The sequence below is a fragment of the Papaver somniferum genome, chromosome 1 (assembly GCF_003573695.1).
Source record: "Papaver somniferum cultivar HN1 chromosome 1, ASM357369v1, whole genome shotgun sequence".
NCBI classification, from domain to species: Eukaryota; Viridiplantae; Streptophyta; class Magnoliopsida; order Ranunculales; family Papaveraceae; genus Papaver; species Papaver somniferum.
The window spans coordinates 135,334,780-135,406,868 of record NC_039358.1 but is presented as its reverse complement, the minus strand read 5'-3'; the positions used below and the strand labels follow the sequence as shown (position 1 = coordinate 135,406,868).

At 37.5% G+C, this 72,089-nt stretch overlaps 2 protein-coding genes and 1 long non-coding RNA gene across 6 annotated transcripts; 2 read left to right on the top strand and 1 right to left on the bottom strand.

Annotated features, from left to right (window-relative positions):
* Positions 1 to 16,683: 16,683 nt before the first annotated feature.
* LOC113301729 lies at positions 16,684 to 37,086 on the top strand. 3 transcript variants are annotated; one of them, XR_003336452.1, is made up of 5 exons: positions 16,684 to 17,067; positions 19,925 to 20,020; positions 27,915 to 28,009; positions 36,049 to 36,144; positions 36,933 to 37,086. It is a non-coding gene; the product is annotated as an uncharacterized LOC113301729 (long non-coding RNA). The 3 variants fall into 3 exon arrangements; XR_003336451.1 differs by having other exon boundaries at positions 36,049 to 37,086; XR_003336453.1 differs by lacking the exons at positions 36,049 to 36,144; positions 36,933 to 37,086 and adding an exon at positions 28,795 to 28,948.
* Positions 37,087 to 62,045: 24,959 nt separating this feature from the next.
* LOC113301715 (calcineurin B-like protein 3) lies at positions 62,046 to 66,402 on the top strand. Of its 2 annotated transcripts, none has more exons than XM_026550513.1 (9): positions 62,046 to 62,260; positions 64,172 to 64,326; positions 64,787 to 64,869; positions 65,051 to 65,110; positions 65,230 to 65,338; positions 65,459 to 65,511; positions 65,639 to 65,719; positions 65,848 to 65,960; positions 66,048 to 66,402. In XM_026550513.1, exons 2-9 carry the CDS (start codon positions 64,203 to 64,205, stop codon positions 66,103 to 66,105), a joined length of 681 nt encoding a protein of 226 aa, XP_026406298.1. In that variant the 5' UTR covers positions 62,046 to 62,260; positions 64,172 to 64,202; the 3' UTR covers positions 66,106 to 66,402. The 2 variants fall into 2 exon arrangements, with proteins under 2 accessions (XP_026406298.1, XP_026406306.1); XM_026550521.1 differs by lacking the exon at positions 62,046 to 62,260 and adding an exon at positions 62,338 to 62,517.
* Positions 66,403 to 66,887: 485 nt separating this feature from the next.
* Positions 66,888 to 70,074, bottom strand: LOC113301709 (heat shock protein 90-2-like). The gene is made up of 3 exons (XM_026550502.1): positions 69,783 to 70,074; positions 69,100 to 69,241; positions 66,888 to 69,009 (listed from the first exon to the last, which is right to left on the bottom strand). The coding sequence occupies exons 1-3, from the start codon at positions 69,903 to 69,905 to the stop codon at positions 67,175 to 67,177; spliced, it is 2,100 nt and encodes a 699-aa protein (XP_026406287.1). The 5' UTR covers positions 69,906 to 70,074; the 3' UTR covers positions 66,888 to 67,174.
* Positions 70,075 to 72,089: the final 2,015 nt, after the last annotated feature.

The window sequence follows — 72,089 nt, the reverse complement described above, 5'->3', positions numbered from 1 at the left end:
GATCACTCAAGTACTTATGTGTGTACATCATGATTAAATTCTTAGGTGTTTAAATGAATATCAAATTGCTTTAGTTCTTTGGCATACTTTCCAAACCGAACAATCATTATATACGGTTCCAGAAGCGGTTCCCAGTGTATATTGTTTTATTGTATTTTTCAAGATCTAAAGTGTTCGCTTGTGAAAAGACGAGGGTACCCAAATACACTAAAATCTTTTATTTATCCGCCTATAAGTCCTTTTAGCGAAAGTGATCGTCTATGGACAAAGTCGAGACAATGCAACAAATCGGTATTCACACTTTGTGTGATTGTCTATGGATACGAGATCGAGATAATACGACTAGCAAAGTGTGATACTTGATAATAGGTTCAGACTTAACCAAACTCTATAGGATCACTATCAAGTATGTAAGGAGTTAACGTTTGTGTAATTTACTTTAAATTATATAAATAAATATAATCGTGGAAAAGAAAAGTAAATCACACAACAATATTTTGTTAACGAGGAAAATTGCAAATGCAGAAAAACCCAGGGACCTAGTCCAGAATTGAATACTCCTAGAATTAAGCCGCTATACAAAATCTAAACCAACTTCGTATAGTTGAGACCAAGCAACTACCCCTAGTTCACTTAGTTTCCTCAGTATCCCTGCGCTTCCGACTTCATGAGTGCACGCACTGGAACAATTCCTTTGGATCGTATTCCAAATAGTAAAGGAATAACAAATTTGTTTGGTAACAACTCTTTCGATTCTTTTAAGATAAAGATATCTCAAGTCATATGCAAAGGCTTTTCCGTTAAATTTAAAAAACATCTTTGCCTGGTTAGATCAATCTATCCAATAACTACCAAAGTAGTCAAGTATAGATTCGCAATCAATCGATATAGATTCCAACAAGAAACTATAAAGTGATGCCGATCTTACAAAACTAATCAATCGAATAAATTCGATTCTAGTTGGATCTCAGCCGATCAAGGTTTATGCACACCAAAGATATGAGAACTAAATCTTCTTCGTCTTCAAATCTTCTTTGATCTTCATTAAACACCTGCACAACACTACTTGAATCTCTTGTGATCAATCACACACAGAACGGAGTCTGTTAACAATGGATTATCACAGGATTTCTGGATCTCAAATAGTTTTAAATATCCCGTCGATACTTCGATCTAGTTTGAGTGAATCTTATATCATAAGAGAAGATTCTCAAGAATAAACAAACTAGGTGCAATCAAAGTTTCAACAACCGTTGGTCAATCAAATCAATCGAAAACTAATAACACTGCAATTATCTAGTTTCCCGCCCAACGGTACTCGTAGATCTTCTTGATCCCACAGAAGTCTTTAAACGAGCGGTCATAAGAGATTTCACCTAATTAGGATACTTTCCTCTCTGATTAGACGGCTCCACCAGAAACAACAAGAATGAAGTTTGCCTGGCTCTTAGGATAGTTTGCTAGAAACACAAACTTAGGTATTTATAGACCAAGGATGTTTGGACACCAAGGAATTTCCAAACCCGAAAATATTCTCAAGATATGCAATGAATAGCAAAATTCGGTTCTCATAATTCCAATAAATGCTTGTCCAAAATTTCCGAGATCTCTCAATAAAAAATCTTCAATTAGTAAATGCACATTACTAATTTTTATTCTCTAGAGATATGCATTTAATTGCTGGTAATTAAAGCATATAAAACCAAAAACCTTAATTAAAAGATTCACAATTTATTTCGGCACATGATCTCCTTGCGTACTAAGGAATATCTTTGAACAATAAATGATAAGAGTCACTATACGTGTTCAAAGTATGTTGACATCTATTCACTGTAAATCCTTATTCATATTTACACGGATTTACATTCTTGGAATCGGTTATACCACACTTCCAAACAAGTTTAGAATTGGTTCACCTATATTCCAAGATTACTATGTATTTGATCAAAACTCATGCATGGGTTCAATCGGTTCTACCAACCACTAGGATAGGTTATACCTCAATATGAAAATACTTGTGATCGTTCACACAATTTACCAGGACCGGTTATCATATTCTCATGGTGTTGCTTGTGATCGGTCTCACCAATTACCAGGATCGGTTAAACCAATTACAAGGATCGATTACACAATACTATGTGATTGGTCACACCAATTACTAGGATCGGTCACACTAATTACAAATATCGGTCATACCATCTCATGGTGATTACTTAGGATTGGTTACACTAATTAATAAAAACTAGTCATACCAAATCATAAGTCAGACACTTGTGATTAGTTGTACCAATATACATAACAAATTTACGATCGGTTCTACCGTTTCACACATATTTGTAATCCAAAGATTTGCAATGAATAGCCGTACCAATAAGCCGAACGATTTACCTTTCGATTCATAAAACAAGTTCATGAATGTACTTCCTTTAAACAAATGTAAAACATTGTTTACGAGGATAAAATCTTCACCATAACCCATTCATATAATCATAACAGTATATACAAGATTATGTCGATGTCATATCTACGAAGTTCAAAAGATAAGCGTTATACTTCGTAGTCTAATTCCCTAATACTATGATCATACAAATATGACCATGTCACATCACTAGAGTACTATGCAATATGTAAAGTGTATACAGCTTCGCAGTTATGTTTTCAATATAACACGACTTGAAAGATACGTTAGGAATGAAACAGTTCAAGTCAATATTACTAACCTCAAGAGGAAGGATGATGTTGTCGTTGTAGTCCGCTTCTTCTTCACATTCTTCAGGTCTTCGGAGTAATACTTGTATGTCTCAATATTCCTAGATTTCGTAGTCTAACCTAAACGAAGTTGACTCTAGTTTACAATCAAGCGACTTTAGATGAGTTTTGATACACTAAAATATGACAACCATACTTGACATACCGACGCTTGGTGAGTTCAACCGAGCTACGCTCTAACAACTTGATTCCCAAGTTATCTTAGCTTGAATTCTAAACAACCCCTGGTACTTGAAAATCTATCTATATATATATATATATATATATATTTATATATTTATATATATGTTTTTCAACTGGAAAAATCAATCCCTGACACTTTGTGTCCTAGTTGATTCTAGAGTCGTCCTTTATAGACCTATCTAGGTTTCCTCTGAGAAACATAATTAGGTCTACGAATACTTTGGGGATTCGTGAAGCCAGGTCTAACTATTTTTACCTTGATAGTTCGTATATCTTGATCATGCCTTTCTGTTATCGAGGTGGTCGTAATATCTTTCAGGCAAGCTAGATAGTAATCACAAAGTTCTCTTCGTCTCAGACTTTGTGATTCCTCAAGATAGATATCTGAAAACTGATCTTAATTTATGTCAAAAATAGTTACATAATCAAGATTCGAAACTTAAGTTGAAAATTTGACCGAGTTGGAACGAGTTCGAGCAAAACTGGAGAAACTGGAACTTCATCATTTCGAATTGAGGCGATTTATGTCAAAATATAGTTATATATTCTTGAGAGGTGGTTAAGAATCTAGTATGCTCTTCGAGAGTCCTAAGTTCCAGATTTGTGAGGTTTGCTAGCTTGTCTATTGCAAAAAGATTTTCTCGCCTTGATCTTTGATCTAAACAGTAATCAAATAGGCTTATCTGTTTAAGGCAGATTGGTATCAAAAGTCTTCACTTAGGTTGAAGCAATTCTTAGACTGTAAAGGACTTCAGCTAAGGGAATCAAGTGCGTAGAGCCTTGCGAGGTTCAAGAGACGTAAGGAGCGCAACTGTAACTGAATCACTTGGAGGGTGGATTCTATCTCAACTACATTTTAGTCTGAAGTCTGATAGTATGCTAGTATCTGTAGCTGCTTAATACAGTATGGAGTTCAAATATGGATGAGGTTCTGGGGTTTTTATGCTACTGCGGTTTCCTCGTTAATAAAAATTTTGGTGTCTTGTGTTTTTCCTTTTTCGTATTATATTGTTTATCTTTATAATTGGATTTACGTAGGTTTGTACGTATTCAATCTAAGTAGATAGGTCTGCTGAATTGTAATCAATTATGAGACTAGTTCTTGTAGAATTCGTATATTGAAACATTGATAACAAGTTTAATTACTTAGCAGAATTCTGATTGGATTATTTGGATACGACTAGATTGATCTTGGATATTGATTTTTGAGATCGACCAAGTACTCTACTTAACAATAAGTTTCACATACCTTGTGTTTACATACATACCGATTGTATAGAGGTTAGATATATGAACTCTATATATGTATTGTCAAGGATCATTTAGTTGGTCTCCTTGCAATTGTACTAAGTTTTGTCCATATAGGTTGACAAACGAAAAAGTTGGGTGTGTACTTGGTTCCCCCCGCATTTTCACGTCCATCTTTAAACATGCAGTATAGTCACGTGTCTAACTGTTAGATAACTGCTCGGTCGAACTCGCAAGCGTTGCTATCTCAAGCTTGATTGTCAAGTTTAGTTTCCAAAACTATAAGTCTTGAATTCTAGTCTACTTATAGCTAAGTCTCGGACTAGGATAGAAAGTGTAGTTGAGCTATAGACTCTACGGCGTTCATCATGCAAAGATGAAGAACTACTCAAGGAACTGGTGGAACTTCATCGACAAAAAGGTATGTGGAGACTTGAACTTATCTATCACTCAAAAATATATCTACTCTATCTCCTATCTTGAGACAAAAGTCGTATTGCTATATAGACTTCGATTATACACATCTATTTCGGGCCGAGATTATCTTGCTTATCTATTTATTTAAATATGTGTTGGTAAGCTTTCGCTTTGGCCAAGTTCATCTTTACTCGTGACGAAAGTCATGTTGAACATTTCAATTTCTTGAAAATCGCTTTGATGAAAAATAGTTTGTGGATAACAACTATGTAACATCCTCTAAGAATGTTTCAATGGTTGAAATGAGAGTTTAGATTATATAACCATGTTTGTATATAAACATTGTATGTGAACTCATACTTGTGTAAGTCCAAAATCCTTGAACCAAAGCGTACTTTACTGGTTTAGGATGACCGTACCTGTACTCATACTGTTAGAAGTTCACATCCCGTGAATTTCTGCTGGAGTTTGTGAACTGAAAACAAGCTCGGTCCGGATACTTAGGTATGCGTACCCGTATGCGTACTTAAGTGGGTTATTTTCTAAAAACGGTTTATTCATGAACTAAGACATTTATAAGTTAAGGAATGCATATTTGCAAACCGTGGCTATAATGTTCATGAATTGATTCGAGTGAATCAAAATCGTTTTTGCTTCAATTGTGTATTGTATATTTCTATGAGATATAAGCAATTGAACAACTCTCTAAACTAGTTCATTTGAGTCATTTGAACTAGTTTTGGTGAAGATGAATAATGTTGATATGAAAGTGCTCATATGGCTAACCATTGGTTAACTATTGTTGAACCAACTAGGTGTACACGTTTAGGTACGGTTACACAAACCTAAATGAACGTGCATTTCATTTGTGTATAACAATCTAAGTTCGATCTAAAGGTTGAAAGATATTAGCTTGAATCTAATCAGGTTTTCATCTAACGGTGAACATTGAATGCTTTGTTACCAAGGTAACTTAGATGGCAAACCCTGATTTGGAGGCTATAAAAAGGAGAACTCTAGCAACTGGGAAACCTAATCCCCACACCTCATGTGTAATACTAGTTGTATAAGCTAGAGTCGATTATCCTTTAACCTTAGGTTTCTATCGAGACCATGTAGGTTAACGACTTGAAGACTTCATTGGGATTATGAAGCCAGACCCAACTATTTTCTCTGTAGTTGCGTGATCTGATCTTGGTGTTTCTATCGTATTTGAGTACAATCGTAACATTGGCTTGAGAATAATTTCTCCGATAGGCAAGATAGAAAATTAGTCACAAACACCTTCATCTCATCGTTTATGTTCTACAATATCTTGTTTCGCTAGTCGATTAAGATTACTGTGAGGTGATTGATATTTCTAGGTTGTTCTTCGAGAATATAAGTCTGATATATCAATTGGTTCCTGTTCACTTGATTATCAAAATACAGAACAAAACTTGTAGGTATTTCTATAGGAGACAGATGTTAGTGCATTGCTCGGTTGAACCCACCAAGCGTTGGTATGTCAAGTTTGGTTGTCATATTTTAGTGAATCAAAACTCATTTAAAGAGTCGCTTGATTATTTACTAGATTCAACTTCGTATAGGTTAGCTAGAAAGTTACTAGTATATGAGACTTACAAGTATTACGTGAATACTTGAAGAATGTGAAGAAATAAAGAGCTACAACGACGACATCATCCTTCCTCTTGAGGTTAGTAATATTTGACTTAAACTCTTTCATTCCTAACGTATCTTTCAAGTCTTATATATTGAAAACATAACTGCGAAGTTGTGAATGATTATACTCTAGTTAGACATAGTATTAAGGAATTACAATACGAAGTATAACGTCTATCTTTTGAACTTCGTATATAAGACATCGACATAATCGTATGAATGCTATTGTGATTATATGTATGGGTATGGGTGAATATTTCGTCCTAGGAAACAATGTTTTACATTCGTTTAAAGGAAGTACGTTTCATAAACTTGTTTTATGAATCGAAAGGGAAATCGCTAGGCTTATTGGTAGTGTTATTCATTGAAAATATTTGGATTACTAATATGTGTGTTTAGTATAACCGCTCATAATTTGTTTATGTATCTTGGTAAAACTATTCACAAGGCCTGACTTTTGTATTGGTATGACTTTTATTAGTGAAACCGATCTTAAGTAATCACCTGAGATGGTATGTTCGATATATTGTAATTGGTATGACCAACTCTAGTTATTGGGGAACCGATCCTAGTAAGAGGTGCAACCGATCACAAGTTTGTGGAATCGATCCTTGTAAGAGGTACAACAAGTCTTAGATATTGGTAACCGATCCTATGACTTGTGCAACCAATTATGAGTAAATACCATAATTATGTGGTAACCGATCCTAGTACCTAGTCAACCAATTTTTGGAAAGCTAGTGTGACCGATCCTAGTACCCACATGGAGGTAGAACCGAAGCTCTGCGTTTTGGTAGAACCGTGAAACCCATTAATGGTGATTTGATAGGATAGTCAATCACATAGTTCTTGAAAGTCAGATGAACCAATTCTAAACTCGTTTAGAAGTATGGCAAATCAGTTCCAAAATGGTAAATACGAAAAAAGGATTTACCAAGTAAAGATGTCGACATACTTTGAACATGTGCAGTAATTCTTATCTTTTATTGTTCAAAGATATTCCTTAATAACTAAAGGAGAATCCCGGATCGAAATAAATTGAGAATCTTTTAATTAAGGTTTTGTTGTAGGGATTGTAGCCCATGGATGTGCGACCCAATATAGTGTTTAGGGTCTTCTTCCGAATTGTATATAAAAGAATATATATATGTAACACAGATTACTCTGATCAATAGAAAACTTTTTTATGCCTCTTTATCTTCCCTATATTTCCACTACAAAACATTATCATGCACGAAACTGAATCGCAGAGCTATATCGGATTGATTGATTTTTTTTCTTTTTCTACATGGATGATTTCCATCAACACTGGAATCAAATAAGCTAAGTTGGAATTTTTTTTCTTTCTTTTTCCTGTTTTTGATTTTGGCATATCCAAGCTATATCTATGGAAATCACATAATCAATGGAGTTATTAATCAATTGAGTGGTTGTTTGTATTGGGATTGATCAATCAATTAAGTGATTACATTTTCTAATATATGCTTATGTTTGTTTGGAATCAGTGTGTTGTTTGGAATCCCCTGGTAAGAAGAAGATGGGAAAAGAGCAAAAACGAAAATCTGTTCGCGTGAAAATGTCTGATCCTTGATTGTTGTGAGATCCCTTTGTTCGCGTGAAAATGTCTGATCCTTGATTGTTGTGAGATCCCTTGATTGGAGAAGGGGGAAACTAGTTGTTCACCAAAATCTGTCGAAAGAAAAGAAAGAAAAAAAAAATCGTGGAGTAAAAAAAAACAAAACGAAACGCCTGTTCACGATCCACTTTGTCCCTGGAGAAAAAAAACGTATATGAGGTATGCCTAAACGATTCCTATTGTTTTTTTTCTACCAAAATAAATAAAATCAAGTCGATTGTTGCCATCAGATCTTGCCCTTATATATACGTGGGAATCAGTATTTGGCATATGTTGTCCTTATATGATGAAGTTTTGGATTTATTAAAAATTAAAATTAAAAAGATTAAAAGAAGAAGTTTCTTTCTGAACAATCTTCCCATGGACAGTTTTGATTGAGTAGATATTTAGATTTTTGTCTGTTATGGGCATATAGAATCCCCATGTCTGTTATTGGACCGATGATATGTTGATTTTAATTCCACTTACAAACTGATGTTTGGCGGGGTTTTTTTTTCTGGGTGTTTTTGTTATCTATGCACTGCGGAGGAGATGATACCTGTTGGGTTGACCCGGTCCGATCCAACCCGGTCCGATCCTGTTTCGTGTTCCTGCTCCGGCATTTTGGGATGTGCACGACTAAGTCTGTCCCGGTTCTTTGTATGTGTAGATGGAACCAAAGCTCGTCTAGAGGTATGTAACTATTGCGAGTTTTAACATTGAATACTAGCAGGATTAATTTGGTTGTTTTTAAAACATGTCTAGTTTTTTTTTTTTTTTTTTTTTGTGTCGAGATAAACCCATATTATAAAGATGGTCAACTTAGATTATGATTATTGATCTTGATCATTAAGAATTTTGATCTTAATACTATTTTGTTCTCTTGAATATGATATTGGCTTTAATTGAATGGTGTCTTTTGTTCAATTGGTTGCACCAACTCGATTCCTATGTATTCATTTGAATTTTAGAAATACTTGAGCACCATTATTTTTTCCCTGAATTTGAATGTTTTGTGGGATGTAATTCATTTGCTCGACTATTACAGAGTCGGTATTTTCAAAAGATACATTGGAAATAAAATCACATGTATTCCAATTTTTGTGGAAGAACTCACAAAAGGTGACATGAGTTAGTAATTTTCCATTTATCTACTTCATCCATGATACTAACGAACCAATATATGTTGAAGTATGACAACAAGAGAATTATCTTTAGTAATATATTCAACCTAACGTACGTGGTTGACATGTGTAGTGAAAGTCTCTTGGCCTGTTGAAATAATGAATATTCTCAAATTAAGCTAAATGTAGCAAAATTGAAAATGGAAAGAACCCCGAAGTAATGAGGGTTAGATGTAATGACTCATACAAAGCATGTGAAAAAATGGGGACATATATATTTCATGAGACAAAGATGTACTTTTGTCCTCGGTAGTAATGACACCAAAGTACAAGTATTAACCGAACATGGGATCCAGCTAAAATGTACTTCTAGCTCCCATCAAAAATGAAAGAGTTGGAAATGAACCTTATTATTGGTATTGGTACAAGCAATGTAATGCGGGTATCATAACAACAACCAATTTCCATCTATGTAGGGAGTTTTAAAGAACCACAAACTCACTGTATGTTAGAGGAATGTCATATTTTAGACATCAACTTTAATGACAAGAAGAACTTTGCCTGGCCAATTGACTATTTATTTGAACTAAATCCAATGTTTGCGCTTATGGAATGAAAAGTACATCATTCCCACGAGAAATAAATTCTCTATAACACTTGAGATATATCCGGATGAAAATATATCATCCTCCCTGAAACGTAACATATATTCACTCTAAAGTACTTGATTTGAATCTCACTTTCGTTACTAATAAGGCCACACCACTTATTTAATATCTCAAGACTCAATGTCCAACAGATAGGGGTTTCCCTCCCACCAGCTTAAAGAATTTAAACTAGTTGTTGAACTATTTCCTTATAATGTGACTACGAGGGTTGGATCATGGAGCTCAAAATTTGTTTTCAAGATAGAACAAAGACGTCACCAAATCTCTACATGTACCGAGAGATAATCACACCTTGTTAAATTCCAAAGAAACCCATGCAAATGGATATCATGTGGAACCTCACAGTAATGAGGATGTAATTGATTGCATCTTTTATAACCTTTAATGAATGTGGAAGGAAGCATATTCTTAGAGAAATTTATGAGTCGATTTTGTGAAATGTAAATCACTAATATTTGGATCATTGAATCCATATTGACCCCGAGAATGAAATATTGGGTATTGACTCATACAGACTTTGGCATAACCATAAAACCACTTTGGTTGTGACATGATGATCGTTTTGAAAGGACTCATAAGTACATCACTTTATTTGAGTGGACGAGACAACGGAAAAAATATTGACATAATGCGAAGTGACGGTATATCTCTAAATAAGTGTTTTCTAAAGTACTAGATGCACACCCCCCCCCCCCTTCCCATTGTGCTTTTAAGTAAGAAAGCATATCACTCATTTTACAAAGTCTTCAATAAAACAAGATCGAGACCATCCTAAGATGCAAATGGAAAACAACCTATATTATAAAGAAAACAAGGTGATCTAGAAAAATAATTATGTATAATGCGGACCATTAAAGTGACTTATGGCTCTGGTGGATGTTTTGACATTTTGGACTAGTTATAGTTCCCAAGAACTTCTGCGTTTGGAAAACTACTAGCTCATATTATACATGTAAGGGCTCACCACCCCTTGTAAATGCTAGATAGTGCACATCAAAAGGACTTGATGGTTATTTTATTTAATAAGATCAATGCAGAGCATCCTATACCTCATGGTCTCGCAAATTCTATCGTCAAAGGTTACAAATGATGTCTAAGGCATGGTTATGCGTACAAACCTACCTTTAACTGCTTGAGGATATGCAATATTAAACACACCTTTACTTAAATTTGTTTTAGAACCCAATATTAGTCAACCTTTTCTGCGTACCAGTTGGTAACTAGATATAAGCCTGACATTCGTGTTCTTACGCATTTTTGGTTGCAATATATATGTGCCATTACGAGTCCACATCGTACTATGATGGGCTACGAAAACGATTAAGTAGTTATGTTGGATATTTACTCCCAACAATTATCCGCGTGTTAAAATATTTTGCAAGAGACCTCTTATCGCTAGATTTGCGCATTGTTATGAGACAGTCTTCCCGTCGTTAGGGGGAGATAAGAAAAAATATTTTCTAAGGGAACGACAGGAATTGTCGTGGTGTGTTCCCACTGTCTCATATTGATTTTTGTACTCCACAAATGTAATTGTGAAGTGACAATGAATAATCGATTTTCAGAATGTACATTGATGTCGCTAAAGTGATGAGATCACACACACCAGCTGCAAACTTACCTGCAAGGTTACGAATCCTCGATAAGGGATATACACCATAAGGTGTTGCAACTACACTTAGTGGAAGTGTGGTTGAGGCCGTGGCTCCATAAAGGAAGATGGAGAGACCACCAGGTTCGATCAATGCTCACCTAGAAAGGAAGTAGATGAGTCAGGCCCAACCTAATTTGTATCATTAATGAAATCACCTCATTTGATTGTCTCTGATTATGTCCATGAATCAATACTGGAGGACGCTCCGAAGTTTAATGATTCCAGAAAACAATGAAATCCTAAAGGATTATGAGAACACACGCGAGTCAATGGCCAGATAGTGCGAACATATTAGTGATTATTTTTACATATAGTTGCTCAATAAAATAGAGCACGACGAGATCGAACCATGCTTCTTACTGTTTAATTTCAACAAAGAGCATATATGGCCTACACAATCCAGGTAGAACTTGATTCTTTGACAAATATACAGGTATTTGATGTGGTAGTGCTAACCAACCAAGTGTAAAGCCTATGGGACATACATGATTATTTGTCATAGAGTACAGTGGGAAGAATGAAGTCTCAAAGTATCAAGACTCGCCTTGTGGCGCGAGGTTTCTTACAAACCCTGGAATTGTCCTCTTGTAAAGAATGTTATAGTGTTTTGCTACTTAGTTAGCTTGGTAATTTCAAAAGGACTTGAAATGCAGCATATGTATGTGGTTGTTACGTATCTCTGAAAGAATCAAGAGATAGAAGATATTTACAAAAGTACTTAATAACCTTTTGTTGCCCAAATCAAGTGACTCTAAACCACATAGTGTGTTTACAGTTAGATATAACGCTCACTTATAGATTGAAGCAATCAGGAGGATGTGGTATACCCGTCTAAGTGACTATTTTATTTGGAGGGGTTAGACAAGTAAGGTATTTTTCCTTGTGTATTCACAAGAAAGTTCCTGTTTCGGAATTGTAGTTATCTATGTCGATGATACAGACATGATGGGTACTCTTGATGTAATAAGAGATATTCAAAGCTATTTGAAATCCGAATTTGAGATGAAAAGTCTGGGGAAAGCTCGACCAAATACTTAGCTTGTGGTATATTATTCCACCGGTTTGCATATTCTAAAGTTGCTAGGAAATTTAATAAAGACATGCATCTTGATAGCACCCCCATGATTAGTCGAGGTTCAAATGTAAGTAAGTGACCATTTCGTCTAAAGGAAGATGATGAAGATGTGTTGGGGATGGAATTCCATATCTAAATATAATATACACATTGTTGTACTTAGTATAGTAATATACTCAATTAAATTTACATCCCCAGGGAACTTGTTATCTAGATATAGCTCAGCGCCAACGCAACGTCATTGGAATGGTACAGTGAATGTAATCATGTACTTAAAAGTAACCATCAACATGAGTTTGTTTTATCCCTGCAAAGACATAGAAAAGAATGCTAAAGGAACTGCAATCCAAAGGTTGTTGATTATGAAGGAACAATAATCTCTTCACCAATGATAGTAATCAAGGGGAGATATGGTAGACTATTTTCTAAGTCATTACCAATATTCAGTTTTGAAAATTACATGACTAAAGGAACTGTTTGGAACAACTCTGAAAGTAATCAGTAGGAGATGCAGACATCAGGGGGAGGATCCAAAGATATGATATCGACATATTTTACTTCAAAATTGAAGTAGTGTTGTACTCTTTTTCCCTTCGATCGAGAATAGTTTTTCCCAGAGGGTTTTGTTACTCGACAAGGTTTTTAGCGAGACAACACTAAAAACATCAAGTATGTTGAACGCTGAAGACATAAAGATCGCATTGATATTACTGAAAATATCCGAATCAAAGAAATGAAACGCGATAGCCTGTTAAACAACGTAACTTCCAGAATCAACAACAGGGTCTTATAAACATTCAAATCACCAAAGTAAAGTGTGATAAAATCCTTTTGACTGCATTAGACTAATGAAAATTGTCTGACATCAGGGGGAGCATCTAATGGTATGTTGAACTATTTTCCTTCACCAAGGTTGCTTTTTCCCACAGGGATTTGTTAATCGGCAAGGTTTTTAATGAGACAATAACAAACACCAAGAATATAATTTCCCAACTAAGACTATTTGCCTTTCCCACGAGGATTTCTACCTTAGGAGTTGTGAAGCAACTAGTCAACTTCAACGAAGCAAAGTGATCATCTGCAACGGATCACCTTTACTCACGTTGTACTCTTTTTCCTTATCAAGGTTTTAATGAGGCAACATATTCGAGTCCAACTATGTTCTAAGTTTGCTTAATATTGTACTCTTTTTCTTTAGTTCAGGTTTTGTCCCTCTGGTGTTTCTTGACGAAACAAGACAATTAACTTAGACTAGTCGGTCCTTGAAGATCATATTGCATGTGATGAACTACATGTAAAGTACGAGATAACATGTGAAGTACCACATGTGAAGAGTTGTACCAAGGTTTTGTCCCACTGGGTTTTTCCTTGTCAAAGTTTTAATGAGGCAATTGATTTCGGCACAAGTCATCAAGGAGAGGACGATATTTGAAGAACTATATTCGAAGCACTAAATATGAAGCACAACATATGAAGTGCTACTGGACCGCACAAGGGGGAGTGTTGTAGGGCTTGTAGCCCATGGATGTGCGGCCCAATATAGTGTTTAGGGTATTATTCCTAATTGTATATAAAAGAATATATATATATATGTAACACATATTACTCTGATCAATAGAAAACTTTCCTATGCCTCTTTATCTTCCCTATATTTCCACTACAAAAGGTTATTGTTTTATATGCTTTTAATTTCCAGCAATTAAAATGCATATCTTTAGAAAATAAAAATTGGTAATGTGCATTTACTAATTGGAGATTTTCTACTGAGATTTCGGTCAATATTTGGACAGAGCATTTCCAGGAATTATGAAAACCTAATTTGGAAATATATTGCATGTCTTGAGAATATTTTCGGTTTTGGAAATTCCTTGGTGTCCAAACTTCCTTGGTCTATAAATATTGAAGTTTGCATTTCGAGCAAACTAATCCTCAGAGCCAGCAAAACTACCTATTTGTGTTGTTACCGGTGGAGCCGTCTACTCGGAGAGGAAAGTGCCCTAATTAGGCGAAATCTCTTACGACCGCTCGTTTTAAAGACTTCCTTGGGATTGGGAAGCTCTACGAGTACCGTTGGTGGGAAACAAGATAATTGCAGTTCATTATTAGTTTTCCATTGATTTTATTGACTAAAGGTTGTTGAACTTTGATTGCACCTAGTTTGTTTATGCTCGAGAATCTTCTCTTCTGATATAAGATTCACTTAAACTAGATCGAAGTTTAGACGAGGGATTCTTTATCTTTTGAATCTTCGACACAAGAAAAGGGTGAAATTTTTTTTTCTTGTGTCGAAAGAAAAATTATTCTTAATCCCCTTACGCCTAAAAAGTACTATTCCCTTTTTTTTCTAAGTTTATCGGAACCTCGCCGCTTGGGAAGGGTAATCTCTGATACAAGCTCTGGTATTTAACCAGAGCCAGCCATAGGAAGTTATGGGCCACAATCTTAACTATGCTGGATTGCTTTCTGTAATCATATTTTGACTTTCGGATGGGATATGATAAAGTAGGTTGCAATAAAAGCTATGAACCTCCAAAAAAGAAAAAATACTGAAAGGTGGGATGAGCTACTGCACGCAAAATGGTATTAGTTTAACGAGATATGGACTGGTTGGTTGAGTAGGAGCGAGTCTTAGTACATAAAGTGAAGATTCCGCTAGGCTAGTTTTGCTAGAAATATGGATTATTGAAAAATAAGACATTTTTTTTTGGATATTTACCTTTAACTCTACAATATTGTATTATTTATTTGATGTGAATAGTTGAAGTGGATTCTACGAAGAGAAAAATGGATAATGGGAGTGTGTGACTTGAACTATTGATTGTCTCGTGCGGATATATGATTTTATCCGCCACATTGGAATTGACAACCAAATGTGTAGGATCTTTAGACTGTTTGTAGATCTAAAGACGTCTTGTGATAATCCATTGTTAACAGACTCTGTTCTGTGTGTGATTGATCACAAGATATTCAAGTTGATTGTGTGCAGGTATTTATTAAAGATCTAAGAAGATTTGAAGACAAAGAAGATTGCTTGTTTGAGTTCATAATCTTTGGTGTGCACAAAACTTGATCGGCTGGGGATCCAACTATAATCGGTTTATCTTTGTGATAACCTTGATTGATTAGTTGACTATATCGGCATCAATACGTTTCTTTGTGATTAAGAGTATTGATTGCATAGTCTAAACAATTACCTTGGTAGTTGTTGATAGATTGATCTAAGAACCTGACAAAGGAGTTTATTGGGATAAACGGAAGAGCCTTTTGTAAAACTTATATCACTTGTTTGAAAAGAGTTGTTACCGAACAGATTTGTTGTTCCTTTATTGTTTGGAATACGAACCAAAGGAATAGTTCCAAGTGCGTGACTTATTGCAAGTTGGAGCCGCAGGGATACAGACGAAACTAGGTGAACTATAGGTTTAGTTGCTTGGTCTCAACTATACGAAGTTGGTTTAGATTTTGTATATCCACTTAATCCTGAGAGTATTCAATTCTGGACAAGGTCCCGGGGTTTTTCTGCATTTGCGGTTTCCTCGTTAATGATCGGTGCCTAATAATGCATATTTCTAGATCATTTTGTTGTCTTTTATCACATCCCAAGTGTTATAATATCTCATTTTATATCAAATCTTGTATTTTGTGCATTTGTTCATTAGTGGGTAATTTTGTCAGAATAATCTCATTTTGTTTGGTATTCTAGGTGGTTAGGTAAATGGTGAGCAACAAAGCAGTGGGTTGATACAAAGGGAAATATCAAAGAGGACTTGGTGTTCACATGATAAATGGAGATCAAAAGAAGGCGTGTGACCATAAGGGTTAAAGTGGAGGACCAACTGACTTTGCCAAAGCTTACACATCAAGATGGTCATGCCAGCTGATACATTGTTCACATATGGGAAACAAAGATACTCCCTCCGTTTCTAAAAATATGCAAGTTTGGTTTTCACAAAAATTAAGAAAACCAATCATTGTAGCTACTTTTTCATGTTTTTTCCTAAACTATCCTTTGATCCCCACTCATTTGTTACTAGAGAAAGAGTAGAGAGAAGTGGTCCCCTTTTTGTATTAGGAGAGAAAAAGGAGAGAGAGAAGTGGTCCCTTTATGGGTATAATAATAAAATCATAACATTTGAATTTCCACATATGGAAACAAGCCTATTTTTTTGACATACCCAAATAAGGAAACCTGCCTATATTTTAGAAACGGAGGGAGTATATACAAGTCATAACTATCATTCTCTCATACACCTGAACTTGGTATTAATGCCTAACACACTGGTAAGCCTTGTATCACCTTCACCAATTATCACTTCCAATCTCAGAAACAAAATGTTCTTCCTCTACCCGACAACAGTACAACTCAAAACCTATTTTCTTTCTCTCTGATTAACCTAGCCCTCTCTACTGCAGAACCACCGACCATCACCGACCGCTCTCTGTCTCTCTACCCATTATCATTTCACATCAAAACCAGACAACTCCCATCCCTTATTTTTACTCATTTTCTTGTATCCATGAATTGAACAAAAATAAGGAAGTTATGGTGAACAGAAGCAGCATGTTTGTCAAAATAGGTCTGAAATCTGAATTCCTTTCAATCACCGACAACATCAGACACTCGCTGAAGACAATTAGGCGGCTGTGCAGTGGTGAGTTCAACAAAACATCAAATCCCTAATTTTGTCATTGTATTTTATTGGAAATGGGATTGAGAATGAGGATAATTGTTGTATAAATTGGGAAAGGATTGTAAGGCAGAGAACGAAGCCCTGACTAGCCAGAGCAACTAGCAGTAGTAAATTAGGTTTAATTTCATTTTGTATTATGTTCTAAACATCTTTGTTGGGGCATAGATGAATCCCTTAATTTACTGCTAAATTATTCATGTTTTCAATATTGTTCTTGTTGTGTTTCATTGAGTAAGGATGGGTTTAATCTAGAGCTGCCATTTACATAACTTTCACTTAGTATGTTTTGCATCCTAGGTTGTTAGAAATTGTGTAATTGTTGCTCCAACTTATGCTTAATTGAATCAATTGGTATGTGATTAGTTGTGCCTTAATAAGACAACTAATGCTAGATATTAATACCTTAGTTGACATTAAGCTATCCAACCTGAGATTACCCTGGATTAAACGACAAGCTTGAACCTTCAATGGTGTCCATTGTAAAGGGACAAGAACATAACTTGAAACTGAAATAGATTAGCATAGATTAGGTGGTGGATTCAACTGCCCTAGTTCCCTTTTATTTACACTTTTGTTTTCTAATTTGTGTTACATAAACTTATCTTGTCGTATCGACACACAACAAACACCCTTTTTGTCACTGCTTGTTTAGAATCAGTTTTAGTAAGACCTTAGCTTCAACTCAACACCCACCTTGTCCCTGTGGATCGACCTGTGCTTGCCCCGTGCTGTAAATCGACACTGTGCACTTGCATTTCTAATTGTAGGTACTCTTTCTAAGCCTACCAAGTTTTTGGCGCCTCTGCAGGGGACTCGGTAGCGGTGTAATTTTTTCTTTGTTTCCGTTTTACTGACTTTTAGCTTGATCCTGTATATATGTGTTAGATTATTGTCTTCAACCATTGTAGTGTAACTCGATGACCCATCTGTTATATAATCTGCATCCTCTTGTTAATGTTAGTTATAGTTTTTGTTTTTCAGTTTTAGTTCATCTGTAATTTTGTCGTGGTAGTGTAGCTTAGTCATTTTTCTATTTACATGCCCTGCATCCCTGTTAAAAGTTGTATGTCATTCCTTGTTGTAGATTTTAGTTACTGTAACTCTGTAGTTTTTCATATCGTCTTAATTTTTGGGTATTATTAGGTGTAGCTTAACTATTGTTCTTTTTACTTTGTCAGCATAATCTTGATTTAGGTTAGAGAGTCTGTAGATGTTTTTCACATAGCTTGTCTGTAATTATAGCTTGCATCTTAGTATTAGCTGCCCTTTCAGTCATCCACTTTTAGTACATATTTGCATCTATTTTGGTTGTAACTTTCTCAGTTTACTGCATATTACAATCTGTAGCTTAGTTGTACTTCATTAGGATTCCTTTGTTTTGAAATTTAAGACATATTACCATCTGTGTATATCCATTAGTAAGTTTAGTCACATAGGAATCTGTAGGATCGTAGTGTTTAGTTGTTCATTGGCACTTTGTTAACACCTGCTATTTCATTTAGCATTTGGCCTAACTTGAACTCAATCCTGCAAGACCTAGTTTATCACGTCTGAACTGCACTGCGATATCCATTCTGAAAATTTTGAGCTCTCCGTTGTGCTGACTGAATCTTGAGCAGTAATAAGTGTTACATAGTTGTTGTAGTTCTTCTTTCGCTTGTGTTAGCATAACTTAGATTTAGGTAGAGAATCTGTAGTTGTACTGTTTTTAATTTAAGTTTTGTATATATGTTCTTGGATTTTTCTGCTTACCTTCTATTGTTAGTATAGTGTCCATCTGTCTGTTCATCATGTATCTCATCCTGCATTGCATGTTGTAGCTTGCTCTATAGCATATTAGTCGTAGTAGTGTCTGTAATTCTTGCATTCTCATAGCTGCATCTTTATTATCATTCATGTGGTTTCAGTCAGTGTCGTCTATAACTGGTCACATCTTGTAGTCCAGTTTTCAGTTGTGTTTAACTTTCTCAGTCTGTAATATATCCCTTTCAGTTACTTAGGCATATAGGAGTCTGTAAGTATTATGTTAAGCTGTTTATTGTTGTCATTATTATACCTTAGAAGTATTTATCCATCTGTAAATCACCATCTGTAAGTAAAGGCAAATAGGATTAGGTAAGTACTTTGAAATGTTTAGCTGTGTATTGCATCTTTGCATCTTTCAAGTCATTTGGTTTACCTCCATCACTACTTTGTAGTATCATCTTTGTAAATCTGAGTCAGTTGCTTTTGTCGCTAGTGGTGTTCTGTAGCAATGCTTATACACTTGTTAGATTTCATAGTTTAAATCATTTTACCTTCTGTAGATTTTTGTCAGTCAACATCTAATTATATTTTGAAATTGTAGCTTCCATTTTCACTTAAATCGCTCCTGTAAATTTAGCATAACTTTAAATTTTGTAGCTTTTCATAAAATTTGCATCTGTAAGATAAGCATTGGAGTAAGTAATTGTACTTGTAGTCATCTAGTTCAGCTAGTCAACTATTAGTTCACAAATTCTCATCTCCCTGTAAATTATCATCTCACTCATTCTTGCATTTCTTCTATTCCCTTTTCTCTTCTGTAGCTTGTTTGTATTTGCATCTTATGTCTAAACCCCATTCTGTCATGCTCAGATCATTCAATTAGTGATTGTACAGTTTTTCAGTTAATTCATTATTGTAGTTCATAGCATTGTCATCTTGTGAAATACCAGTCCCAGCACCCCTGCACTCCATATTGCAGAATCCCTTTTCTGAAATTTTCAGTATTGGTGTTTTCATGTCGTTGCTTCAACTGTTCAATTCTGGGAACTGAAAGTTTTTGTTGAGCTAGCAGGTACCTGAAATTTCTACTGTGCAAACCAAATGAAAGGAAAAAAGGGATGAAAAAATAGATCAAATTTGTTGGTCTTCTCCATGTGTCGTGCCAGAGGTAAGTTTCTCAAAAAATAAAAATAAATAAATAATACTCGGTATGCTTGAGTTCTCCTTCGCTTATTACATGATTTGAGTTGTTTTGAATTTTGTTTTAGTGAAAAGAGCTTCATAATTTGTTATCAAATGCGAGCAGGCCACTCGTTAAGTTAAGTTAACAACAACATCATTTCTTAATCAAATAGAAACAACCATTTAGGACATGTAGGCTTTGTCAGGCAGATACTTTGTGACAGTAAATATGCACCCTTGGTAGAATATCTGAATTGCTGAATGGCGAGCCTAATTTAAAAACCTGGAGCACCATTTTTTTTTTGTCTTCATTTTTGTGAAAGGTCTGTTATGTCAGTATAGCTAAATCATTCTGTTTAGGACTTGTTAGTAACATTTAGAATAGATTCCTCTCATTCTTGTTTCGGGAAAAAAATGTCTGGATTTTGGACCGGTGTTAGGGATGAAAAATCATCGCATAAATCAATCAGAGAACTTGCACAAGAGCATGCTTCACGTTATGAGTTTACAGTAGACCACAATGTCAATAACTATAGGGATTATTACCAACCTTTTCAAGGTTCTGAGCTTCCATATACATACCCTAATTGCTATGCACACATGGACCAATCACCACAATGGGAAAATGACCAATTCTGTACTCCCCTTGAACAACTTAATATGCTTTTAAAAATGAATCTGATTCATTTACAAAATGATGGAAGGGAGAAGTGTCAAGATGAATTGTTTGTTGATCCTAATGAATTAAATTGTGAAAATAGTGTTTCTTTTCCAGCTCATGATCCACAAGATGACTACTATTTGTGGGTGAAACCGTTTCTGCTGATTTTGGTAATTTTGGGTGTGTGGATGAGAAACGAGTCTAAACTTTAAACAATGCACTGCACGAGTGAGTTTTGATTCGAGAGATCAATCTGTACAATCCTGGCCTAAACCAAGAAATGGACGTTCCAGGCTTGCTTCGGTCACAAAGTGAAGGAGATGGGTTGGTCTTAGGGAGGGAAGCAAAGAGAGTGTGGAGACCAGAATGGTTAATTCTGAAGATGTGGCTTGTTTTATGACCTGTATCAGAAAGTGGAACTGGCTTGTAGAATGAAAAGCTATCAGTTCTTGGTGATTTATGGATACTATGTTGTTGCCGACCAAAACTTGTTGTCTGGTGGAAATAGGTGAAACCTATTTATACAAGTCGTAATAAAACGTACCCTGGTCTCGTCGGAAGTGAAACGATTGAGTGGTGGAAGAGTAACGTGTAACATCAGGAATTATGCTTCCATAATGAAGGAGGTGTATCCGTTTACACCATTACTTCTTGCCATTACTAACCGCCCCGATTTATGACACTTTCTTGTAACAGGCGTATTGCACGTCGCACGCTGTAAACCTCCAGACCAATACCCTGATGAGCATCCCCCAGTTTGTGACATGTTTGATGTCTCGAGTGTTTTCGTGGAAAACATGTAGCATTTTTCTAGGTGTGGCAAGTTAAAATCAAGAGGCTTGCCGCAGGAAAATAACATGTGATGCTATTAGGCTTGTCTTGGATGGTCGCCTAAAACTTGCCACAAGTCTGTTAGTTCGGTGGCGAACTTCGATGGCTAAGATCGCATCTCATGAGGAAGGGTAGCCGTTGATTATGGCTACCTTGTGTTGGTGCCTGATAATGGCCGCAGTGACGTTTTGGTGTACGCCAATGGCATGGCTCGTGCATGCCAGTGGTGCAAGTGGCGCCTGGCGTAGCCATGGCCACTAGATTTAGGCGTTTGGTCGTCTAAAACTTGCCACAAGTTGGATGGCTGAGATTGCATCTCATGAGGAAGGGTAGCTGTCGATTATGACTACCTTCTGTTGGCGCCTGATAATGGTACAGTGGCGCCTTTAGCGCACGCCAGTGGCACTGCGGCATGGTTGGCATAGTTCGTGCATACCAGTATCGTGGTGGAGTGGATGGCATAGTTTGTGCATGCCAGCGGCACGATGGTGTAAGTGGCGCCTGGCGTAGCCATGGCCACTGAAATTTTGGCACGTTGGTGTTAGACTCAAACGTGGTGTGGCAACATCAGTTTTAATGGCCACATTGATCCCCATTTTCCGTGGATCATTGTTTGGCTCGGTTGGCGTGGCAACTTTTCCTAAATTAGGGTTTGGCACATGTCGAAAACCACCCCAACATAATTAGCATTTATGGCATGTAGCATGTGGTAGGTGGCGCGGATGGAATTTTATTTTATACAAACGATGCCAGAGTCATGCGGAGGAGCCATAGGCAGGCCACCATGTAAAAACATCCACATGAACATATATTTCCACGAGTGGCCATGGTGTGGCGCCTTTTTTAGGGTTCCTAAATCCGTACGACTTGCGACATGTTGCGGGCCGAGTGACATAGTTTTGGGCCACGATTAGAAATTATGGTTTCATCCACCGCCACTAGAGATGGCCGCGCCTAGGGTTCAGGCTAGCCAATTGAAGTCCGTTGTGAAGCTAGTCACACACGGAGATGGGTTGGCAAGTTTTGGCGTGCTATCGCGGTAAGTGGCGTGTTTGGCATGTGCACTTGGCATGCCTGTTTGGCATGTGTGCGCCTGAATGCATTGTGTTTGTTTTGGCATGTTTGGCATGCGTTAGTATGTTGGCATGGTTTTGGGAATCCAACTTAATATGGCGACCTCTTGATACAATTTCCACCTCTTTTAAGGCTGTGACAGTTTAGAGCAACCTGATTGGTCAATGAAAGTAGGGAGCGCAAGCATGAGCGTGACTACCCTTTTGGTGCGCGTGGCAGGTTTAATGCGACCTGATTGGTCGATGGGGAATAGGCCGACAAGTATGGTCCCAACCACAATCATGGGAGTGTGGCAGGTTTAAGGCGACCTGATTGGCCGATAAAGGAGTAGGGTCGGTTAGGTAACATGGGGCGTGGCCAAGTGGCGCCGTATGGCATGTGTTGTGGCCACGCTTCCTCTCATTGTTGTTCCTTCTCGCTACTCTTTGTTTTCTGATTTTGGGCTGGACTCTGCACCTTATTAATCCGCGGTGGATCATTTGCTTAGTTGCTTAAGCGTAATTTCGACCAACGGGTCTAATATACTGCGCAGGGCGTAAAAACCCTAATTTTCAAATTAGTCAGGTTCATGATTTTTTGTGAGTTATCACAAAATTAATTGGATTTTGTGTGCTGCCACAAAATTCCTTATTTACAGAGTGCAGTGTGCTTTCTGTCTGAGCATTTTGTGCAATGGCCTTAACTTTGGTACTTGGAAATCCGTGCTACTCTGCTGCGGTGAACCAAATCGTCATGCCATACCGATATTAAGGTTCTGGGGGAACATAGCACAAAAAGTACTCAGTGAATCTTATATTAATAAGTAATATAGGCAGGGCGCCGAAATTTACAGAACATCTGGGATGGTTGATACATGCCAGTCTGGATAAATTTCATGTAAATATATTGAACGACTCAATAAATATGCGGTGGAGAGGTTGAACACTCATCACTTTACATGGCCTGTTTCTTTGCAGAGTGACGACACATTAAATGTGAGGTTTTACAATTTTAACCTGAACTAAAACCACCATCAACATTAAGTCCCCTGCTTAGCACGTAACAGTGGACATTGTTGCGGGGTAAGCATGAGATGGTGACAGATGAGGATAAAATCAAAGGGAAGACATTAAGAGATTGCCAGAAAATTCGACTAAACTTTGGCAAGAGGCATGAGTAGTCTATGATCCTTGTGTTGGCATACTTCTGGCTTGGCCACAGGGTGCTGATGCCATGGAGTTGGCGCAGTGATCCTTAATACAAAGATGCGTGTGAGGTGGTGAAGCCGTCATCACTATGACAACAGTAGTGAGTGTTGGGAGTTTGAACGTCTCAACATTAAGAGGAAAGATGTGTTGAGGCAGTATGCCTAACAACACAGTGGTGAGTGTGAGGAAATTCCACGTCTCAACACTAAGGAAAATATGTGTTGAGGAGTTTTCCTGGCAACACGATGTGTTGAGGCAGTTTTCCTGGAACACAGTGGTGAGTGTTGAGGAAATTTCCACGTTCAACACTAAGGAAAAAATATGTGTTGAGGCGGTTTTCCTGGCAACACGGATGTGGTGAGTGTTGAGGAAATTTCCACGTCTCAACACTAAGGCAAAAAATATGTGTTGAGGCAGTTTTCCTGGAAACATGGATGTGGTGAGCGTTGAGGAAATTTCCACGTCTCAACACCAAGGGAAAAAATATGTGTTGAGGCAGTTTGCCTGGCAACAGATGTGGTGAGTGTTGAGGAAATTTCCACGTCTCAACACCAAGGGAAAAAATATGTGTTGAGGCAGTTGCCTGGCAACACAGTGGTGAGTGTTGAGGAATTTCCACGTCTCAACACCAAGGAAAATGTGTTGAGAGTATGCCTGAACACATGTGGTGTTGAGGAATTTCCACGTCTCAACACCAAGGGAAAAATATGTGTTGAGGCAGCATGCCTGGCAACACAGTGTGAGTGTTGAGGAATTTGCACATCTCAACACTAAGAGAAAATGTTTGAGGCATGCTAGCAACACAAGTGAGTGTTAGGAATTTGCACGTCTCAACACTAAGAGAAAATGTGTTGAGGCAGTATGCCTGACAACAATAGTGGTGTTGAGGAATTTGCACGTCTCAACTAAAGGAGAGTGTTGAGGCAGCATGCCTGACAACAGTAGTGTGTTGAGGAATTTCCATCTCAACACCAAGAGGAGGTGTGTTGAGGCAGCATGCCTGGCAACAATAGTGAGTGTTGAGGAATTTACACGTCTCAACACTAAGAGGAAAAGTGTGTTGAGGAGCATGCCTGCAACACAGTAGTGAGTGTTGAGGAATTTACACGTCTCAACACTAAGAGGAAGGATGTGTTGAGGAAGCATGCCTAGCAACACAGTAGTGAGTGTTGATGAATTTACACGTCTCAACACTGAGAAAGGATGTGTTGGGAAAGCATGCCTAGCAACACAATAGTGAGTGTTGAGAATTTACACGTCTCAACACTAAGAGGAAAAATGTGTTGGGCAGTATGCCTACAACACAATAGTGGTGTTGAGGAATTTGCACATGTGTTGCTCACAACAAATAGTGAGGAGCACATACACCAAAGGAGAGTGTGCTGGGGCAGCATGCCTGACAACACAGTAGTGAGTGTTGAGGAATTTACACGTATCAATACTAAGAGATTTAAAACTTATTTAATATGCCTAATAGATATAAAACATTAGTTTAAGGATAGATACTTAGCTCTGTCTCCGCTAGGCATGTCCTTCGCGCATGACTGGGCTTTAGGTGTATCAGGCTCTCCCGTGAGTAAGCAGCGTGACAAAAGTACCCATGTGTTATTATCCTGAGATTATTTCCTCGTGGAATATGTGCTTACATTGCATTCGTTGGTAAGGCGGTGACTGTGTTTAAACTTTTAAACCTTAAGGAGGCTTCAGTACCCAAGCGTAGCTTACTTTGATTGTACCACCTTGAATCCACGCCTCTGTGATTTGATACAAGTTTATCGTACTCTTCTGGATGGGATGCTTGGAACATTACATGGACGAAATATTCTTTGTAGTGGTTGCTGCTATGGTGAAGCTCAAACGAGCATCAGCGGTTCTTGGCAGTAGCTGTGATCAGAAGAGATTTGGCTGGATGCGATCACAATCCTTGACAGGGAGGAGTGGCGGCTACAGGAACGAACCTTGGTAAGAAGGAGTGGCGGCTTCTGGAGAGAACGTTGAAGAGGCTTCTGGAGCGAAACGTTGATAAGGAGCGACTTCTGGAGGTGAGACGTTGAAGCGGCTCCTGGAGCGAAATGTTGAAGCGGAGCGGCTTCTGGGGAGAACGTTGAAGAGGCTCCTGAAGTGAAACGTGGAAGCGGAGCGGATTCTGGAGCGAAATGTTGAAGAGGGCGGCTTCTGGAGGTGAGACGTTGAAGCGGCTTCTGGAGCGGAGCGGCTTCTGGGAAGAATGTTGAAGCGTCTCCTGGAGTGAAACGTGGAAGCGGAGCGGCTTCTAGGGAGAACGTTGAAGCGGTTCCTGGAGTGAAACGTGGAAGCGGAGCGGCTTCTGGAGCGAAACGTTGAAGCGGAGCGGTTCTGGAAGCGAAAAGTTGAAGCGGCTCCTGGAGCAAAGTTCGAAGCGCCAACGCAACACGGATGAGAGCTTGAAAATATATCTCGGCGTTGTACCTTGGAGAAATAAAAATCTCACACACATGTTCCATCATAGATTACATGGTTTTGTGAACAGAGTCCCCAGAAAGCATTAATGCACAACTCCACCAATTGATGTTTGGTCACATTTGGTTTATGACAATCTAACGCCCGAATTCTGAATCCCTTGACTAATCATTCGGATGTTCATTGTTTCGCTCCTTTTGAGTTGTGGCCATGTCTGTTTGAGCCTTAGCAAAAACTTCTTGTATTTCCATCAAATCAGCAATGGTAATAGGGATCGGCTTCCTCTGGCTCCTCCAGTCTCTCGTTCTGATGGTAAAGTAGCAACGGCTCTGGCGACGGTTGGAGGTGTCACACTTGAAGAAACGTTGGGGGTGGGGGCAGCGGTTCTTGATCTGGTGATCGGAGGTGTAACACCCGAAGGAATATTTTCCGCGCCGCTGGTGTTGACAGTTGGCTTGTTAATGCCACTGGAAGGAACGTTAACACCGAGGATAATTTCAGCGCTAGTGTTTTCAGGGTTTGTTGCTGATCCAGACCTGAGTTCCACCATCTTGAGATAGGGATTGAAAAATGAAATCGTAAATTGGAAATTGATATTGCAACCGAGAGATTAATTCTCCCACTGTGGTCGCCAATTAGTATAGTGTCCATCTGTCTGTTCATCATGTATCTCATCCTGCATTGCATGTTGTAGCTTGCTCTATAGCATATTAGTCGTAGTAGTGTCTGTAATTCTTGCATTCTCATAGCTGCATCTTTATTATCATTCATGTGGTTTCAGTCAGTGTCGTTTATAACTGGTCACATCTTGTAGTCCAGTTTTCAGTTGTGTTTAACTTTCTCAGTCTGTAATATATCCCTTTCAGTTACTTAGGCATATAGGAGTCTGTAAGTATTATGTTAAGCTGTTTATTGTTGTCATTATTATACCTTAGAAGTATTTATCCATCTGTAAATCACCATCTGTAAGTAAAGGCAAATAGGATTAGGTAAGTACTTTGAAATGTTTAGCTGTGTATTGCATCTTTGCATCTTTCAAGTCATTTGGTTTACCTCCATCACTACTTTGTAGTATCATCTTTGTAAATCTGAGTCAGTTGCTTTTGTCGCTAGTGGTGTTATGTAGCAATGCTTATACACTTGTTAGATTTCATAGTTTAAATCATTTTACCTTCTGTAGATTTTTGTCAGTCAACATCTAATTATATTTTGAAATTGTAGCTTCCATTTTCACTTAAATCGCTCCTGTAAATTTAGCATAACTTTAAATTTTGTAGCTTTTCATAAAATTTGCATCTGTAAGATAAGCATTGGAGTAAGTAATTGTACTTGTAGTCATCTAGTTCAGCTAGTCAACTATTAGTTCACAAATTCTCATCTCCCTATTATCATCTCACTCATTCTTGCATTTCTTCTATTCCCTTTTCTCTTCTGTAGCTTGTTTGTATTTGCATCTTATGTCTAAACCCCATTCTGTCATGCTCAGATCATTCAATTAGTGATTGTACAGTTTTTCAGTTAATTCATTATTGTAGTTCATAGCATTGTCATCTTGTGAAATACCAGTCCCAGCACCCCTGCACTCCATATTGCAGAATCCCTTTTCTGAAATTTTCAGTATTGGTGTTTTCATGTCGTTGCTTCAACTGTTCAATTCTGGGAACTGAAAGTTTTTGTTGAGCTAGCAGGTACCTGAAATTTCTACTGTGCAAACCAAATGAAAGGAAAAAGGGATGAAAAAATAGATCAAATTTGTTGGTCTTCTCCATGTGTCGTGCCAGAGGTAAGTTTCTCAAAAATAAAAATAAATAAATAATACTCGGTATGCTTGAGTTCTCCTTCGCTTATTACATGATTTGAGTTGTTTTGAATTTTGTTTTAGTGAAAAGAGCTTCATAATTTGTTATCAAATGCGAGCAGGCCACTCGTTAAGTTAAGTTCAACAACATCATTTCTTAATCAAATAGAAACAACCATTTAGGACATGTAGGCTTTGTCAGGCAGATACTTTGTGACAGTAAATATGCACCCTTGGTAGAATATCTGAATTGCTGAATGGCGAGCCTAATTTAAAAACCTGGAGCACCATTTTTTTTTGTCTTCATTTTTGTGAAAGGTCTGTTATGTCAGTATAGCTAAATCATTCTGTTTAGGACTTGTTAGTAACATTTAGAATAGATTCCTCTCATTCTTGTTTCGGGAAAAAAATGTCTGGATTTTGGACCGGTGTTAGGGATGAAAAATCATCGCATAAATCAATCAGAGAACTTGCACAAGAGCATGCTTCACGTTATGAGTTTACAGTAGACCACAATGTCAATAACTATAGGGATTATTACCAACCTTTTCAAGGTTCTGAGCTTCCATATACATACCCTAATTGCTATGCACACATGGACCAATCACCACAATGGGAAAATGACCAATTCTGTACTCCCCTTGAACAACTTAATATGCTTTTAAAAATGAATCTGATTCATTTACAAAATGATGGAAGGGAGAAGTGTCAAGATGAATTGTTTGTTGATCCTAATGAATTAAATTGTGAAAATAGTGTTTCTTTTCCAGCTCATGATCCACAAGATGACTACTATTTGTGGGTGAAACCGTTTCTGCTGATTTTGGTAATTTTGGGTGTGTGGATGAGAAACGAGTCTAAACTTTAAACAATGCACTGCACGGGAGTACTTTTGATTCGAGAGATCAATCTGTACAATCCTGGCCTAAACCAAGAAATGGACGTTCCAGGCTTGCTTCGGTCACAAAGTGAAGGAGATGGGTTGGTCTTAGGGAGGGAAGCAAAGAGAGTGTGGAGACCAGAATGGTTAATTCTGAAGATGTGGCTTGTTTTATGACCTGTATCAGAAAGTGGAACTGGCTTGTAGAATGAAAAGCTATCAGTTCTTGGTGATTTATGGATACTATGTTGTTGCCGACCAAAACTTGTTGTCTGGTGGAAATAGGTGAAACCTATTTATACAAGTCGTAATAAAACGTACCCTGGTCTCGTCGGAAGTGAAACGATTGAGTGGTGGAAGAGTAACGTGTAACATCAGGAATTATGCTTCCATAATGAAGGAGGTGTATCCGTTTACACCATTACTTCTTGCCATTACTAACCGCCCCGATTTATGACACTTTCTTGTAACAGGCGTATTGCACGTCGCACGCTGTAAACCTCCAGACCAATACCCTGATGAGCATCCCCCAGTTTGTGACATGTTTGATGTCTCGAGTGTTTTCGTGGAAAACATGTAGCATTTTTCTAGGTGTGGCAAGTTAAAATCAAGAGGCTTGCCGCAGGAAAATAACATGTGATGCTATTAGGCTTGTCTTGGATGGTCGCCTAAAACTTGCCACAAGTCTGTTAGTTCGGTGGCGAACTTCGATGGCTAAGATCGCATCTCATGAGGAAGGGTAGCCGTTGATTATGGCTACCTTGTGTTGGTGCCTGATAATGGCGCAGTGACGTTTTGGTGTACGCCAATGGCATGGCTCGTGCATGCCAGTGGTGCAAGTGGCGCCTGGCGTAGCCATGGCCACTAGATTTAGGCGTTTGGTCGTCTAAAACTTGCCACAAGTTGGATGGCTGAGATTGCATCTCATGAGGAAGGGTAGCTGTCGATTATGACTACCTTCTGTTGGCGCCTGATAATGGTACAGTGGCGCCTTTAGCGCACGCCAGTGGCACTGCGGCATGGTTGGCATAGTTCGTGCATACCAGTATCGTGGTGGAGTGGATGGCATAGTTTGTGCATGCCAGCGGCACGATGGTGTAAGTGGCGCCTGGCGTAGCCATGGCCACTGAAATTTTGGCACGTTGGTGTTAGACTCAAACGTGGTGTGGCAACATCAGTTTTAATGGCCACATTGATCCCCATGTTCCGTGGATCATTGTTTGGCTCGGTTGGCGTGGCAACTTTTCCTAAATTAGGGTTTGGCATGTCGAAACCCTAATTAGCATATATGGCATGTAGCATGTGGTAGGTGGCCGTGACATGGCATTTTATACAAACGATGCCAGAGTCATGTCGGAGGAGCCATAGGAAGGCCACCATGTAGAAACGGCCACAGGAACATATATTTCCACGAGTGGCCATGGTGTGGCGCCTTTTTTAGGGTTTCCTAAATCCGTACGGCTTGCGGCATGTTGCGGGCCCGAGATGACATAATTTTGGGCCACGATTAGAAATTAAGGTTTCATCCACCGCCACTAGAGAATGGCCGCGCCTAGGGTTCAGGCTATCCGAATTGAAGTCTGTTGTGAAGCTGGTCACGCACGGAGATTGGGTTGGCAAGTTTTGGCATGCTATTGCGGTAAGTGGCGTGTTTGGCATGTGCACTTGGCATGCCTGTTTGGCGTGTGTGATTGGCATGCCGTTTGGTATGTGCATCTGGCATGTTTGTTTTTGGCATGTTTGGCATGCCGTTAGTATTTTGGCATGGTTTTGGGAAGCCAACTTAGTATGGCGACCTCTTGACACAATGTCCACCTCTTTTAAGGCTGTGGAAGGTTTAGAGCAACCTGATTGGTCAATGAAAGTAGGGAGCGGGACAAGCATGAGCGTGGCTACCCTTTTGGTGCGCGTGGCAGGTTTAATGCGACCTGATTGGTCGATGGGGAATAGGGCCGACAAGTATGGGCCCAGCCACAACTCATGGGAGTGTGGCAGGTTTAAGGCGACCTGATTGGCCGACAAAGGAGTAGGGCCGGTTAGGTAACATGGGGCGTGGCCAAGTGGCGCCGTCTGGCCTGTGGTGTGTCCATGCTTCCTCTCATTGTTGTTCCTTCTCCGCTACTCTTTGTTTTCTGATTTTAGGCAGGACTCTGCACCTATTAATCCGCGGTGGATCAATTGCTCAATTGCTTAAGCGTAATTTCGACCAACGAGGTCCAATATACTACGCAGGGCGCAAAAACCCTAATTTTGCAAATTAGTCAGGTTCATGATTTTTTTGTGAGTTATCACAAAATTAATTGGATTTTGTGTGCTGCCACAAAATTCCTTATTTACAGAGTGCAGTGTGCTTTCTGTCTGAGCATTTTGTGCAATGGCCTTAACTTTGGTACTTGGAAATCCATGCTACTCTGCTGCGAGTGAACCCAAATCCGTTATGCCATACCGATATTAAGGGTTCTGTCGGGGAACATAGCACAAGAAAAGTACTCAGTGAATCTTATATTAATAAGTAATATAGGCAGGGCGCCGAAATTTACAGAACATCTGGGATGGTTGCTACATGTGCCAGTCTGGATAAATTTCATGTAAATATATTGAACGGCTCAATAAATATGTCGGTGGAGAGGTTGAACAATCATCACTTTACATGGCTCTGTTTCTTTGCAGAGTGACGACACATTAAATGTGAGGTTATACAATTTTAACCCTGAACTAAAAACCACCATCAACATTACGTCCCCTGCTTAGCACGTAACAGTGGAATTGTTGCGGGGTAAGCATGAGATGGTGACAGATGAGGATAAAAATCGAAAGGGAAGACATTAAGAGATTGCCAGAAAAATTCGACTAACCTTTGGCAGGAGGCATGAGTAGTCTATGATCCTTGTGTTGGCATACTTCTGGCTTGGCCACAGGGTGCTGATGCCATGGAGCGTTGGCGCAGTGATCCTTAATACAAAGATGCGTGTTGAGGTGGTGAAGCCGTCAGCACTATGACAACAGTAGTGAGTGTTGAGGAGTTTGAACGTATCAACATTAAGAGGAAAGATGTGTTGAGGCAGTATGCCTAACAACACAGTGGTGACTGGTGAGGAAATTCCACGTCTCAACACTAAAGGAAAATATGTGTTGAGGCAGTTTTCCTGGCAACACAGATGTGTTGAGGCAATTTTCCTGGCAACACAGTGGTGAGTGTTGAGGAAATTTCCACGTCTCAACACTAAGGAAAAAATATGTGTTGAGGCGGTTTTCCTGGCAACTCGGATGTGGTGAGTATTGAGGAAATTTCCACGTCTCAACACTAAGGGAAAAAAATATGTGTTGAGGCAGTTTGCCTGGAAACACGGATGTGGTGAGTGTTGAGGAAATTTTCACGTCTCAACACCAAGGGAAAAAATATGTGTTGAGGCAGTTTTCCTGGCAACACGGATGTGGTGAGTGTTGAGGAAATTTCCACGTATCAACACCAAGGGAAAAAATATGTGTTGAGGCAGCATGCCTGGCAACACAGTGGTGAGTGTTGAGGAATTTGCACGTCTCAACACTAAGAGGAAAATGTGTTGAGGCAGTATGCCTGAAAACACAATAGTGGTGTTGAGGAATTTGCACGTCTCAACGCCAAGAGGAGGGTGTGTTGAGGCAGCATGCCTGGCAACACAGTAGTGAGTGTTGAGGAATTTGCACATCTCAACAATAAGAGAAAGGATGTGTTGCGGAAGCATGCCTAGCAACACAATAGTGAGTGTTAAGGAATTTACACGTCTCAACACTAAGAGGAAAAATGTGTTGAGGCAGTATGCCTGACAAACAATAGTGGTGTTGAGGAATTTGCACGTCTCAACACCAAAAGGAGAGTGTGTTGAGGCAGCATGCCTGACAATACAGTAGTGAGTGTTGAGGAATTTACACATCTCAACACGAAGAGGAAAGGTGTGTTGAGGCAGCATGCCTGGCAACACAGTAGTGAGTGTTGAGGAATTTACACGTCTCAACACCAAGAGGAAAAGTGTGTTGAGGCAGCATGCCTGGCAACACAGTAGTGAGTGTTGAGGAATTTACACGTCTCAACACTAAGAGGAAGGATGTGTTGAGGAAGCATGCCTAGCAACACAGTAGTGAGTGTTGAGGAATTTACACGTCTCAACACTAAGAGGAAAGGATGTGTTGAGGAAGCATGCCTAGCAACACAGTAGTGAGTGTTGATGAATTTACACGTCTCAACACTGAGAGGAAAGGATGTGTTGGGAAAGCATGCCTAGCAACACAATAGTGAGTGTTGAGGAATTTACACGTCTCAACACTAAGAGGAAAAATGTGTTGAGGCAGTATGCCTGACAACACAATAGTGGTGTTGAGGAATTTGCACATCTCAACACCAAAAGGAGAGTGTGCTGGGGCAGCATGCCTGACAACACAGTAGTGAGTGTTGAGGAATTTACACGTATCAATACTAAGAGATTTAAAACTTATTTAATATGCCTAATAGATATAAAACATTAGTTTAAGGATAGATACTTAGCTCTGTCTCCGCTAGGCATGTCCTTCGCGCATGACTGGGCTTTAGGTGTATCAGGCTCTCCCGTGAGTAAGCAGCGTGACAAAAGTACCCATGTGTTATTATCCTGAGATTATTTCCTCGTGGAATATGTGCTTACATTGCATTCGTTGGTAAGGCGGTGACTGTGTTTAAACTTTTAAACCTTAAGGAGGCTTCAGTACCCAAGCGTAGCTTACTTTGATTGTACCACCTTGAATCCACGCCTCTGTGATTTGATACAAGTTTATCGTACTCTTCTGGATGGGATGCTTGGAACATTACATGGACGAAATATTCTTTGTAGTGGTTGCTGCTATGGTGAAGCTCAAACGAGCATCAGCGGTTCTTGGCAGTAGCTGTGATCAGAAGAGATTTGGCTGGATGCGATCACAATCCTTGACAGGGAGGAGTGGCGGCTACAGGAACGAACCTTGGTAAGAAGGAGTGGCGGCTTCTGGAGAGAACGTTGAAGAGGCTTCTGGAGCGAAACGTTGATAAGGAGCGACTTCTGGAGGTGAGACGTTGAAGCGGCTCCTGGAGCGAAATGTTGAAGCGGAGCGGCTTCTGGGGAGAACGTTGAAGAGGCTCCTGAAGTGAAACGTGGAAGCGGAGCGGATTCTGGAGCGAAATGTTGAAGAGGGCGGCTTCTGGAGGTGAGACGTTGAAGCGGCTTCTGGAGCGGAGCGGCTTCTGGGAAGAATGTTGAAGCGTCTCCTGGAGTGAAACGTGGAAGCGGAGCGGCTTCTAGGGAGAACGTTGAAGCGGTTCCTGGAGTGAAACGTGGAAGCGGAGCGGCTTCTGGAGCGAAACGTTGAAGCGGAGCGGTTCTGGAAGCGAAAAGTTGAAGCGGCTCCTGGAGCAAAGTTCGAAGCGCCAACGCAACACGGATGAGAGCTTGAAAATATATCTCGGCGTTGTACCTTGGAGAAATAAAAAATCTCACACACATGTTCCATCATAGATTACATGGTTTTGTGAACAGAGTCCCCAGAAAGCATTAATGCACAACTCCACCAATTGATGTTTGGTCACATTTGGTTTATGACAATCTAACGCCCGAATTCTGAATCCCTTGACTAATCATTCGGATGTTCATTGTTTCGCTCCTTTTGAGTTGTGGCCATGTCTGTTTGAGCCTTAGCAAAAACTTCTTGTATTTCCATCAAATCAGCAATGGTAATAGGGATCGGCTTCCTCTGGCTCCTCCAGTCTCTCGTTCTGATGGTAAAGTAGCAACGGCTCTGGCGACGGTTGGAGGTGTCACACTTGAAGAAACGTTGGGGGTGGGGGCAGCGGTTCTTGATCTGGTGATCGGAGGTGTAACACCCGAAGGAATATTTTCCGCGCCGCTGGTGTTGACAGTTGGCTTGTTAATGCCACTGGAAGGAACGTTAACACCGAGGATAATTTCAGCGCTAGTGTTTTCAGGGTTTGTTGCTGATCCAGACCTGAGTTCCACCATCTTGAGATAGGGATTGAAAAATGAAATCGTAAATTGGAAATTGATATTGCAACCGAGAGATTAATTCTCCCACTGTGGTCGCCAATTAGTATAGTGTCCATCTGTCTGTTCATCATGTATCTCATCCTGCATTGCATGTTGTAGCTTGCTCTATAGCATATTAGTCGTAGTAGTGTCTGTAATTCTTGCATTCTCATAGCTGCATCTTTATTATCATTCATGTGGTTTCAGTCAGTGTCGTTTATAACTGGTCACATCTTGTAGTCCAGTTTTCAGTTGTGTTTAACTTTCTCAGTCTGTAATATATCCCTTTCAGTTACTTAGGCATATAGGAGTCTGTAAGTATTATGTTAAGCTGTTTATTGTTGTCATTATTATACCTTAGAAGTATTTATCCATCTGTAAATCACCATCTGTAAGTAAAGGCAAATAGGATTAGGTAAGTACTTTGAAATGTTTAGCTGTGTATTGCATCTTTGCATCTTTCAAGTCATTTGGTTTACCTCCATCACTACTTTGTAGTATCATCTTTGTAAATCTGAGTCAGTTGCTTTTGTCGCTAGTGGTGTTATGTAGCAATGCTTATACACTTGTTAGATTTCATAGTTTAAATCATTTTACCTTCTGTAGATTTTTGTCAGTCAACATCTAATTATATTTTGAAATTGTAGCTTCCATTTTCACTTAAATCGCTCCTGTAAATTTAGCATAACTTTAAATTTTGTAGCTTTTCATAAAATTTGCATCTGTAAGATAAGCATTGGAGTAAGTAATTGTACTTGTAGTCATCTAGTTCAGCTAGTCAACTATTAGTTCACAAATTCTCATCTCCCTATAAATTATCATCTCACTCATTCTTGCATTTCTTCTATTCCCTTTTCTCTTCTGTAGCTTGTTTGTATTTGCATCTTATGTCTAAACCCCATTCTGTCATGCTCAGATCATTCAATTAGTGATTGTACAGTTTTTCAGTTAATTCATTATTGTAGTTCATAGCATTGTCATCTTGTGAAATACCAGTCCCAGCACCCCTGCACTCCATATTGCAGAATCCCTTTTCTGAAATTTTCAGTATTGGTGTTTTCATGTCGTTGCTTCAACTGTTCAATTCTGGGAACTGAAAGTTTTTGTTGAGCTAGCAGGTACCTGAAATTTCTACTGTGCAAACCAAATGAAAGGAAAAAAGGGATGAAAAAATAGATCAAATTTGTTGGTCTTCTCCATGTGTCGTGCCAGAGGTAAGTTTCTCAAAAAATAAAAATAAATAAATAATACTCGGTATGCTTGAGTTCTCCTTCGCTTATTACATGATTTGAGTTGTTTTGAATTTTGTTTTAGTGAAAAGAGCTTCATAATTTGTTATCAAATGCGAGCAGGCCACTCGTTAAGTTAAGTTAACAACAACATCATTTCTTAATCAAATAGAAACAACCATTTAGGACATGTAGGCTTTGTCAGGCAGATACTTTGTGACAGTAAATATGCACCCTTGGTAGAATATCTGAATTGCTGAATGGCGAGCCTAATTTAAAAACCTGGAGCACCATTTTTTTTTGTCTTCATTTTTGTGAAAGGTCTGTTATGTCAGTATAGCTAAATCATTCTGTTTAGGACTTGTTAGTAACATTTAGAATAGATTCCTCTCATTCTTGTTTCGGGAAAAAAATGTCTGGATTTTGGACCGGTGTTAGGGATGAAAAATCATCGCATAAATCAATCAGAGAACTTGCACAAGAGCATGCTTCACGTTATGAGTTTACAGTAGACCACAATGTCAATAACTATAGGGATTATTACCAACCTTTTCAAGGTTCTGAGCTTCCATATACATACCCTAATTGCTATGCACACATGGACCAATCACCACAATGGGAAAATGACCAATTCTGTACTCCCCTTGAACAACTTAATATGCTTTTAAAAATGAATCTGATTCATTTACAAAATGATGGAAGGGAGAAGTGTCAAGATGAATTGTTTGTTGATCCTAATGAATTAAATTGTGAAAATAGTGTTTCTTTTCCAGCTCATGATCCACAAGATGACTACTATTTGTGGGTGAAACCGTTTCTGCTGATTTTGGTAATTTTGGGTGTGTGGATGAGAAACGAGTCTAAACTTTAAACAATGCACTGCACGGGAGTACTTTTGATTCGAGAGATCAATCTGTACAATCCTGGCCTAAACCAAGAAATGGACGTTCCAGGCTTGCTTCGGTCACAAAGTGAAGGAGATGGGTTGGTCTTAGGGAGGGAAGCAAAGAGAGTGTGGAGACCAGAATGGTTAATTCTGAAGATGTGGCTTGTTTTATGACCTGTATCAGAAAGTGGAACTGGCTTGTAGAATGAAAAGCTATCAGTTCTTGGTGATTTATGGATACTATGTTGTTGCCGACCAAAACTTGTTGTCTGGTGGAAATAGGTGAAACCTATTTATACAAGTCGTAATAAAACGTACCCTGGTCTCGTCGGAAGTGAAACGATTGAGTGGTGGAAGAGTAACGTGTAACATCAGGAATTATGCTTCCATAATGAAGGAGGTGTATCCGTTTACACCATTACTTCTTGCCATTACTAACCGCCCCGATTTATGACACTTTCTTGTAACAGGCGTATTGCACGTCGCACGCTGTAAACCTCCAGACCAATACCCTGATGAGCATCCCCCAGTTTGTGACATGTTTGATGTCTCGAGTGTTTTCGTGGAAAACATGTAGCATTTTTCTAGGTGTGGCAAGTTAAAATCAAGAGGCTTGCCGCAGGAAAATAGCATGTGATGCTATTAAGCTTGTCTTGTCTGGTCGCCTAAAAATAACATGTGATTGCTTTCAAAAACTGGATTCAAATTCTTCTGAGCACTTCCCTTTTTATTAGACAATTTGTTCATCTCAAACAGTTGATAATGAAGATTAGCTAGTACTTCTTTTGAATCCTTTATCATCAGCTCATGATATCTAATGCAACCTTTAACAGTAAGAATATGTTTTCTTAGAGAATCTTGAGAACTATCATGAAGAGAGACATCATGAGTTTCAACCATAACTGATGCACAGAGTGCTAAATCATCAAGAGATTACTCTTCTTTTACCGATTTCTCCATTGAAATAAAATAGTTTTCTTTCGGACAGGATGGGAGAAAATCAAGGAATAATTTGGTTTATGGAAACCGAAAATATTTTTCCCAAAAATAAAAGATATCTATTATTTTTCACTAAAAAAACAGACATGAACAACCTGCCCAGATTTATGCTTCCTCACAATGAGAATTTTTGGAAACAAGTGAGGGTGCAATCTTCAACACAATCAGTGTGTGTTGAGGTGAGAATCATTCTCTCCATAGGTAACAAAGACATCCTTAGGATGACTTATAAACACAAAAGACTGTGTTTAATTTTGTTCTTTCTTTCTCTTGTAATTGCAAGACTTTGCAAATCACTTTTGAGATCTCATAAACTTACCAGCCTTCTTTATCCCCTTGCGAAGAGCCTTGATAAGTTTATATCCAAGGAAGACTGCAGTGTGATTATTTCTTCCACATGAAGAACTTATCATTTTATCATAAAAACTAGTTTCTGATTTTCTTGGTTTTTCACCCAATTTTTTATGTTCAGATTTTACCATACGGGTTTTTTCTTAAAGGGATTTCAAAAAGATTTTAAGTACCAGGCTTAACCTTTTATTTTCCTTATTTTCCAACTCAAGTTTTTCTAGGAGTTGATTAGACTCGCAGGATTCATAACTATTAGAGTTTGCAAGAAGTGCATTACAGTTAGATATTCCTTCATTGGGTTCTTCCTACGGAATATCATCAAGAGTAGAGACATACGCCATGTTTCACTTCTGAGTTCTTCTACTGGGACAATGTTTTGCCATATGTCCGAATTTACGGCACTTGAAGCACTGTACTTCTTCATTACCCTTTCTATGACAAAAGGATAATGTATCAGGATCACATTTATCATTAGATAAGATGTCCTTAATTCGTTGTGCTAGAAGCACAATTGTTGAGTCAAGCTCTTTTTCAACAGGTACCTTTTCTTCCTGGCAACGTTTCTCAGTTTGATTCTTCAACAGAAATTCCCTATCAAAGATCTTTAACTTTGCTACAAGAGAGCTTCGAGAAAGTATAGAAAGATCATTTGCTTCTATTATGGAATGTTTTTTAGACTCGTATATGGATGGTAATGATCTGAGAATTTTGCATACTATTTCCTTTTCAGGTATAGTCTTTCCAAGTAAGAAAGAAGCATTGACAATCTCAGAAAGTTTAGTATTAAACTCCTCAAAGGTATCGTTATCATCCATTTTAAGATATTCCCATTCAGATGAAAGGGACAGAAGACGTGCTTCTTTTTCGGAATCATTTCCTTCGAATACGGTCTCAAGAGTATCCCATGCCTCCTTAGAAGTTTCACATGACAGAACATGATGACGAAGATCATCACATACTGCGTGTATGATGGCATTTAGACCATCAGAGTTCTGCTTTGCAAGAGCTCTTTCTTCAAAACTGTAGAATGCTAAGCGTTTAAACTCTGCTTCTGGATATTCTACTCTTGGTATTTCATACCCGTCTTCGACTAATAGCCAAGTATTAAAATCTCGGGATTGAAGAAAGGTTCTCATGGAAGCTTTCCAAAATGGGTAACTCATCCGATTAAATCTTGGTGGTACGTTAACTGAATCATTCATAAGATTCATTTTCTTATAGGTTGGATCGCACCAAACACAGATTGTTAGATCTTTTCGTCTTTTCCTGCTCTGATACCAATTGAAAAGACGAGGGTACCCAAATATACCTCAATCTAAAAAAATTCACCTATAAGTCCTTTCTACGAAAGTGATTGTCTATGGACTGAGTCTAGACAATACAACTAATCGGTTTACACTTTGTGTGATCATCTATGGATACGAGATCGAGACAATACAACAACGAAGTATGTTAACTTGATAAAAGGTTCGGACTTAACCAAACACAATAGGATTGATATCAAGTAAATAGGAATTAACGTTTGTGTATTTTATTTCAAATTATAATAAAACAATTATAATTGCGGAAATAGAAAAGTAAAAGACACAACAATATTTTGTTAAAGAGGAAACCGCAAATGCAGAAAAATCACGGGACCTTGTCCAGAATTGACTACTCTCAGGATTAAGCCGCTATACAAAATCAAACCAACTTCGTATAGTTGAGACCAAGCAACTAAACCTATAGTTCACCTAGTTCCGTCTGTATCCCTGTGCCTCCAACTTGAAGTAAGTCACGCACTTGGAACAATTCCTTTGGTTCGTATTCCAAATAGTAAATGAACAACAAATTTGTTCGGTAACAACTCTTTTCAACCAAGTGATATGAGTTCGACAAAAGGCTCTTCCGTTTATTCCAATAAACTCCTTTGTCAGGTCCTTAGATCTATCCAATAACAATTACCAAAGTAATTGTCAAGATTTTGCAATCAATACTTTTAATCACAAAGAATTGTATTGATGCCGATCTACTCAACTAATCAATCCAATCTATCACAAAGATAAACCGATTATAGTTGGATCCTATTTACCCGAAACAAGTATTGTGCACACCAAAGATTATGAACCCAAATCAAAAATCTTCTTTGTCTTCAAATCTTCTTAGATCTTCAATAAACACCTGCACACAATCAACTTGAATCTCTTGTGATCAATCACACACAGAACGAAGTCTATTAACAATGGATTATCACAAGACTTCTTTAGATCTACAAACAGTCTAAAGATCCCCGTCAAAACTTCAATCTAGTTTGAGCGAATCTTATATCAGAAGAGAAGATTCTCAAGCATAAATAAACTAGGTGTAATCAAAGTTCAACAACCGTTAGTCAATCAAATCAATCGAAAACAAAAGATAAACTGCAATTATCTAGTTTCCCACCAATGGTACTAATAGAGCTTCTCAATCCCAAAGAAATCTTTAAACCGAGCGGTCGTAAGAGATTTCGCCTAATTAGGTTACTTTCCTCTCCGAATAGGCGGCTCCACCAGTAACAACACAACTAGGTAGTTTTGCTGGCTATGAGGATTAGTTTGCTCGAAATGCAAACTTCAATATTTATAGACCAAGGAAGTTTGGACACCAAGGAATTTCCAAAACCGAAAATATTCTTAAGATATGCAATATATTACCAAATTCGGTTTCCATAATTCCTGGAAATGCACTGTCCATATATTGACCGAAATCTCTTAGAAAATATCCAACTAGTAAATGCACATTACTAATTTTTATTTTCCAAATATAAAATTAAAACCCTTAGTTAAAAGATTCTCAATTTATTTTCGATCCGGGATTCTCCTTTAGCTATTAAGGAATATATTTGAACAATAAAAGATAAGCGTTACTTCACATGTTCAAAGTATGTCGACATCTTTACTTTGTAAGTCCTTTTTCATACTTACAATCTTGAAACCGATTTGCCACACTTCCAAACAAGTTTTGAATTGGTTCATCTGACTTCCAAGAACTACGTGATTGATTATCCTATCAAATCAACAAACATGGGTTTAACGGTTCTACCAAAACAAGTTTCGGTTTTACCTCCATGTGGGTACTAGAATTAGTCACGCTAGTTACCAAAACTTGGTTGACTAGGTACTAGGATCGGTTCCCACATATATATGGTATCCAACTTGTACTTGGTACACATGCCCATAGTATCGATTCCCAATGTCTAAAAACATGTTGCACATGTTCATAGGATCGGTTCCCAATAACTAGAAACTTGTCGAACCTCTTACAAGGATCGATTCCCCTTTTGTGATCGTTGCACCTCTTACTAGGATCGGTTCCCCTTTGCCTAGAATTGGTCATACCAATTACAACAAATCGATCATACCGTCTCAGGTGATTACTTAAGATCGGTTTCACTACTAAGAGTCATACCAATACAAAAGTCAGGCCCTGTGAATAGTTTTACCAAGAACATAAGCAAGTCATGAGCGGTTATACTAAACACACATATTGGTAATTCAAAAAGCTTTGCAATTAATAACAATACCAATAAGCCTAGCGATTTCCATTTCGATTCATAAAACAAGTTTATGAATTGTACTTCCTTCAAACGAATGTAAGCACATTGTTTCCTAGGACGAAATCTTCACCCATACCCAGACATAATCACAATAGCATTCATACAATTATGTCGATGTTTTATATACGAAGTTCAAAAGATAAGCGTTATACTTCGCATTGTATTCCTTAATACCATGTCTAACTAGAGTATAATCATTCATAGCTTCGCAGTTATGCTTTCAATATGCACGACTTGAAAGATACATTAGGGAATGAAACAGTTCAAGTCAAATATTACTAACCTCAAGTGGAAGGATGATGTCGTCGTTGTAGCTCCTTACTTCTTCACATTCTTCAAGTCTTCACGTAATGCTTGTAATGTCTCATATCCTAATGCTTTCAAGCTAACATATACGAAGTTGACTCTAGTAAATAATCAAGCGACTCTTTAAATGAGTTTTGATTCACTAAAATATGACAACCAAACTTGACATACCAACGCTTAATGGGTTCAACCGAGCTATGCTCTAACAAAACTTATATGTGAAAAAGTCACTATATGTTGAATCATTTTGATTTAGTATAAAAGCATATGTGTTTCGGGGTTTCAACTTTTGTATTGCATTAGTTAAAACCGTTTTCAACCTTTCTCTGGTAAAGGTTGGTTCTTCCTGTTGTTCTTTTGTCTTGCGAGAGGATGACAACACAACGGGGAGAGTTCTAATGTGAACTTGCGCTTAATGATATATATTTCTGGGGAGAAGAAGATGCGGAATTTGAGGTAACGAATTTGTTAGTTAATCGTTTTCCTGTTTAAGAAAAGCCTGACTTTATTGCATATATTTATTGCTTTTGCTTAACAAAATTTCGGTACAATTGATGTTTATTCCATTATTTGTGTGTGGATGTGTGTATGATTCAATTGTTTCTGGTTAAGAAAAACTATTGTTATCTTGCTTTATGGTTTGGTATCAATTGTTTAGGCTTATGAAATTATGGTGCAATTGCGGTACTTTAATGTCTATGTTTGTTTCAATTGCTTTTGGTTGAGGTAAATAATTATGCAACTTGATTTATTTGGTTTGTATGAATTGTTTATGGCTTAACAAAAAGGTTTTCGGGATAAATTGTTTAGTCCAATTGAATTTCGGATAAGAGAAACTAAGTTAATTCTAATCTTAGTTAGACTTATCAAAGTGGAGGTTTCAGTTATTCAAGTCTATACGAATGCCTTAACAAGAAATGCTTGTTAACTAACCTAGTACTTGTCTTGTTTAAAAGTGAAAGGTCTAAGTTATTATTTGAATAATTAGAACCTGATGAGAAAAATAAAGGTAATTCTGATTTTTTTTTGTCTTATCGAACAAGCGATTGTATTTGTGCAATCGGTTTAGCAAAAGAACTAAGGTGCTTATTCAATTTTTGATTTGCTAAACTATTAGGGAAAATTGCTTCGGGAAATTGTTTCCTTGGTAACATATAAAAAAAACTACTTTGTAATTTCGGTTTTGACATCGGTTATCTAAAATGGTGTGTGTAACCCTCATGCTTAATTCTTATAGGTTGCAAGTCTTTTGAGATTTGCAAGATCCTTTCGGTTTGTCCTTTATTTGCTCGTACCTTTGTCATTTTTGTGACAATAAGGGGGAGAAATATATGGAGTAAACAAGTGATTTGGTATCACTAAGTAAAGGACAATGGTGCTTAAATGTTATATCTTACGAAAGAGTAAAGCATAGAATAAGGGGGGAGTAACATATCATATTGATACTTGTGGTTATCTTAACTACAAAGGGAATAACAAAGACGTGTGGATTGAAAATCTACCTATCTTACCTTTAGGGGTGGTTAGCTTTGTTATTATAATGTCAACAACGACATTTGTGGATTGAATGTATACAAGTTATTGTGATGTTGAAACTTGGAATCAAGCGTATGTGTAATGAATTCTTGTAATTTGTTTATCCATATGATGTAAGGGTTTTGTCACTAAAATTCACAAAGGGGGAGATTGTTAGAGCATTGCTCGGTTTAACCCACCAAGCGTTGGTATGTCAAGTTTGGTTGTCATATTTTAATGAATCAAAATCATTTAAAGGGTCGCTTGATTATTTATTAGATTCAACTTCGTATAGGTTAGCTAGAAAGTTACTAGGATATGAGACTTACAAGTATTACGTGAAGACTTGAAGAACGTGAAGAAGTAAATAGCTACAACGACGACATCATCCTTCCTCTTGAGGTTAGTAATATTTGACTTGAACTGTTTCTTTTCTAACGTATCTTTCAAGTCGTGCATATTTAAAACATAACTGCGAAGCTGTGAATGATTATACTCTAGTTAGACATAGTATTAATGAATTACAATACGAAGTATAACGTCTATCTTTTGAACTTCGTGTATAAGATATCGACATAATCGTATGAATGCTATTGTGATTATATGTATGGGTATGGGTGAATATTTCGTCCTAGTAAACAATGTTTTACATTCGTTTAAAGGAAGTACAATTCATAAACTTGTTTTATGAATCGAAATGGAAATTGATAGTCTTATTGGTAGTGTTATTCATTACAAATCTTTGGACTACCAATATGTGGGTTTAGTATAACCTCTCATAACTTGTTTATGTATCTTGGTAAGGCCTAACTTTTGTATTGGTATGACTTTTATTAGTGAAACCGATCTTAAGTAATCACCTGAGATGGTATGATCGATATATTGTAATTGGTATGACCAACTCTAGTCATTGGGGAACCGATCCTAGTAAGAGGTGCAACCGATCACAAGTTTGTGGAATCGATCCTTGTAAGAGGTACAACAAGTTTTAGATATTGGTAACCGATCCTATGACTTGTGCAACCAATTATGAGTAAATACCATAATTATGTGGTAACTGATCCTAGTACCTAGTCAACCAATTTTTGGAAAGATAGTGTAACCGATCCTAGTACCCACATGGAGGTAGAACCGAAGCTTTGCGTTTGAGTAGAACTGTGAAACCCATTAATGGTGATTTGATAGGATAATTAATCACATAGTTCTTGGAAGTCAGATGAACCAATTCTAAACTCATTTGGAAGTGTGGAAAATCGGTTCCAAGATGGTAAATATGAAAAAGGATTTACCAAGTAAAGATGTCGACATACTTTGAACATGTGCAGTAATTCTTATCTTTTATTGTTCAAAGATATTCCTTAATAACTAAAGGAGAATCCCGAATCGAAATAAATTGAGAATCTTTTGATTAAGGTTTTTAGTTTTATATTCTTTTAATTTCCAACAATTAAATGCATATCTTTAGAAAATAAAAATTGGTAATGTGCATTTACTAATTGGAGACATTCTACTGAGATTTCGGTCAATATTTGGACAGAGCATTTCCCAGAATTATGAAAACCGATTTTTTTTGGAAATATATTGCATATCTTGAGAATATTTTTGGTTTTGGAAATTCCTTGGTGTCCAAACTTTCTTGGTCTATGAATCTTGAAGTTTGCATTTCGAGCAAAATAATCCTCGGAGCCAGCAAAACTACCTAGTTGTGTTGTTACTGGTGGAGTCGTCTATTCGGAGAGGAAAGTACCCTAATTAGGCGAAATCTCTTACGACCGCTCATTTTAAAGACTTCTTTGGGATTGGGAAGCTCTACGGGTACCGTTGGTGGGAGACTAGATAATTGCAGTTTATCTTTTGTTTTCGATTGATTTGATTGACTAACGGTTGTTGAACTTTGATTGCACCTAGTTTGTTTATGCTTGAGAATTTTCTCTTCTGATATAAGATTCACTCAAACTAGATCGAAGTTTCAACGGGGATCTTTAGACTGTTTGTAGATCTAAAGATGTCTTGTGATAATCCATAGTTAACAGACTCCGTTTCCTGTGTGATTGATCACAAGAGATTCAAGTTGATTGTGTGCAGGTGTTTATTGAAGATCTAAGAAGATTTAAAGACAAAGAAGATTGCTTATTTGAGTTCATAATCTTTGGTGTGCACAAAACTTGATCGGCTAGGGATCCAACTGTAATAGGTTTATCTTTGTGATAACCTTGATTGATTAGTTGAGTAGATCAACATCAATACGTTTATTTATGATTAAGAGTATTGATTGCATAGTTTAAACAATTACCTTGGTAGTTGTTGATATATTGATCTAAGAACCTGACAAAGGAGTTTATTGGGATAAACTGAAGAGCCTTTTGTCAAACTCATATCACTTGTTTGAAAAGAGTTGTCACCTAACAGATTTGTTGTTCCTTTACTGTCTGGAATACGAACCAAAGGAATTGTTCCAAGTGCGTGACTTATTGCAAGTTGGAGGCGCGGGAATACAGACGGAAATAGGTGAACTATAGGTTTAGTTTCTGGTCTCAACTATACGAAGTTGGTTTAGATTTTGTATAACGGCTTAATCCTGAGAGTATTCAATTCTGGACAAGGTCCCGGGGTTTTTATGCATTTGCGGTTTCCTCGTTAACAAAATCTTGTTGTGTCTTTTACTTTTCTATTTCCGCAATTATAATTGTTTTTATTATAATTAGAAGTAAAATACACAAACGTTAATTCCTAATTACTTGATAGCAATCCTATTGTGTTTGGTTAAGTCTGAACCTATTATCAAGTAATTATACTTCCTTGTTGTATTGTCTCGATCTTGTATCCATAGTCAATCACACAAGTTATCTTCTTGTCGTATTGTCTCGATCTCGTATCCATAGACGATCAAATGAAGTGTGAACCGATTCGTTGTATTGTCTCGACTCAGTCCATAGAAAATCACTTTCGGAGAAAGAAATTATAGGTGGAAAAGTTTTAGATTGAGGTATATTTGGGTACCCTCGTCTTTTCAACAGATTTATCTATTCCTGTAGACTTTTCTGTGTGAAACAGATTTGTTTATTAAAGTCTTCAACTTTGGGTCGTAGCAACTCTTAGTTGTGGGTGAGATCAACTAAGGGAATCAATTGCGTAGTATCCTGCTGGGATAAGAGACGTAAGGAGCGCAACTTGTTAGAGCATTGCTCGGTTGAACTCGCATGCGTTGCTATCTCAAGCATGTTTGTCAATATTAGTGATCAAAACTATATGTCTTGATTTCTAGTATACTTATGACTAAGTCTCGGTCTAGGATAGTTAGGAATAGTTGAGCTCCAGACTTCATGGCGATTATCTTGCAAAGACGAATAACTACTCAAGGAACCAGTGGAACTTCATCCGACCAAAAGGTATGCGGAGACTTGAATTCATCGTGTCACTCAAAAGCCTTTCTACTCTATCTCCTACTCTTGAGACAAAAGTCGTATAAGTATGATAGTTTTCATACATACACATTTGCTATTTCGAGCCGAGTTTACTCGCCTATCTTTTTTCTCGAAATACGTGTTGGTAAGCTTTTGCTTTAACCATCTTCATCTTTACCCGTGACGAAAGTCATGATGACGTTTCAATCTTGAAAATAACTTTGATGACGATTGTCGATTCTTTATGTCTAACGACTGTTATCATATTATAGAAGAATGTTTCAACGATTGAAATGTAGAGTTGAGAATATGTAACCACCTATGGATGTAAGCATATAGTGTGTTCACACATTAGTGTATAAATCCATGTGCCGGAAACCAAGTGCGTGCATATGTGTGCATGCAGTATTGGTGAAGGAGACAGGTTGGGTACGCATACCCGTACGCGTACTGGCGGAAATTCACGTTCATGAAATTCTGCTGAGTTTGAAGTTTACGAACTCAAAAACCAGTCACCTTAGGTACGCGTACTGGTGGAACTTTTTCACCCGAAAATTTTTGTTGAGTTTGGAAACTAAAACCAACTCAAAATCTGGTAGCTAAGGTACATACGCATACCCGTACGCATAGCCAAGCTAGTTATTTCTCAAATCGGTAGTTCATGGACTTCAAACAATAAATTATAATGAATGCAATCTTTGCAAACCGTGGGTATATTGTTCATGAATTGATTCAAATTAATCAAACCGACTTTGTTTCAATTATGTCTATGTATAAAGACCTAAGCAATTGAACAACTCTTGAACTAGTTCTTATGAGTCATTTGAACTAGTTATGAGAAAGATGAATACGGTTAATATGAAAGCACTCATATGGCTAACCATTGGTCAACCATTTGTGAACCAACCAATGTACACGTTTAGGTACGGTTTCTCAAACCTAAATGACTACATTTCATTTCTGTGTGACAAGCTAAATTTCGATCTAACAGTTGAAAGATATTAGCTTGGATAAATCAGGTTTTTCATCTAATGGTGATTATTGAATGCTTTGTTACCAAGGTAACTTAGATTGCAAACCCTGATTTGAAAACTATATAAGGAGACGTCTAGCAACTGTGCAAAACTAATCCCCACACCTCCTGTGTGATACTAGTTGGTTTGCTAGAGTCGATTCTCCTTTAATCGTAGGTTTCTTCTCGAGACCCTGTCCATTAACGAATGAAAGACTTCATTGGGATTGTGAAGCCAGACGAAACTACTTCTCTTGTAGTTGAGCGATCTGATCTTGCCATTTTCTATCGTACGAGTGCAATTGAATAATTGACTTGAGATTATATCTCTGATAGGGTAAGATAAAAAGAAATCACAAACATTTTCGTCTCATCGTTTGTGATTTCACAATATCTAGTTTCGCTACCATACGATTTAGATTATTGTGAGGTGATTGATGATACTAGGTTGTTCTTCGGGAATATAAGTATGGTTTATCAATTGGTTCTTGTTCACCTTGATTTTTATCAAAAGACAGAACAAAACTTTTAGGTTTATCTGTGGGAGACAGATTTATCTATCCTTGTATACTTTTCTGTGTGATACAGATTTGTTTATTAAAGTCTTCGACTTTGGGTCGTAGCAACTCTTGGTTGTGGGTGAGATCAGCTAAGGGAATCAAGTGCGTAGTATCTTGCTGGGATCAGAGATGTAAGGAGCGCAACTGTACCTTGAATCAGTATGAGATTGATTAGGGTTCAACTACAGTCCAGACCGAAGTTAGTTTGTAGTAGGCTAGTGTCTGTAGCGGCTTAATACAGTGTGGTGTTCAATCTGGACTAGGTCCCGGGGTTTTTCTGCATTTGCGGTTTCCTCGTTAACAAAATTTCTGGTGTCTGTGTTATTTCTATTCTGAATTATATTTTGTTAGATAATTGAAATATCACAGGTTGTGCGTTGTATCGATCAATAGTGAAATCCAACCTTCGGTTGTTGCTTGGATACTGATTGATCCTTGGATATTAGTCTTTGGTACCATCCAAGTTTATCTCTCTTGTATTTAATCGAGACTCGTAGATTGCTTGAGTAATATTTAAATCAAGAGATAGAGATATTAACTCCTTGATATACTTTTTATTAAGATTGAGTCTGACTGTCTAGTTGATTCTCTTAAAAGTATATTAGAGTTAGTCCATATAGATTGCTAATCGAAATATTGGGTGAGGTTGTTAGACCCCCGCATTTTCAATTGGTATCAGAGCAGGCAAACACGTTCAAGACCTCAAAAGTCTGTGTTTGTAGCGATCCGACTCTATGGACAGAGGTGTTATCTCTATTAACGTACCACCAGTCTTCGATGGCTCTAATTACTTATGGTGGAAAATTGTTATGCGAGCTTTTCTTCAAGCGCGTGATTTTCAATCATGGGTATATGTTGTTAATGGTTATGATGCTCCCGTTTTTGCAGTAGGTAACGTTAATGTTCAAAAAAATATTGGCGAATACGATGCTGCTGAGGTACTTTGCAGCAAACTCCGACGGTTTGAATGCCATCATACATGCCATTACCCCAAATCTTTAACACCATGTGTCAAATTGCACTAGGTCTAAAGATGCGTGGGATATCTTAGAAACCGTATTCGAAGGAAATACCAGTGAAAAGGAAGCTAGGCTTCAAAACTTTAATTCCGATTGGGAAAACCTTCGTATGGCAGATGAGGATTCATTTGATGACTTTAATCACAAAGTGTCTGAAATTGTTAATGCATCTTTTGCATTGGGTAAGACTATTCCTGAAAAGGACATTGTGATGAAAATTCTCAGATCGCTGCCATCTAGATACGATTCTAAGAAGTATGTCATCGTTAAAGGAAATAACCTTGATAACCTCTCCAGAAATACACTGGTTGGGAAGCTTAAGATCTTTGATCACGAACACTCGTCCAAATCTAAGGATGTTGTGTTCAAAGCACTGAAAGACACAAAATTACTTGATAAAAATAAAAATGTATTTGACGATGATCACTCTGAGAAAGATTCATCAGATGAAGATCTTGACAAATCAGTCTCGATGATCACAAGACAGTTTAGAGATATTCTGTTGAAGAGAAGTAAATGGTTCTCCAGAGATAAGCCAAAAGCATCAGTCAAACCTCATAATCGTATTCCTCCAAAAAACAGGGACACGAATGAGACTGATGACGAGGATATGCCTCAGTGATTTAAGTGTAAAGGATTTGGTCAATTTACAAACGAGTGCCCAAATCGTAGAAAATACATTGGGAACAAAGGTCTTGCTGCGACACTTGACGAGATGTCTGACAATTATGATTCTGATGAAGACAAGAAATCAAGTGTTGCTCTTCTGTCTGAAAATATTAATTTTGATAATTGTAGCAATACATACATAAATCTTGATAATCTTTTAGAAGAGAGTCCAATCAAGATGGAAGAATCAATTGACCTGTCTTTTGAAAACTCTTTGCTTAATGTTTCAAAATCTACTTTGTGCCTAGCAGCTTGCGTTTCAAAGGCCCCTGAACCATCCTTTGCGTTGACATGCTCCTATTGTTCTCTCAAGGGACATGAATTTTCAAAGTGTTTCAAGTACAAACACAAGATGAGATATGTCAACAAGCTTCAACGAAGAGCAGTTCGTCTAGCCAATAAGCTTAAAACCGCGGAGAAAACAGCTAAGGTATGTAAGATCTTGTCCTCTTCGAAAAGACTAGTTTCCAAGGGAAACTATAGACCATTAGAGAGGAAAACCCGGTCTAAACATGCGGAATGGCAGAGATCCATTGATTTCGTACAAAAAGGTCATAGTGGACAAATCATTGTTCACCACAACACAACCTGATTGTGTTGTTTTGTGCATCTTGTCTCATGTGCATGTTCAAAAGAGACAAGATCTTGCATACCTCGGGCTTTAAAAATATATATATTTCTTTTTTTTTAGCTTTGAGTTGTTTGGCCTTGAAATTTCTTCATATCACTATTGATATTGGAAGGGACCGATTTGCCAAAAGAATAGGGTTATTATCGACAATTACGCTCTTTATAGGGTTGTGAGTTGGACGTGTACGAACCTGTTTAAAGGTTTCGAATCCCTACATTCCTTTTTCCTTCTCTGATATTCTTTATATCTTAAGACTGCTTGTTGAATTGTGAATTCCTCTCACACAACCGTGCTTTCATGGATACTCCAAGCATCATGTCTTCAGATGGAAAATATATCAATATGATTGTTAAGCCATCAATCACCAAGGAAAAATAAAAATCTCTGGTGTCTCCATCCTTGAAAAGAAAAAGAAGGAATGTGAGGAAGCCAAGGGCAGTTCCTTCTAACTCTCAGAAATTCTCTGATGTTCTTGATGAGTTGAAAGAGACAAGAAAGGAGATTCGACAAATAAAGGCTTGTGTGTTAAGATCTTTGGAAATTCAGAAGGCCCGGTTCGACATCTTCAGCCAAGACGGTTTGTTGGTATTGACTCCTTCCTCCATGAACCCTATGTTCCAATGGCTGTTAACGACAAGGAGTTCGGGAACGATACAGAATTTCTCAAAGATATCAATATCTTGAAAGTCTTCTTATGAGAATTTATTTCTTATATTTTAGGAAGAATAACTAGAGTTTGGAATAGCCATTATTGTGAGTACACATAGCTATGTCCATCCTTTTTTTATTTTTATTTATTAGGTTTGTTTATTTAAATTCTAAAAATTGTTTGGAAGATGATTTTTGCAGTATTAATATTTATGGTTTTATATATTGCAATATGTTATGGGATATGTGTGTTTGCGTCCGTGAACTATTATTGTCCCATATGATGTCAAAAGTTATCTCTTTTATATGTCGATATGCGAGTATTGATACAAGATCGATGAACTTTTGACAAACAAAAGTTAAGCCTATTATGTCAATTATTGATGGAAGATAGGTTAAAATCTTTTGTTTACAAGGATTATGTCTATTGTATGTCATTGTGCAAATAGTGATGGAAAATAGAATGAATCCGTGTATATGCCGCAGTATTGATCATTCCCTGATCCATATTATATGTGTATACTGCAATGCTCGATAAGTTTTTCTTCTGTTGAGCATAAGACGATTGCGTTAATCATTCTTTTATGGTGAACTTAGTCTTAGCTCCGTAAGCTCTCTTATGTCGAGCATTTCCAACTAGATTAATCATAGATTCGTTTGTGGTTATTTTGGTTGTGTATTCCGATTAAATTAATCATGGGTTCTCTTGTGGTTAGTTTAATTGAGAATTTTGGATATAGAAAATCATTTCTTTATGGTTTTTGGTGTCCAATAAAATCCTTCTTTTCTTGTAAAAGTAAGGTCGCTCTTGTTGTTCTCTTGGAAATGACATCAAATGGGGAAGAGTTCTTTTGAACTTGCGCTTAATTTCCATATCTTTGTGGGCAGTGCGATGTGGAATTATTTAGGGTTATCTTGTATATTTATAAACTCCTTGATGAATGCATTTAGCCTCGGCTTTATGATTGCATCTAAACAAGTTGATATGTACTTTTATTTGGTCTTGAAGCGTCTTCTTGGAAATTTCATTAGGATCCCGTTTTCGTACCTTTGCCAATTTTATTGACAAAAAGGGGGAGAATTAAAATGTAGTTCACACACAAATACATATGATTTACGTGCTTTATGGGTCATTATGTAAGGGGGAGTGGTTTTCATGTTGAGACAAAAGTATTGACTAAGGGGGAGTGATACATATCACCATAGTATTGTTGTCGAAGTTGTGATACGAGAACTTTAATGTTGTGTGATAATACTATGACAATGTATAACAATGATCGAGAGCTTTGGTTTTCTCATTGTTATGGCTACGGAACTTCAACAACTATGATGCTGAATTGAACATCTATGGAATCATGGGAGTACTTGGAAAACACGAAGTTTTCAAGTAACGTTGAAGCACCAAGGAGATCAAGCATGTGGACGAGAAGCTACAAAGTTTTATTTATTTTGTAATCCATATGTATTGATAGTTTTGTCACTAAAATTGACAAAGGGGGAGATTGTTAGAGCATTGCTCGGTCGAACTCGCATGTTGCTATCTCAAGCATGTTTGTCAATATTAGTGATCAAAACTATATGTCTCGATTTCTAGTATACTTATGACTAAGTCTCGGTCTAGGATAGTTAGGAATAATTGAGCTCCCGACTCCATGGCGATTATCTTGCAAAGACGAAGAACTAATCAAGGAACCGGTGGAACTTCATCCGACCAAAAGGTATGTGGAGACTTGAACTCATCTTGTCACTCAAAAGTCTCTACTCTATCTCCTACTCTTGAGACAAAAGTCGTATAAGTATGATAGTTTCCATACATACACATTTGTTATTTCGAGTCGAGTTTACTCGCCTATCTTTTTCTCGAAATACGTGTTGGTAAGCTTTGCTTTAACCATCTTCATCTTTACCCGTGACGAAAGTTATGATGACGTTTCAATCTTGAAAATAGCTTTGATGATGATAATCGATTATTTATGTCTAACGACTGTTATAACATTATAGAAGAATGTTTCAATGATTGAAATGTAGAGTTGAGAATATGTAACCGCCTATGGATGTAAGCATATAGTGTGTTCGCACATTAGTGTATAAATCCATATGCCGGAAACCAAGTGTGTACATATGTGTGCATGCGGTATTGGTGAAGGAGACAGGTTGGGTACACGTACCCGTACTGGCGGAAATTCACGCCCGTGAAATTCTGCTGAGTTTGAAGTTTACGAACTCAAAAACCAGTCACCTTAGGTACGCGTACCCGAACGCGTACTGGCGGAACTTTTTTACCCGAAAGAGTCTGTTGAGTTTGGAAACTAAAACCAACTCAAAATCCGGTAGCTAAGGTACGCATACCCGTACGCATACCCAAGCTAGTTATTTCTCAAATCGGTAGTTCATGGACTTAAAACAATAAATTATAAGGAATGCAATCTTTGCAAACCGTGGGTATATTTTTCATGAATTGATTCAAATGAATCAAACCGATTTTGTTTCAATTGTGTCTATGTATAAAGATCTAAACAATTGAACAACTCTTGAACTAGTTCTTATGAAAACCTTACGGAATATACGACTACATTAACCAATAGAACATGATTAGTACAGCCCTTCATATACTCAACACAAGAATTTGTGGAATATATGAAAACTCAACTAGATTAATTACAAGAGAACCTATAATTAATCTAATTGGAATAATAACAACCAAACTAATCGCCGAAGTAATCAATTTAATTATTTTGGGCTCAACATAAGAAAACTTATGGAACCCCGACTAAGTTCATCATAGAATATGACAACCTTAACCGTACATGTACTCGACATAAGAAAGAAAACTTATGGAGTACAAACTAAATAACCAAACTGGTTGATTAATTTAGTTCTTAATGCTCGACATATAGCATCTTATGGAATAACCAACAAGCCAATAAGAATAATCGACTTAGTTGTATCGTGCTCAACATAAGACACACAATGGAGCCTTCACGGTAAAACATAACAAGATGGATCAATGAAGATCAATACCGTGGATAATATACAAGGATCTATTCTATTTTCCATCGTAACGATATAATAGACTTTATCCTTGTCAAACAAAATATTTTATCCTATTTTCCATCAAATACATGATTGCATAGGCATAACTTTTGTAATTGTCAAAAGTCCATTCGTCCTTTCATCAATACGAATACTAATTCATGAACGACTTTACTTTTGACCTCAATATGGGACCTTCAAGTTCACGGACGTAAACAATACATATCCCATAAACAAATTGCAATATCACAAAATCATAAAGATCAATACTGTAATAATATCATCCTACAAATATTTTTAGAATTTAATAACCAATAAACCTAAAAAATAACATAAGAAGATGAAAACAAAAATAGCTATGTGTAGTCACAATCATCGCTATTCAACGCACTAGTTATTCTTCCAACTAATCCAAAAAGAAGACATATTAGGCAACAAAACTTAGTTTTCCTTGATGATTTCATACCTCATAAATGGTCCATCAAAGTAGGAGTCACTGATATCCTTGACCTTGTTGACCGTAGAAACACCATGTTCAAAAGTTAGAACATTGACTTTTCGATCAGTAGTGCGAGCATAAGGACGAGCCTTTGCACCGTCAAGGATAACTTTCTTCTGATTTCTGATCAAGATATTCTGAATACCGAGGATTTTCGCTTGTCCATCAATAAGCTGGTTTATCTGCAATTGAAGGTTACCAGTTCGTTCTTAACTTCATGCTGAACACGAAACAGATCCTTGACAGATTCACCAATCCAAGTGTTATACTCTTTTCTTTCAAGCATCTTCTTCCATATAAACTCTTGACCAGAATCACATCCTTTAAGAACATCCTCAACCATAGGGTTAACTTCTTCTTTGGAAACAATTTTCATAGAGCTCATTTCTGAAGAAAAATGAAACACATATTAGATTTATATATGTTCGTGAATTCCCTGGCTAGAAAACCTAGATTTCCTTGAGGATATATGAGCGTTCGCTGGCCGACCAAAATGGCTCTAAAGAGAGATATTGTGCATCTTCCAAAGCGTCCACCATCCCAAAAGATCAAAAGTGACAGAAAGAAAAAAAAAGACTAGAGAAGATCATTACAACCTAGAGAAAATATAGCACAATACTTGAGCATCTCTCAAATCCTTATCCTTGTATCTCTCAAGTTAGACACAAGGATAGAACATTCTGCTGCTAGATAGCAGAGGGAGACATAGTCTCACCATAGGTTCTGAGAGAATAATTGTAATTTTCTCTAGGATATCTTATCTCAGCAATTCTTGTCCTGTTACCGTAGCTTCCAGGAAAAACGGTGTGTCTCGCAGTCTTTCTGGGAATCATAGGAGAGAAACCTTTCTGATGACAAAGTCTAGGACCTTTATAAATATGTTCTAGGGGATTTTCCGAAACTCGTCTCCACACACTAGACTTAGATTTATCAGATTCGTTCTTATAAGTACAGGACATACTTTCATTGGTAGCACGAGAATTTACAAATGTCCTGTAATGATTTCTAGGAGAGAGATCATTTTTATAAGATGCCTGGTTTCCTGTGAAAGGGACCTTCACTGTAGTAGTCGTCCGACTATTTACTCCATTGACAGTATAAAGAAGCAACTTGTGAAGCTCAGAAACACGTTTCTTTCTTGCAAAATAATGGATAGCATAGTTATTTCCTTTTCCACAGAAGGTACATATTCGTGGAGGAGAAGCAACAACTGGTACTTGTTTAAACTTCATAACCGGAGAAGATTGTAAGTTATGAGAACTTTTCTTGACACAATCTTCTTCTGGAGAAAAATTCATTCTGTACAGTAACTCATGAGAATTAATTTGTGCAGAAGAATTTTTCTTTAAAACAGAGTTTTCCTTTTCAAAGGATTTGTACTGTCCATGGGCTAAGACAAGCGATGCTTCAAGTTTCTCCTTCTCAACACGAAGTCTGTCTAGATCAGATGAATGCGTCTTAATCAAACAATTTTCTCCAATTGAGCCTTCTTTGACCAGCTTTTCAAGATCACAAATCTTTTCACGCTGTATATTGTTTTCTTGAAGAAGTTTCTCAATTTCCTTAGAGAATGACCCTATAATGTTGTAGAGTACTTGTTCACGATCAATAGACTTTTCGAATTCATCCATGAGATGTACATGATCCTTGAGATCAACAAACTCTGTAGAATTTTTTGAAATTTTGGTGAGCTCCATTTCAGCTTTTGCCATTATGTCCAACGTCTCATTAAAGGAAGAATTACTAACACACGATGGAACAGTCCTCCTACCTCGGGATTCGAAAGAATCATCTAAGGAGTGACCCTTTGAGGTATTTCCGAGACGCTTGACAAGTTTGACATCATTAGGAGGCATTTTGGTATGCATATGAGATTCTGTCCACAGACTCAGATTGCCACAAACAAAGACTTGTTAGGTCTTAAACGTGTTTGCCTGCTCTGATACCAATTGAAAAAGCAGGGGTCTAACAACACCACCCAATATTTTGCTTAGCAATCTGTATGTACTCGTACAATAGAAGATGCAAGATCAGATCACACAACTGCAATAAAAGTAGTATCGGTCTGGCTTCACAATCCCAATGAAGTCTTTAAGTCGTTAACCTGATTTTAGAGAAGAAAATCAAAGGTTAATGTATATCGACTCTAGCGGGCGCACTAGTAGCACACAGACGTGTGGGGATTAGTTTTGTACAATGCTAGATGTCTCCTTTATATAGCCTTCAAATCAGGGTTTTGCCTTAGTTACAAAGCAATCCATATTCACCGTTAGATGAAAACCTGATTCAGATTCAAGCTAATATTTTCAACCGTTAGATCGAAAACTTAGCTTGTCACACACACTTTGGTAAACGTTTACTGGGTTTGTGAAAACCATGCCCAAACGTGTACGTGTATGTTGGTTCAACATAACAACCCAAAAAGTTAACCATATGAGCATTTCATATTAACCTTGTTATTCTTCACCATAACTAGTTCAATTGACTCAAATGAACTAGTTAAAGAGTTGTTCAATTGTTATGAAATCTTATGTAACCACACAAGATACAATTGAAACAAAGATGATTCGATTCGATTGAATCGGCTCATGAACATTATAGCCACGGTTTGCATAAAGCATACCTTAGTAATTTAATGTTTCATGTTCAGAGCACATCTTTAGATCATAACCTCTTAAGTTCACAAACAAGTTCGCGGACTTAAGTTAATCGGTTGAGTTTTCCAAACTCAACAGAAATTCTCGGAAAGAGAACTTCCGCCAGTTCGCGGACTTATCACACAAATGAGTTTTGGAAAATCCAGCATAAATTCTCGGTCGAGAACTTTCGTCAGTTCGCGGACTTGGAAAGCTAATTTCGCAATCCTCCTGATTTCTCTTGATCAACAAAGTTCGAAAACTTCGGTTCAAGGAATACATGGTTATGTAATCTAAACTCTCATTTCAATCATTGAGACATTCTCAGAGGACGCTATGTAGTCGTTATTCACATACCGATTCACGTCAGAGCAATTCTCAAAGTGATTGAAACTTTTCATGACTTTCGTCACTAGGTGAAGATAAACATGATCAAAGCGAAACGCTTTAACAACACACGATTTAGAGATAAAAGATAATCAATGAATGCTCAGCTCGAAATGTCAAATGTGTATGATCTAGTCTATATAGCATACGACTTTTGTCTCATAAGAAGTAGGAGATAGAATAGATATACTTTTGAGTGATAGATAAGTTCAAGTCTCCACATACCTTTTTGTTGATGAAGTTCCAAGGTTCCTTGTATAGATCTTCGTCGTTGTATGATGAATCTCCATGAAGTCCTTGAGCTCAACTACACTTTTCTATCCTAGTCCGAGACTTAGATATGTAGGCTAGAAATCAAGACTCATAGTTTTGATTAGTAACATTGACAAACATGCTTGAGATAGCAACGCATGCGAGGTCGACCGAGCTATGCTCTAACAGTCTTGTGATGGTTTTTTGGAGTCGTATTTCGATGTTCAGTGTTGGTTTTCTAGGGCGCATCTACTGACTAACATGGGATATGACATCGAAAAATTGTGTTTATTTTTTTAATATTTTTTACACAGAAAACGAGCTACTTAGTTGCACATAACTCTCTGCAAAGCCACTAGTAAGCCGAGTGAATGAATATTTGTTGTCACAACCAAACACAGCATTCCAAAGATTTTTTTTTCCAACTTATGAAGAAAGACAACTGGTCTGATTTCCTTTGATACCTTATGTGCGGCTTCTTTGTGATCCCCATGAGCTTTTGTAAATCGAATATCAAACTTGTCTACCTTTTCTTGCACGCCTTTAAACTATTTGATGACATATATCAATATTCCGTGTATCAATATTCCGAAACAAGCATCTTTAACCAACACATGATTTTTTGTACAATCCTCAAAAATGCCTTTTATCTTTACATGGTTGTTGCAAGACATAACTAGAAGATACCAATTGTTTGAAAAGTTGACGAGCCAAGAAGATCAACAGATATTTGCACGTTCTTACCCTAACAGTCTTTAGTCCATCAACACCTGAAAGAGTTGTGATCTTCTTCCTCCTTTTAATTTGAAATAAGTTGTAACAATTCCCGTTCTAGTTATTAGGTATAATAACTTCAAATCCTCTGTAACTTTTATCCTTATTCCAGCAATTGTATGCACGTCGGCCCAAGATGTACCTGGATATGTTATCTCTGATCGACCGAGAGTTTATCCCTTCTTGCAATAGTGTCCTCCTATCTTGGATACACTTCACTCTTTCATCAAAAGCAGGAGCACCCACCATAAAAACCCAGCATACATGTGGATCTTAAAAAAAAAATCATTTTTTTCTCTGTAGCTTTTCTTCGGGTGTCCAAATGCAGGAATTTTACTTGTGTTCGTTATTTTCCAATATGCAAATATGGTGGGATATTAGCCATAGCAAGACCAATCCAAATCTTTTGACATCAAATGAAAAATGCAACATTTCCTCGTTGGGTGAACGCATGATCGAGAGACTCTTAAACCGTTTATTTGAATATACGAATAATAACTTCGCTGGAAAAAATAATTAAGATTAACAAGATATTGCCACAGATCATTTTTATTTGGCTTTCTATTCTACGGAATACGTGATAGGGTTAATAGTTTGGATATATGGTGTATTAGGTGTGCTACAACTAAGATTAAAAGATTGGTTATCCAACAAAGAACGAATTGACGAGGCGCACAATTATTCGAGTGGTTTTTATGTGGTAGGGTGAGCTTCAGATGAAGAGAAAAAATAATTAAGATTAACAAGATATTGCCACAGATCATTTTTATTTGGCTTTCTATTCTATGGAATACGTGATAGGATTAATCGTTTGTATATATGGTGTATTAGTGTGCTACAACTAAGATTAAAAGATTGGTTATCCAACAAAGAATGAATTAACGGGGCACACAGTTATTCTAGTATTTTTTATGTAGTGGGGTGAGCTTCAGATGAAGATGTATAACAACCCTTAGTCTCACTTGTCTCCAACTTACATTTTCTTATATATTAAACCAGTCCTAAAGGTCAACATCGAGAATCTCGAGGGTCTGACTTAGCAGGGGCTCGTGACATCAAACAATCATTTTTTTGCAAACTCTATCAAGAGTTCACCAATTCTGAAGGCCGACATCGAGTATTTCAAGGGATCGTGATGTGAAGTATCATTTTTCGCAACATATTAGATGCATCATAGATTAAATTCATCACAAAGTTAATTGCATGCCCTGATACATATTGAAGTTCACGGGCCTAACTAACTTTGAAAATCGTCTTGCACAGTTAGGGTTGCCAAGGCTTATTAACAACAGAATCCTAAATTGCTCATGAAATGTGTGATTATTTTCAACATGTAGAATCAATATCCACATTACTTGCTGCCTGAAGCAATATCATGCATACTTTTTCCTAACCTAATCTTTTATAGGTTGTGATTACGGGATTACCAAATTCCACAAGAATAACTAATACCAGGTGAAATAATCCAAATCATATGAAATTTGATTATCCCATGTGGCAACCTATTATTTGCTAAAAGAGGATGATACGTACAATGATAAACCACAAAAAAAAAGAAATCTAAAGACTTAAAGGCCTAGACAAATAAAGATGCCACGTTCAATGGTGAGGAAACTCTCGCTTCCTATTGGCCGAAATAGGCCTTGAGTTTTTTGAAATGAGTGTTTTGGTGAGGACACTTGGCAACATATAGTTGGTTTAAAAATTACAAACTCAATAGGAAAACTTAACTTAACGTGTTTGGAATTTTATGGAAGTCCAAATTCGATTCGGAAGTCGAATACCTACCATATCAGGACTCTTCTTTCCAAATTAATACATACAAGAAAAACTAAGAAGAAAAAAAAACACATATTTCACATATATTTTATGTGAAAATAAAATAAAAGGAAAAACCACATACATTTTATGTGAAAATAAAAGGAAAAATAAATAAATATCTGCAAAAATAAAAAGAAAATTTTGATAAATTCTGCATATATTTTCTATCTTTTCTCCACCTATTTAATGTATTCGCCCCGCCATACAAAATCAAAAATACATCGTCACGGGACAGGATGAAACCCCGCGCACATCAAATCGAAAATGCATCGTCCCGGAACAGGACGAAACTGCGCACACACCAAGTTAAAAGAAAAAAATGCCCCATGCATAACACGGGCACAGATCTACTGATAATAAAAGTCGCATTATATTTTGCCTTGTCAAAATTTAACATCTGACCACATTAAGATTCTATAACGTCCAAACTCCAAACAGTAAGTCCAAATTCAAGCCCCGACTATTCTTGTATTGTTATTTTTGGCTAGCAGGTGAAAGGTAGAAGCATAAGCCGCCACTCTACTCGCCAGCATCATGCTAGTTGTATATGTTTGTTTTTCTATTTTGTGTTTAACAAGCAAACTGCAAACCCATTTTGAAATGAAACTATCAACAAATGGACAACAGAATACACAAGGATACAAATTTATTATGTATATTTAGTTGACCGGTAGAAAAGACCGATGGTTGGCACCTTGCTTCTTACTTTCCCATGCATCATTTTCCGTCGATCTGCGATCAGTCAAAATACGATAAAAATACGATAAAACTCTAAACATGAAGATATGACCTCATATGTTAACAGATAGGAAGCGCACATCCTTTTTTATTCGCGGTGGCTTGTTTTTATCTGTACAATTTTGTCCTATTTTTTCTCCTCTGGACTCTAGAGACTCTAGAGAGTAATAGGGCTCCGTACCATAAAATCATGAGCAGCCGTAATAAAACAATACTCTAAAGAAAGAAAGAAAGAAAGGACGTTTTGGTCCCATAAATTCTCTCTAGTTTCTCTCCTCCCGCAACACCTCCACAATCATCATCACCATCAGCTGAAAAAGAGAAGAAAGAGAGGAATAAATTACCGAGAGATAGAAATTAGCAAAATGTTGCAGAATCTCTAAAAAGGTATATTTCTTTCTATATCTCTATCTGTCTCTTTGAAGTTTCACTTCTTCTTTTTTTTCCCAATCTGTCTTAAATATCTCTGTTCTTAACTTTCCACCGCATTTGCTCGATCCGCTCTTGTTCATATCACATCGTAGTCTTTGTCGTTTTAATCGTCAATTCGGGTTATCACTCAATTTCTTCAATTAAATCGTGTTGTTAAATTGAATCTCGTCGGATCGGGGAATGTTATTTTGGATCGCTTTCTGATATTACATGTACGACCGATTCGTTTGATAGATTTTGTTTTGGTTTCTTTTTTCTATTATACATGTTTTAAGATCTGTTGCTTTCGAAATTTATATATTAATCTGATATGAATTGAATTATATGTCTGGTAATTCGAATCCGAAAAATTGCTTTCTTTTTCCTAGTTTATGTGATTGAAATTTCATCTGGAAATTATGCAGCGTTAAATAAATAAGTAAGCAAACATATTGATTAGGAAGCCAGACCAATTATGATTCGTAATAGAGAGTTTCAGAACTATGATTGTTATTACAGCTGTTTTTGTTAATTTCAAGTTGTGATAACGTGTATAATGTTTTGACATCAATGTCACGCTAATTTCTGAACATCCAGACGGTTGAGTTGTGAGAAATTATGTTCATGTCTACGCTTTTACAAACATTTTTTGATAGAATTATGTCATAAGGAATTCAGTGGTAGGATTTAATAGAGGTGGCGTGAGTAGAATACTTTAGTAGGCTGAACATTAAGTATGTGTTAATTTTCAGAAAATAGCAGTATATGCAAATGCATATCATATTGGGTAAATCCTTTCATTTAGTGACATGATTTAGTATTTCTGGTAGAGACCTCAATAGAATAGAATAGAATGTTTGGTAGAGTATGAGGTTATCCATCTCGAGGAAAACTCCTCCTGGCATATGAATGCATAAAATAGGTTTAGATTTCTATCTTTTTAGATAAACCGACCTCTAGAAGTCGTTAGTAATGTGGTATCTACTGTAATCCACTTGACTGTATTTGTTTTGCACTTGTTTACAACCGCACAAGTGTGTTTCTGCTAGCACATGCATGTTTTCGACTATAATCTTCCCTAGAGGTAGGTGACCTTTAGTTTTCAACTGTTTACTAGTTTATAGTAAGATAGAAGTATTTTAGGTGTGTCCGAGTATGTGTGGCTGTGTCCATATGGGGACACACGATACGGGGAGCCCAAAGAAGTATTGGTGCAACCCAGAATGGAACCCAAGGAGGTGGGTGGGGGCGCAATTGATTTATAAGGTCTTGTGGTTAGTGTTATAAGGCAAGTGAGGGTGCTCAATTTGGTGTAGACAAAATCTGTTAGTAATTCAATTCTAAAGGATTCTAGCCTTGTTAGGTTACCATTAAAAGGTTAAAGATTGGATCTTTCAGTCAATGTCGTATGTGTTTGTCCGTACACCTTCTAATGATGTCATCATTATGTTAACAAACAAATAAAGATGGCTAAATTGTGATCATATTATTATGCCTTCTATTTTTTGGGAAAAGTAGGTTAGGGTATTCGACTACACTCATCAGCCAAAGTATCCAACAAGCCTTATTCCTTTTGATTTCATGTTTATGTAGATTGTTTCTTTTGCTTTGGAGGTTCCCTGCTATCTTTATTTGTTTTTATTGCTGCCTAAATATTAGATTTCACTTTCGTATGCCGAAAGGCTTGCGTCTTCTGGCGAACATACATCTTTACTTTACTTTTGTATTTTCTACTCACATTCCTGTTCCAGTTATCCAGATCCTCTGCCATTGAGCTATTGTTAGCCTACACAGCAAATGATTAAAGGGTCCGCTCAATATTAATAAGTGTATACTGAAGTTTTCTCTTGATTGAGTGCTGAGAAATTATTCTTTGCTTTCTCACAGGTATGGGGTGTTCTGAAGAAAGAAGAAAATAATGGTGCAGTGCTTAGACGGGATTAAGCATTTGTGTGCTGTCGTGTTAAGGTGTTGTGACCTCGAGTTGTCTAAGCAACCGATAGGGCTTGAAGATCCAGAAATTCTTGCAAGGGAAACTGTGTGTATGTTATCCATCATTCCTGAAATATCATTGTGAATGTCTAAATAGTCTTTTCACTACTGGATAATAATACTCATTAACCGTGTTGAATACTTACATGCTTAGGAGGTTATTACCTTATTGGTCTCCTTCAACATCTATAATCAACTTAATTTTCTGGCATAGACTTTTTCTGTCTTATTAATACATGAGTGGAATCTCGGGTTGTGATACACGTTCACACAAAATCTTTGCCAAATGTTCTCTTTTGGACTTAGTTGATGAACTCTTGATTTGACTTGCCATCTTTGTGTCGTCTTTTTGGTTCGCAGGTTGTTCAATCCGGGTACTAACTTAGTACTAATTGGAAATGTTATGAAACCATGTCCCAATTGTTTTTGCTTTATTTGTTTTCTCCTCGAATGATGCCTCTAAACATCATGGACTAATATTGTGGTTATCTTTCTGTTATACTTCTACAGTTAGTGTTAGTGAAGTAGAAGCGTTGTATGAGTTATTCAAGAAAATCAGCAGTGCTGTAATTGATGATGGATTGATTAATAAGGTAGGTACCCTGATTTTGTAAAGCAACTATTTTACCTTTCAGATATGTTAAAGTTGTGTTGCCATTCAGATTTACTGATGAGATATGCTGAACACTTTTAGCATTTATTTAGTCAGGGAGCATTGTGCCTCATTTAGCCTGTTGAACTGAATGCTTTTCTCTCTCAACTATTTTCATACAGGAAGAGTTCCAATTGGCGTTATTTAAGACTAATAAAAAGGAGAGCTTATTTGCAGATCGGGTATTCTACTTTTGGGACTACCCTTCTTAATGCAATTATAGCTTCTTTTAATTGTTATTTGTGAATCAGTGATGCAGTCCTACAGGTTTTTGATGTGTTATTTCTGTTTCTGATTTTAGGTATTCGACTTGTTCGACACAAAGCACAACGGGATATTAGGTTTCGAAGAGTTTGCACGTGCTCTTTCTGTCTTTCATCCAAATGCTCCAGTTGAAGATAAGATTGAGTGTGAGTTATCTCTTTCATGAACTCACAAGTTTCTTCATACATACTTGTGTTTTTGGACGTATCACGGTTGTGTATCATATGATATTTGAGAAGCCAAGCTTACACATTCTTAATATGCAGTCTCTTTTCAACTATATGATCTCAAGCAGCAAGGTTTTATTGAGAGACAGGAGGTAATTACTTGGTCTTCTGGGATAGAAAATAATGGCTTTACCAAACGGCAACCTATAATTTGAGGAAGATTCTTTGCTTTCCTGAAAATGGTCATTAATGATCAACTTTTGACTCTGAAATGCCCAGGTAAAGCAAATGGTTGTAGCTACTCTTGCGGAATCTGGAATGAACCTTTCAGACGATGTTATAGAAAGTATCATTGACAAGGTGCCTTTTTTTTTATCTATTCTTATCTGTTTCTCGTCTCTCTTTCTGATTTTAACATGTAATTCCTGTTTCTTGATCTCATGAACAATTTTTGATACAAGTTCTTTCTTTTGTGTGGTCTGAATTAGACCTTTGAGGAAGCTGACACTAAACATGATGGGAAAATAGACAAAGAAGAGTGGCGGAATCTTGTATTGCGGCATCCGTCTCTGTTGAAGAATATGACCCTGCAGTATCTAAAGTAATCTCAATATACTATTTGAGCAGCAAACTTCTACATCGTCTTGTTTTATTGAGCTAACTGTTTGTTTCTTTTATCACTGAACAGGGACATCACAACAACATTTCCGAGCTTCGTATTTCACTCACAAGTTGATGATACATAAGTTCTTCCAATGACACCTGCAGAGTTCTGTTGTATTGTTGGTTCCTCTCTAGAGATTGTTGACCTGTGGATTTAACAGGCCGGAAAGAAAACTTTGGGGTAATTTCAGTGACGAATGGTAGGAGGATAGTTGTGGTGCTTATGTTTCTTCTATTTGTAACTTCTACAAATTCCCCTTTTTTTGGTTTACACCTTGACTTGATAACAAATACCTGTGGTTGTGCTAAGAACATATTGAAAAAAAGAAAAGCGTGGCGAGACAACAAAATTTTAAGATATAATATTTGTTTTCTTGAAATTATCTGTTTCCTTTATCTTCAAATTTTAAAAAATATAAGACATTTTCTATTAAAAAATTAAGTTATACTCAAAGAAAATGAAAAAGAGGACCTCAGCCAACCCTAAAAGATCAAGGTAAAAAAGAAATGTATGTTTCTACGAAGGAGTAAAATAGAGAAACTCAGCCCACCCCACTATCTATACGAAAGGTATGATGAAAGTATGTACGATAACGAAATGTATGTTTATACTCGGTCTTATCTTTAGATTGAATAAACCATTCCAACAACATAACACCACTGACCATTTTGCATTGCATTCCAACAACACAAACACATCTGAAAGCAGTAAGAAAGTAAGCCCATTTTCCATCAGTGCAAGAAACCAACCACCGACCAGTACTCGCGTTGGATTTTTTTAGACCACAGAGAGGGGAACACAATGAAGAAGCAGAAGCTGATTCTAACAGATAACAGTTCACCAGAACTGGGAACCAAAACACAATGAAGAAGCAGAAGCTGATTCTAACAGATAACAGTAGAAAATTAACAGACAAGCGACCAGCAGGTATGTAGGTAACAGTTACTATTCACTAAAAAAAAATACTAAAATTCTACCATATCCATCACCCAAAACAAGAGAATATCCAGGGCCAAAACAAAAAGAGAAAGTACCCTCGAACTTACGAGACTAAAAGCAGAAAAGGGGAAAAAAAACCATAGTAGGAATAAAGCTAAATCTGTTAAAGAGAGAGCGCCAGTGCTAGGAACTCAAAGCAATCAACCAAAGGCTTAGTCGACCTCCTCCATCTTGCTGCCCTCGGCATCATCTTCAACAAGTTCAGGCATCTCTGGGTCAGCTTCAGTGTCAGCACTGTCTTCATCAATGCTCAAACCCAACTTCAACATTCTGTGGATCCTGTTGCCAAAGGTTGTTGGCTCCTCGAGACTGAAACCAGATGTAAGAAGAGCAGTCTCAAACAACAAGAGAACCAAATCTTTCACGGACTTGTCATTCTTGTCAGCATCAGCCCTCTTCCTGAGCTCCTCCATGATTGAGTTTTCAGGGTTGATCTCCATGGTCTTCTTACTGGACATGTATCCAGCCATGCTTGAATCCCTCAAAGCTTGAGCCTTCATGATTCTCTCCATGTTAGCAGTCCAGCCATACTCTCCAGTAACCAAAACACAGGGAGATTCAACAACACGCTCAGAGACAACAACCTTCTCAACTCTGTCACCCAACACTTCCTTAATCACCTTGCAAAGACCCTCAAACTTCTCCTTCAATGTCTCAGCCTTCTTCTTTTCATCCTCACTTTCCTCCAATTTCAAACCCTCCTTGGTGGCAGACACAAGTTTCTTTCCCTCATAATCCTTCAACTGACCAACGGCATATTCGTCAATGGCATCAACCATGTAAAGAACTTCATAACCCTTCTTCTTCAACCTCTCAAGGAAAGGAGAGTTCTCAACTGCTTTCTTGCTCTCACCAGTGATGTAGAAGATGTCATTCTGGCCCTCCTTCATTCTGGTCACATAGTCTTTCAAACTGGTCATCTCATCACCACTCTTGGTTGAGTGGTATCGGAGCAAATCAGCAATCTTTGACTTGTTGGTAGAATCCTCATGAATTCCAAGCTTCAGGTTCTTGGAGAAGGCTTCGTAGAACTTGTTGTAATCTTCTTTGTTCTCAGCAATCTCAAAGAAGAGCTCAAGGCACTTCTTCACCAAGTTCTTGCGGATGACCTTAAGGATCTTGTTCTGCTGCAACATCTCCCTAGAAATGTTAAGGGGAAGGTCCTCAGAGTCAACAATACCCTTAACAAAGCTAAGGTACTCAGGAATGATATCCTCGCAGTTGTCCATGATGAACACACGACGAACATACAACTTGATGTTGTTGGGCTTCTTCTTTGTGTCAAAGAGATCGAATGGGGCTCTCTTGGGAACAAAGAGAACAGCCTTAAACTCAAGCTGACCTTCAACTTCAAAGTGCTTGACAGCCAAATGCTCCTCCCAGTCATTGGTGAGACTCTTGTAGAAGGCAGCATACTCTTCCTTTGTGATCTCATCTGGCTTCCTCATCCAGATTGGCTTTTGCTTGTTCATCACAGCCCATTCATGGGAGACTTCCTTGATGGTCTTCTTTTTCTTCTCCTCCTCCTCCTTTTCTTCGTCAACATCCTCTACCTTTCCCTCTTCATCTTTCTTCTCCTCCTCATCTTCGTCATCTGAGATTTCCTTCTCAGTGGTCTTCTCTGTCCACAAAGAGATTGGATAACTGATGAACTCAGAATGCTTCTTGACCAAATCCTTCAATCTGCGCTCCTCAAGGTACTCCAGCTGATCATCCTTCAGAACAAGAGTAATCTTAGTACCCCGACCAAGAACTTCACCAGAGGTATCCCTGGTAACAGTGAAAGATCCTCCAGCCTGGGATTCCCAGACATACTGCTCATCATCATTGTGCTTGGTGGTAACAATAACCTTGTCAGCTACAAGGTATGCGGAGTAGAAACCAACACCAAACTGTCCAATCATACTAACATCAGCACCAGCAGCCAAAGCTTCCATGAATTCTTTGGTTCCAGACCTTGCAATGGTACCAAGGTTGTTCACCAAATCTGAAACAATAGTAAACAGCAAATTAGGAATGAGACTACTTAGGTAAAGACAACAGACAGACGAGCATAGTTGCAGTTAGAAGTACTAACCTGACTTGGTCATACCAATACCACTGTCAATAAGGGTAAGGGTGTTGTTGGCTTTGTCAGGGATGATGTGGATAAAGAGCTCAGGTTGAGAATCAAGCTTGCTCTTATCAGTCAAACCCTCAAATCTGATTTTGTCCAAGGCCTTCATAACAGCAGATAACAAAAAATTCAGAACTATACAAACACAACACAAGAAAGAACAATAAGGTCTATAAAGCAGAATTACATAAATATAATAAATATAATCCATACTAACCAATCACACAACTATCGTTCTGTTTTTCAGATGATAGGAAAAAAAATCAACCCACATTAAACAAATCAACTCACAAACAAGAAGTATTTCATAACATATTTAAGCAAGGTATTTCATACACCAAACCAACAACAAATATTTTAGGGTTTAAGTCATCAACAAGCATGGAATTCAAAAACAGGCGTAAATCTTAGGGTTTAAGTGATCACCAAGCATGTTTTATCATATATTAAAACCTAGAAAAATCAATCAAGTATGGATCTATCAAAAACAGTTACAAAAAACTCAAGTTCTTATCTAACAAGATTGATCACTGCATACATCTCGAATCAAAGTAACAAAAACGCAATCAAGACGTGGAAATCTAGGGATCTAGAATAATACTCAGTAAAAAACATCATAAGAAAGATCTTGACGGAATACTTACATCGGAGGAGTTACTGATGAGCTCCCTGAGAAAGATCTCCTTGTTAGAGTAGAAAGTATTGATGATCAAACTGAGAAGCTGGTTGATCTCAGCTTGGAAAGCAAACGTCTCGGTATCCGCCATTGATGAAGACTCTCTGTTGTAATCGCAGAAGAAAACTAAAGAGAGAAACTAAAAAGAAGGCGAAAGAGGAAACGAAATTAGGGTTTCGAGCTTGGGTGTGTTACTTAAAGAGACTTGAGAAAGAGGAAGTGAAGTCTGCTTATATAGGGGCTCTAGGGTTTCTAGAGTCTTCTATCGTTTAGAATCGGTTTCAATTAGAACTCATTGGTTCCCTATTATTAGAAGTCGGTTCCGATATTTCGGAAAGAAAATAGTATAACGGGCCCGATAAAAGAAGACTCTAGAATCTTTTTGACTTACCTACGCCTCACGCGTTGCTTTGTTCTTTTTTTCTGGAACGATTTTTTTGGGGACCGTGTTTTTTTTTGGGACCATGATTTTATTTTGGGTAAAGACATTAGAAATAAATTTAGGTCACCCCTTATCTATATATTTATATTAATACCTAAATTATCCTCCTGATTAATTTTGGGTGATGCTTAGTTAGTGTTAATAATAATTAGCGTAATGATTAATGAGATGATTAAGTTAAAGATAATTAGTGAGATTAAAAAATCAGATTATGATGCAGCGGATAATGGTGAAAGTGAAGAATAGAGAAGTATTGTTCAGACTTCAAATATTCCTAGGAATATTGACTATGAACATTGATAAATATCTAGACTTTGGTTTCCCAACTTTAGATAAGAAACGGCTAAACTTGAACTAGGTTGATAAAGAAGATATATTCATTAGCTTTTAAACAGTTTATGGAGGACTCTTTTATAGACTTGGGGAAAAACCCTAACTTGCTAGTCAAGAAAGGATGAAAAAACTCCTAAACTAAAAATACGACGACCCAAACAGACTCATAATGATCTAAACTACTACACTTGGATGTTTAGCCTCCAAATAGGATATAGCCTGCTCATCTGCATCATTCTCCCGGGGTTGGGAGAAATTCTCCCTCGAATTTGTCGTCTCATCATCGGAATTATCACCACAAAAAGGCACCAAGTGTTTGACATTAAAAACATCAGAAGTACGGATGTGACTTGGAAGCTTCAACTTGTATGCATTGGGATTGATCTTTGCGACAATTTCCAAGGGGCTAATCTTGCGTGCCTTCAGTTTGTTGTACTCGCCAACTGGAAAACGATCCTTCGTCAATATTGCCCACACAAAATCCCCTACTTCAAAATCTACAACTCGGTGTTTCTTATCTGCCGCCTCCTTATACCTTGCATTAGTTCGAAGCAACTGTTCTTCGGCTAACTTGTGAACTTGTTGCAGTTGGTGAATTGATAGACGCATTTATGTGTCTAATTTGTCCCAATTGTTTATATTGTTAGTGCTCGATTTTGTACTTATTTGGTTATTTTATGTCTTTGTAGGTGTTTTTGGAGAAATAAGCTTTTGCGGCGAAATTGGCTCAAAATGTGGCATTTGAACCTCCGTAGATAACGTACCAGAAGCACCCCAGAAATACCCCGGAGGAACCCTGAAAAAGTGTTGAAAATATCCCAGAAAAATTACTATTTGCACCCAAGGGGAAAGTGTTATTCGGACTCTCACTATGGATAAGGGGTAACCCAATTCGGACATGTGCTAAAGGGACACCAGAACTGGATAAGGGGGAGGTCACCTTCACCGTTTGAAAACAAATTTTGGCGGGAAAATTTCCTTTCACCAGACAGATTTAGGGTTGGATTTTCGGACGAGTTTTAATGCCAATATTTGTATATATATTTTTAAATCTAAAAATCCATTACCTTCACAAGTTCGAGTTTGAACGATACCCCTTATCATCATTACTACAACCACCAAAAAATCTTTTATCAAAATGGCGCCGCCGACGCGGATTTGTGCTTAGGTAGAATTTTTAGGTTTTTTTTTTTTTTTTTTATTATTTGTTCCTTTTTACTTTGTCTTTTTGTCTTTGATTTACAGGTTCGAAGTGGAGCACTAAGGACTTGGAGAGGAAAAAGCTTAAAGCGAAAAGCGAAAAGAGAAGAAAAAAGGACAATTTTAGGATTTAATTTTTAATTTTTAATTTTTTTTAGAGTGTGTGAGGAAAACTGTAATTTTTTTTATTTATTTTGGACTTTGGACTTTAAAAATTGGACTTTATTTTTTTAACCCTACGGAAGGGTATTATTAAAAAAAAAAAAAAAAATTATTATTATATAAACTGTGTGCAGGGAA

Coding starts and splice junctions, on each gene's coding strand:
- LOC113301715 (XM_026550513.1), top strand. CDS start 64,203: ATGGTGCAGTGCTTAGACGGGATTAAGCATTTGTGTGCTGTCGTGTTA. Junction 64,327..64,786: donor TCTTGCAAGGGAAACTGTGT/GTATGTTATCCA, acceptor ATACTTCTACAG/TTAGTGTTAGTGAAGTAGAA. Junction 65,720..65,847: donor TAGAAAGTATCATTGACAAG/GTGCCTTTTTTT, acceptor GGTCTGAATTAG/ACCTTTGAGGAAGCTGACAC.
- LOC113301709 (XM_026550502.1), bottom strand. CDS start 69,905: ATGGCGGATACCGAGACGTTTGCTTTCCAAGCTGAGATCAACCAGCTT. Junction 69,242..69,782: donor TCATCAGTAACTCCTCCGAT/GTAAGTATTCCG, acceptor GCTGTTATGAAG/GCCTTGGACAAAATCAGATT. Junction 69,010..69,099: donor TATTGGTATGACCAAGTCAG/GTTAGTACTTCT, acceptor CTATTGTTTCAG/ATTTGGTGAACAACCTTGGT.